Source organism: Vipera ursinii (assembly GCF_947247035.1).
Source record: "Vipera ursinii genome assembly, chromosome: 2".
NCBI classification, from domain to species: Eukaryota; Metazoa; Chordata; class Lepidosauria; order Squamata; family Viperidae; genus Vipera; species Vipera ursinii.
The window spans coordinates 22,327,377-22,399,465 of record NC_139513.1 but is presented as its reverse complement, the minus strand read 5'-3'; the positions used below and the strand labels follow the sequence as shown (position 1 = coordinate 22,399,465).

General features: G+C 43.2%; 1 protein-coding gene and 1 long non-coding RNA gene across 5 annotated transcripts; one reads left to right on the top strand and one right to left on the bottom strand.

The window, feature by feature from the left end:
* Positions 1–29,227: 29,227 nt before the first annotated feature.
* Positions 29,228–55,541, bottom strand: LOC310633800 (C-type lectin domain family 2 member E-like). 4 transcript variants are annotated; one of them, XM_083351686.1, is made up of 9 exons: positions 55,421–55,541; positions 47,273–47,688; positions 46,111–46,133; positions 44,603–44,691; positions 41,788–41,886; positions 39,094–39,198; positions 34,866–35,044; positions 34,399–34,502; positions 29,228–30,052 (listed from the first exon to the last, which is right to left on the bottom strand). In XM_083351686.1, the coding sequence occupies exons 2-9, from the start codon at positions 47,459–47,461 to the stop codon at positions 29,917–29,919; spliced, it is 924 nt and encodes a 307-aa protein (XP_083207812.1). In that variant the 5' UTR covers positions 47,462–47,688; positions 55,421–55,541; the 3' UTR covers positions 29,228–29,916. The 4 variants fall into 4 exon arrangements, with proteins under 4 accessions (XP_083207812.1, XP_083207811.1, XP_083207814.1 ...); XM_083351685.1 differs by lacking the exon at positions 55,421–55,541 and adding an exon at positions 49,134–49,214; XM_083351688.1 differs by lacking the exons at positions 39,094–39,198; positions 55,421–55,541 and adding an exon at positions 49,134–49,214.
* A 1,258-nt stretch (positions 55,542–56,799) lies between these two features.
* On the top strand, positions 56,800–57,979 carry LOC310636769. Its single transcript, XR_014491789.1, has 3 exons — positions 56,800–56,883; positions 57,121–57,179; positions 57,617–57,979. It is a non-coding gene; the product is annotated as an uncharacterized lncRNA (long non-coding RNA).
* The last annotated feature ends 14,110 nt before the right edge of the window (positions 57,980–72,089 follow it).

The window sequence follows — 72,089 nt, the reverse complement described above, 5'->3', positions numbered from 1 at the left end:
TCCCTCCTCCTTGCTATCAAAACTAATTTTCCCATTACCCCCACCATCTGCCATAACCAGAGATTGACTAATCCCAAGCCTGTCAGCCCTTAACCAGAGCGTGAAGATAGGTACGTTCAAAGAGTGCTTATGCTATTGCAACCATTACTGCTTCTCAGCTTGCAAACAACTGGGGTGGGAGGGGGGAGGAATTGGAATGCAGTCTCGAGACCTCAAGAGGTCAGCTCGTGGGAATCAAGGACGTTGCACCAGGTGTCTGTCAACTCCTACAGATATTTTCTCATAATAATATTAGGACACTCAATTGGACACTGTGACCTGCACTAATTGGGAGAGGGAGGATTCTATACTTTAATTATGAGGGTTTGCGAGGGAATTAACCAGAGTTGGTTTTGCTTTCATCTGTGCCGAAATGATGTGCTCAATAAAGTTTTGCATTAGAGATTTGGATCGTCTCAACGGTGCTCACTTGGTTGGGTTCGTCAGTCGGAACCTTGACAACAGGGTTCTTCCCACAGGAGACGGGGTCTGGTGTTGCCATGCTTTTGTGTGTGTGTGTGTGTGTGTGTGTGTGTGTGTGTGTGTGTGTGTGAACAACTATGATCTATAGTGAATCTTCCTGATCCTTGTGGCTATCGATTTTTAGAACAGAATATAGAATAGAATATTCTTTATTGGCCAAGTGTGTGATTGGACATGTAAGGAATTTTTCCCCGGTGCATAAGCTGTCAGTGTACATACAAAAAAACCCCCTTATATTATCATAACTACCAATAGATACTATCCTTGAACCCATGTCAACATGAGAGTCGGACAAAACACAACGGACGAAAAAACGGCTGCGGAAGTTGATGGAGTCAGCAGAGGTGGCTAAAATGACTGCTTGGTAAAAGAAAAGAAAAAAAACCCCACAATTACTTTTGTTTCTACTTGGAAACTGCTTCTGAACTTTGTGTTTGAGATGAGGAAAAAAAATATAGGAAACTTTGATTTTGGGTTTCACCCATTAAACAGCTTTGTTGTTATAAAACTGGCTAGTTTGTACTAAACACGCTGCGAAAGTAAAAAGTCGAAGTTCGGTCTTAGTTATCTTCTTCTACTGCACCAAAGGGAGTCGGAAGTCAACACCTTTTCTTTCTTTTTCCCTCCTTTTCTACTTTCCCCTTCCCTATTGCCGTCCCGTTTTTCCTATCATTTGCATTTTTGCATTTTATATTATAAGCTAATTAAAAAAGGATAAAAATGAGAGAGGGAGAGAGAAAGATTCCAGACTCGTGATTTTATTTTATTTTATTTTATTTTTGCCACCCGGACTTAACACGGATCTCCTCCTCCTGCGTGTGCAAAGTAACGTAGCCGGGGCGATGTGGCTCCCTGGGCGCAGAGGAACGTCATTCCCTGCTCCCGTTCCCGCTCTTCCCACTAGCTAAGGGGTTCATCCGAGCCACAACGCGATTCCCGGCTTTTAGCAGGGGAACGTGGAGCTGACTCGGCCGGCGGGTCCAGCTCGCTACGTGGGAAACGGGATTGGCCTGGGTGAGGTTCCCCGCTGATGTCAGAAGCTGCCGTGGCCTTTGCTGAGAGCCGTCGCGTCTCCAATCCCCGAGAGGTCCGGCGCGCCAGGTTGCGTAACCGGATGGTCAGGCCCCGGCCTGGTCAGCAGCGGCTGCTGCAATCCTCCGGCGGTTTGGTTATTTCAGGAGTCTTCAAACTCGGCCCTTTTGTGACTCATGGACTTCAACTCCCAGAATTCCTCAGCCAGCATGCCTGGCTGAGGAATTCTGGGAGTTGAAGTCCACGAGTCATAAAAGGGCCGAGTTTGAAGACCTATTTCATCAGCCGCGGCAGGCAGGATCCCGCCCCTCCCTCGCCCGGACTGACCCCGGTAGTGTATTGCGGGGTGGGGTGGGGGAGAGTCAGAATGGGAGATGCCGGCGGGAGAAGGTGGTATAGTGGTTTGCAAACTTAGGGGATGTCAAACGAAGCAGGTCCTAGCTGGCTAAGCAGCGTTTCTGAGCCTCTGCAGTTTGAAGCTGGGTGGACTTCGACTCCCAGCATTCCTCTGAATTCAGCATTTCCCCAGCTTGAAGATGGGTGGACTTTGACTCCCAGCATTCCCTGAATTCAGCATTTCCCAGCTTGAAGATGGGTGGACTTCGACTCCCAGCATTCCCTGAATTCAGCATTCCCCAGCTTGAAGATGGGTGGACTTCGACTCCCAGCATTCCCTGAATTCAGCATTCCCCAGCTTGAAGATGGGTGGACTTCGACTCCCAGCATTCCCCTGAATTCAGCATTCCCCAGCTTGAAGATGGGTGGACTTCGACTCCCAGCATTCCCCTGAATTCAGCATTCCCCAGCTTGAAGATGGGTGGACTTCAACTCCCAGAATTCCTCAGCCATTTCCCAGAACTCTGGAAGTTGAAGTTTAAAGCTGCCAAGGCTGAGAAACATTGGGCCCATGGAAGCAGCGGGCAGGGGCCTATTAGGTGGTTTATAATGGGTACGTGGTGGCTCAGTGGGTTAGGACGCTGAGCTTTGTCGATCAGAAGGTCGGCAGTTTGGCGGGTCAAATCCCAAGTGCCGCGTAACAGAGTGAGCGCCTGTTACTCGTCCCAGCTTCTGCCAACCTAGCAGTTCAAAAGCACGTAAAAATGCAAGTAGAAAAATAGGGACCACTACGGTGGGAAGGTAACAGCGTTCCGTGCGCCTTTGGCGTCGAGTCATGCCGGCCACATGACCACGGAGACGTCCTCGGACAAGCGCTGGCTCTTCGGCTTTGAAACGGAGATGAGCACCGGCCCCTAGAGTCGGAAACGACTAGCAGGCATGTGCGGGGGAACCTTTACCTTTACTTATAATGGGTAGGGCTGATTTGGTTTACATTACTCCTCAATTTTAGGCAGGCAGAAAGCGGGCCCATCCATCCATTCAAAACATAGAGCAGCCCATCTTGAACCAAACTCCAGGGAGTTCCCATCCCCAAAATAAATCAATACAAGTAGTCCTGGACTTAAAACCATTCATTTAATGACCAAACAGCACTGAAAAAAAAGATGACTTGTGACTATTTTTCACACTTATGACCATTGCAGCATCCGGATGGTCACATGACCAAAATTCAGAGCCTTGGCCACTGACTTATATTTAGGATGGTTGCGGTGTCCTGGGGTCATGTGAACACCTTTTGCAACCTTCAAAGTTGCAAAGTCAATGGGGAAGCCAGATTCACTTAACAACTGAATTTAATAGCTGTTAACTGTTAATTGTAACTTCAAACTGAAGAAGCTTCTTGGATGGGAAGCGAAACATCTTCCAAGGAAAACAGGAAAGTCCAGTTTTGCCTCCTGAAAAATACTTTTGGGACAAGCGTGACCTGGATGACTAAGAATCTCCAAACATTTACTAAGCAAACAAGTCATAAATGTAGGACGACCGGTACTATATCTTTTATTACGTGCAACCAAAAGAAGTGAAACTAAGAACCATGCAAGCTTTGGATTTTTCCAGCACTGTACTCTTCACATACTTTTACAAACCAAAGAATTGTGAAGCACTCAAAAGCCTGCATGCTTGGAGGAGCTTCATTTGGCAGTCTTAAAATCTCAGCACTGTATGGATTTCAGGTTAATAATAATGATGATGATGATGATGATGATGATGATAAGTTGGAAGGGACCTTGGAGGTCATCTAGTCCAACCCCCTGCTAAGGCAGGAAACCCTATACCATTTCAGGCAAATGGCTGTCCAGTCTCTTCTTAAAAACTTCCAGTGTTGGAGCATTCACCACTTCTGGAGGCATGTTGTTCCACTGGTTAATTGTTCTAACTGTCAGGAAGTTTCTCCTTAGTTCTAGGTTGCTTCTCTCCTTGACTAGTTTCCATCCGTTGCTTCTAGTCCTGCCTTCAGGGGCTTTGGAGAATAGCTTGACTCCCTCTTCTTTGTGGCGGCCCCTGAGATATTGGAACACTGCTATCATGTCACCCCTCACCCTTCTCTTCATTAAACTACACATACCCAATTCCAGCAACCGTTCCCTATATGTTTAAGCCTCCAGTCCCCCAACCATCTTTGTTGCTCTTCTCTGTACTCTTTCTAGAGTCTCCATCTTTTTTACATCCAGTTTTTTACAAAACTGGATGCAGTATTCCAGGTGTGGCCTTACCAAGGTTTAGTGAGGGATACTGTGTTCTGTACACAATCAGCCCCTATAAATACAAGATACGCTTATTTTCACCTTGCCTCCTTGTGTCCTTCAGCTTGTTGTGTTTTTGAAGAAGAAAGACTATTCCAATAATTTGCTAACTTTAGTTACATCCAGGGCTTTTTTTGTTATAGAACGCTCAGAACGGAATTCCGGCACCTCTTTTGGGTGGAACCTTGTAGGGTAGGCAAGGCGGGTTGTATGACATGTGTGAGTTCCAGCACCTTTTCCTTTTACAAAAAAAGCACTGTCGTAAATCTACCGCATGCCTACATGTAAGTCAGAACTGATTCAGTTGTTGTAAAACTTTTCAATAAAAAAAAAAGAACTGATTCAGTTGCAGTGAATGCACTTTCCAGGGGGGCGAAAAATCACTGTCCTACCTTAAAAGGCAGGTTGCTACACTCTCCCTCCTTCTCCTGCCTGACCTTTAAAAGGCATTTTGGCTTGCAGAAGCCAAGCACGCAAGGAAAGCTATTTCTGGCATGCGAATGCAAACAATGATGCGGAAAAATGTTCCGCTGGGTTTCTTTTCAGCAGGCTATTGTTAGAAGGTTCAGAAGTACAATCAGAATCAGCAAGGTGTGTTTAGGTTTGTGGGGCATGATGGCATCCTTAGTCATAACATTGTTCTGAGAGGCAAAACCAGCAAAAATAAACCAGCACAACGAAAAAGGTTCCTACAAACCGATGTGCAGGAACAACTGGAATTGTGTGCCTGGGTTAGCTCAGGCCACCAAGTCTTTCAAGAATCTCTGATATTGGGAGGGGTTTGTTTTCTTTTTTTTGTCTTAGCAACTTTGGGGAACAGTTTGCTCCACGATACTGTAGAAGTGTACATGTAGGCCATGAATCAGCAAACTCTTAAAGAGATCTCTGTAGAGAGAAAGATGGCGGGTCTCTGGGAAAAAAAAAATCTGCTTTATGACAAAATGCATCTGGCCTTTGGAAGTAGCCACGTCTTACTTAGCCAATCTTATCCAGACTCAGAAGCTCTGCAGAATCAACTTGGTTAGCGTTTTGCTCAGAAATCTCAAGGAAATTCCAGCGTTATAGATAGCTTTCAACTCATTAATTAATTAATTAATTAATTAATTAAATGTATTGGCCGCCCATCTTACCATAGTGCATGGGTAGGCAACCATGGCTCTTTTACGACTCGTGGACTTATTTATTTATTTATTTATTTATGAAATTTATATACCGCCCTATTCCCGTAGGACTCGGGGCGGTTTACAGGGAGGGTTAAAAACAAACATACAAAAATTAAAATCAGATTAAAATTAATTAAATCAAGTCCCCAAAATTTAAACTAAAACCCAATAAACTTAAAACCCCTCAGCCTGGGCCAGACAGCTCGAAGACCCAAGTTTTCAGGTCCCGGCGAAATGAGCGAAGGTCGGGGGCAGTCCTAAGTTCCATGGGGAGTTGGTTCCATAGGGCTGGCGCGCCCACAGAGAACGCTCTTCCCCTGGGAATATGCTGGCTCAGGAATTCTGGGAGTTGAAGTCCACGAGTCGTAAAAGAGCCATGGTTGCCTACCCCTGCCATAGGGCAACTCTGGGTGACTTACAGTCATAAAAATATATCTATACATATACAATTGAAACATAAACAAATTGAAATCAAGATGTTAAAATTGAAGGACACATGGGTAGAGCGGGGGAGGGTGGGTAGATGGGATCATTTGTCACTCAATCAACGACCTCCATTGTGCTGTTCCCCCACTTGTGTCCCAAGCCAACTTTAGGCCCTTACGAAAGTATAGGAGGGTTCGGGCCAACCTCACATCGGGGGGTTGGGGAATGTTTCAGAGGGCAGGTGCAATGGCAGAGAAGGCCTTCCTTCCTCCTGGCCCCAGCCAGAATAATCGGGCTGACAGGACCCGAATGGGACCGGCCAATCCCGGTGGGATGAGACGGTCCCTCAAGTAACCTGGACCTATGACTTATGATCAGAATTTCCAATGCTAAGCAAGGTGGTTATTAAATGAGGCCTGCCCAATTTTACAATCTTTTTTGCCACGGTTGTTAAGCAAATCACTGCAGTCGTTAAGCGAATCCAGCTTCCTCCCACTGACTTTGCTTGTCGGAAGCTGGCTGGGAAGGCCGCAGATGGCAATTCCGTGACTGGAATACTGCAATCATGGTAAATTGCCACATGCCTGGATTTTGATCATGGGACCGTGGGGGATGCTGTAACGGTTGTAAGTGCGAGGACCGAACCTAAGTCACATTTTCCAGCATGTTGTAACTTTGAATGTTTGCTAAATGAATGGTTGTAAGTCAAGGACTATCTGTATTGGATTGAGAAATAAAATGCATTTTAGCAGAAGGCAATGACAAAGCATTTCTGCCCAGCTACCCAAAAAATGTATGGGTGAGGCCATGGAGTCCCCAAGCTAATTTCTTGAGAGACTTTGAGTGAAGCATAGTGAATATGGTAGTTTCTAAAATAGACAAACAACCAAGATTAGAGGAGAAGTGGAGACAAGAAAGAGCTATTAGTTTGTAACTGTTAGTAGCCTCTATGCGTGTTCCCTTTTAAATTAAAAACAAACCACATTCCCTAGAGTCTTGAATCATCCTCAGAGTAATTTATTATTGCAATTCTTGCGCAGGTCACAGTTTAGTTTATTAGATGCATGAGGAAATTATTATACAAATGACTTGGAATGAAATATCTTCCTGAAAAGGGACTCTTATATTTATAGTTGGACGGTGGTGCACAAAACATACTCAGTAACCACTAAAGTTGCTTTTAAGAAGCCTGAGGACTCTGTTTCTGTTGTAAAAAGTTCTTCTCCCTCAAGTCATGATATTGGCCATATGCTCCCTCCCCGGTTAGCAATAAGAGCCCTCTGAAGAGTGGTGTCTTGGGAGATGCGTTTAGTTCTCATGTTGATGTTTATCTACAGCAGGCCAAACTTGGCAACTTTAAGACTTGTGGACTTCAGCTCCCAGAATTCCACAGCCAGCCATTCTGGGAGCTGAAATCCGTAAGTCTTAAAGTTGTCAAGTTTGGAGACCCCTGATCTACAGAAGCAGGAGGATGTTATTTGCCTATTTGTCTTATTTGGGTCTTTTTGATTAGCCAAAGTTGCGGAAGAAAGAAAGGAAAGGAAAGGGAAGGGAAGGGAAGGGAAGGGAAGGGAAGGGAAGGAAGGAAGGAAGGAAGAGAAAGAAAGAAAGCAAGAAAGAAAGCAAGCAAGAAAGAAAGAAAGCAAGAAAGAAAGCAAGAAAGAAAGAAAGAAAGAAAGAAAGAAAGAAAAAGCAAGAAAGAAAGAAAGAAAGAAAGAAAAAGATAGATAGATAGATAGATAGATAGATATATGATAGATAGATATATGATAGATAGATAGATAGATAGATAGATAGATAGATAGATAGATAGATAGATAGATACATAGATAGATAGATAGATAGATAGATAGACAGATATATATTGTAGATCAGACATGTCAAACACAAGGCCCGGGGGCCAAATCCGGCCCGCAAAGTGGTTTCATGTGGCCCGCGAAACCATCCTGGAAACAGTGAGGGAACGGCCCCCACTGCCTCGGCCCTGGCCCAGAGACCCTCCTTCTGCCAGAGACCCTCAGATCTGTCCCACTCCTGCCCAGGCCCCCATAGGCACCCTTGATGCGAACAATGTAGAGCTGGCCATGCCCACCCAGTAGGCCATACGCACTTCAGCCACGCCCACCTAGTAGGCCACACCCACCCAGGCCACACCCACCCGGCCCCCTGAGGGCAACCGCAATGCTGATGCGGCCCTCAATGAAATTTATTTTATTTTTTTTAAATTTTAATTCCATTTATATCCCACCCTTCTCCGAAGACTCAGGGCGGCTTACAAGCTTAGTCAAATTGAGTTTGACACCCCTGCTGTAGATAGATAGATAGATGCTGGATTAGAAAGGTTTTTGGTTTAAGCCCCCAAGGCTTAAACTCACATGCTTTATAAGTGGTTCTCTACTTAACATCACAATTAGGACCAAAATTTCCATTGCTAAGCTGGCCGATTGTTAAGGGAGTTGCTCTCAGTTTTATACTTTTTTTTGCTGTGGTTGTTGTGAATCCTTGCAGTTGTTAATTGAATCTGACTTCTCCCATTGTCTTTGTGTGAAGGGAAACCAACTGGGAAGGTTGCAAATGGCGATCACGGGACCCCAGTTGCTGCAACACTTGTAAATACATGCTGGTTGTCAAGCCTCCGAACCTGGATCATGAGACCGTGGGGATGCTGTGATAGTTGTAAGTACAAGTACCAGTTTGTAAGTCACTTTTTTTGTGTGTGCTGCTGTAACTTCGAATGGTCACTAAATGAGTGGTTGTAAGTCAAGGACTACCTGTATTGAGGGGCCCTTGGTGCTTTCTGAGCTTGGTTGTTTTCTTGAAACATTTTCATTACCCAAACAACGTAACGATGCTACCTAGTTTGGGTTAATGAAAGGTCTGCAAGAAAACCACCAAGCTCAGAGAGCACCAAGGACCCCTCATTTCAACTCTCAGTTGCATATATTCCCTCTCGGTATTACATATATTGTCTGAATCTCCATGGCCCCAGAGGGAGTCAAGCTATTCTCCACAGCACCTGAAGGCAGGACAAGAAGCCACGGATGGAAACTAATCAAGGAGAGAAGCAACCTAGAACTAAGGAGAAATTTCCTGACAGTTAGAACAACTAACTAGTGCAGGGGTGTCAAACTCAATTTCATTGAGGGCCGCATCAGCATTGCGGTTGCCCTCAGGGGGCCGGGTGGGTATGGCCAGGGTGGGCGTGGCCTACTGGGTGGGCATGGCTAGTGCGTGTATGGCCTACTGGGTGGGCGTGGCCAGCTCTACATCGTTCGCATCAAGGGTGCCTATGGGGCCCTGGGCAGGAGTGGGACAGATCTGAGGGTCTCTGGCAGGAGGAGGGTCTCTGGGCCAGGGCCAAGGCATTGGGGGCCGTTCCCTCACTGTTTCCAGGATGGCTTCGCGGGCCGCATGAAACCACTTCACAGGCCGGATCCGGCCCCCGGGCCTTGTGTTTGACATGTCTGAACTAGTGGAACAACCTGCCTCCAGAAGCGGTGAATGCTTCAACAGTGGAAGTTTTAAAGAAGAGAATGGATAGCCATTTGTCCGAAATAGTATTGGGTTTCCTGCCTGAACAGGGGGTTGGACTAGATGACCTCCAAGGTCCCTTTCAACAACAACAACAACATCATCATCATCATCATCATCATCACCATCATCGTCATCATCATCATCATCATCATCATCATCATCATCATCATTATTATTATTATTATTATTATTATTATTATTATTATTATTATTATTATTATTTCCTCCAATCTTTCCTGCCTTATTGTCCATCTGATTTTAAAGTGCTTCTAGAAATGCTGACCTCCAACACTGGAGGGAGGGAAGAATGATGAGAAAAGGAATCAGATAGATTTGGAAGGAATCTACTTGGGGACAGCTGATGTAAAGCAAATTCTGAATCTCCAAGGTCATACATATGAGTGGTGCATGCCTTAGTGCACCAAGACTACAGGTATAGGTAGTCCTCGGCTTACAACTGTTTAGTGCCCGTTCAAAGTGAGAACGGCACTGGAAAATGTGACTGTGATGACCGTTTTTCACAGGGACATCCTTTGCAGCAGCCCCAGGATCACATGATCACAATTCAGAAGCTTGGCCACTAGTTCATACTTACGACCGTTGTTGTGTCCCCGGGTCACATGATCCCCTTTTTGAGACCTTCTGACAAGCAGAGTCAACGGGGAAGCCAAGTTCACTTAACAACCGGGTTACTCATTTACCAACTGCAGTGATTGGTTTAACAACTTGTGGCAATTGAAGTCATAAAATGGGGCCAAACTCGCTTAAATGTCTCACTTAACATAAATTTCGGGCACAATTGTGGCCGTAAGTTGAGGACTACCTGTAGCTGAGTGTTGGACTGAGAAGAAGCAGCAGGTTCAAATCCCCACTTGGCCAAAGAGCTGTCTAGGCCAAGGGTAGGCAACCTTGGCTCTTTTATGACTCGTGGACTTCAAGTCCCAGAATTCCTGAGCCAGCTGTGTTGGATCAGGAATTCTGGGACTTGAAATCCACAAGTCATAAAAGAGCCAAGGTTGCCTACCCCTGACCTAGGAGGTGTCCTTTCCAAGCCGGTCATGCTTAGTTCAACCTACCTTGTTGTTAGTTGCGAAGTCGTGTCCGACCCTTCGCAACCCCATGGACAACATTCCTCCAGGCCTTCCTGTCCTCTACCATCTTCTGGAGTCCATTTAGGCTCAGGCCTACTGCTTCAGTGACTCCATCCAGCCACCTCATTCTCTGTCGTTCCCTTCTTCTCTTGCCCTCAACCTTTCCCAGCATTAGGCTCTTCTCCAGTGAGTCGGAAGGAGGTGGCCAAAGTATTTGAGTTTCAACTTCAGGATCTGGCCTTCTAAAGAGCAGTCAGGGTTGATCTCCTCTAGGACTGATCGGTTTGATCGCCTTGCAGTCCAAGGGACTCGCAGGAGTCTTCTCCAGCACCAGAGTTCAAAGGCCTCAATTCTTTGGCGCTCCAACTTACCTTGCAATGTTATTGTAGGGATAAAATGTAGGGAAATCCTTCCTCCCCCGCGTCCGCCATTTTTCAATTGCCACAATCGCCCTATGTGCAGCGTGCCATCCCCTGCTGAGCTATAAATAGCATTTGAGGAGGAAAAAGGTAGTAGAAACCAACTGCCGTGAAGAGGTTGGAACAGAAGTCAACGTGTGCCAGGAGGAATAATCGTGCTTCCTTAGTTGCATCTCATGTTTCCAGCTCCTTTTGCTCCTAGAAAAACTCCCTCCAGGAAGTCCCAGTTTCTCCGCTCTGGCCTTTGCCAGTCAAATCAGGACATTGTTTGCTTGTGGTTCCAACGTGTGGTAATTTCGTTTGGGGGAACCTCTCTGAAGCTTTTTTTTTTTTTTGGCTTTTTGTTTCGTGGAACGTGATGGACGCAGCCTGTCTCGTTCTCCTCTCTTCCCACAGGGATCTGCCGCAAAACAGCGGGTTGCTTTCTGTCACCACCCTGATCCCTCAAGGTGGATTTAGCAGGTCCTTCAAAGAAGGCCTTGGGCAGTGCTGAGCGTGCAAAGGGACCTGGGAAGCTGGAGAGGGAAGGGGAAAAGACGATGGAAGGAGATCCTCTGGTGCAATAAAAAAGGAATACGGTCCATGTTTTCTCTCTGGCTGGCTGCGGCCACAGCTCATGTCCTCCTAACTGAATGCAAGTTAAGGTCAGGTCCTGATGACGCAGCCTTTCCTTCCTCCCGGCCTCTGGTCAAAATCTGCTTCATTCTGGATTTTTCTGTTGCAGGAGGGAAGGGGGCCCTTGTTAACCTCTGGTGACACAGTCCTGACCAGATGCACACTGGGTGTGTATGTGTTTCAGTGGCAATAGTGCAGATGTTGCATTGGGTCTTGTAATCTCTCCCACTCCTGTTGGCTGTTTTGGGGAAGGAAGTGACCCAGCAGTCTACAAGACCCCAAAACAGGCAGGGACATTCTTCTACATGGGTCAAAAAGGTAAAGGTTCCCCCGCACATGCGTGCTAGTCGTTTCCGACTCTAGGGGCCGGTGCTTATCTCCGTTTCAAAGCCGAAGAGCCAGCGCTTGTCCGAGGACGTCTCCGTGGTCATGTGGCCAGCATGACTAGACGCCAAAGGCGCACGGAACGCTGTTACCTTCCCACCGTAGTGGTCCCTATTTTTCTACTTGCATTTTTACGTGCTTTCGAACTGCTAGGTTGGCAGAAGCTGGGATGAGTAACAAGCGCTCACTCTGCTACGCGGCACTTGGGATTCGACCCACCAAACTGCCGACCATCTGATCGACAAGCTCAGCATCCTAACCCACTGAGCCACCGCGTCCCTTAAGACATATAGGGAAAGCCTAAAACGGTTTGGCTATCCCCAGTTAAGTCATGCTGTATCACATGAACAGTCAGCAGAGCAAGTGTTCTGATGAGTGACGTGCCCATCAACTGCTTTCTACCCAGTGGAACCCCTGCAGCAATTCCAGTATCCCGCCTTATAATGGTATGTGGGAATGGCCTTGGGAAACAGGAGGGAAAGTTACAGAAGGGCGTGTAAAAGATGTCTTAAGTCCAGAGAAGGAGGGATGGTACAGGAAGTGTTCCAGAAAGAACCCTCCTTAGTTTTCTGAGGAGTACAGGTAGTCCTCAACTTACAACCAGTTGTTTAGCAAGTTAGTCATAATCTCAAAGTTACAATGGAAACCCCCCCCAAAAGGTACTTATGACAAGGCACTGGGCCGTGGTGGTACAGTGGTTAGAATACAGTATTGCAGGCTAACTCTACCCATAGCCAGGAGTTTGATTCTGAGCAGTTCAAGGTTAACCGAGCCTTGCATTCTTCTGAGATCCATAAAATGAGGAACCAGATTGTTGGTGGCAATATGCTGACTCTGTAAACTGCTTAGAGAGGCTGTAAAGCACTGTGAAGCGCTATCTAAGTCTAAGTGCTGTTGTTATTGCTACTGAAGTTCTGACAGCTGCCCCCCCCGGTAATGTGACCGCATTTTAAGGTTCGTGGCAACCAACCCAGGTTTAGAACCACGTGACTGTGATTTACTACATTTTTGCCCAAACCCAGCATTTACTTAAGATTTTTGACAAAAACTCCCCATAGCTAACAACTGCAGATTCACTTAAGGACTAGGGTGATTCATGTAATGACAGCTGCCAAAGTTGTAAAATAGGATCGACTTGCTTTACAACCATTACCACTTACAACTGCAATGTGGGGAGGGGAGCACGAAGGGAGGCTCAGCCAATCTCAATGCATACATGGTTGTACTTTGACAATAAAGGTTCGTTCATTCAACTTAAGGTGGCAAGTCAAGGATTAAGTGTAATAGTAAAGAATGGGAGAAGTCGTTTCAGTCTTGCAGGATTTGATTAGTGTAACCTTGCAATAAAGAGGGAACTGACGCTTCTTGTCCTTGAGGGCTACCATATCTCTATGGATCAGGTCTTGCGGGCAACTCTCTGGGACCAGTGGCTTCTCCTTTATAGGTAGTCTTTGACTTACGACCACAACAATGGAGCTCAACATTTCTGTTGCTAAGTGAGACAGTTAAGTGAATTTTGCCTCCATTTTACGAACTTTCTTGCCACAGTTGTTAAGTGAATCACTGCAGTTGTTAAGTTAATAATGCAGTTGTAAAGTGAATGCGGCTTCCCCATTGACTTAGTTTGTCAAAAGGTCGCAAAAGGGGATCACATGACCCCAGGACACTGCAACGGTCATAAATATGAGTCACTTGCCAAGTGTCTGAACTTTGATCACCTGGCCATGGGGATGCTGCAATGGTTGTAAGTATGGAAAAACGGCCGTAAGCCCCTTTTTCAGTGCCATTGTAACTTTGAACGGTCGCTAAACAAACTGTTGTAAGTTGAGGACTACTTGTACTGGGACTTCCCCAGCATCGCTGAGTTCCCTTTACTGGGACCCACCCCAAAGTGGGTGGAGCTTCTGACAAAAAGATGGCCGTTGCTGAGAATTCTGGGAGTTGAAGTTCACCCATCCAACCCAAGATGGTAGACATGAACCCAAGATGGTAGACGTGAACCCAGGACCTGTACACGCCAAATTTACCTCAGTTTCACAGTCCCTCAAAGCTGGAGAGGATGTTTTCCCCCAACTAGACAGAAGTAGTTTCATTGCAGAAATGTCTATGGCGTTTCTCAATCATCCGGGTTATGGTTATCCCAAAGGTGCTTTTCCAAAAGGCGAGCGGATTTTCGTGTTTTTTTTCCCCCCTTGAAAACCTTTTGCTTCTCATCCAAGAAACTTTCCAAGTTTTCGAGGGGAAAAAACCAGAAAATCCAGTTGCCTTTTTGAAAAGCACTTTTAGGACAACTTCATCGGAAGGCTGTTGAACTGATAGTCCTAGTTCAGCACCTAGGGGGTTATTTTCCCTTCAGTCTTCCTTGTGGCTGAGTATAACTCGGATGATCAGAAGCTGGGTTATTCCATCAGCTGACTCACCTGTTAGAAATGCATTCAGGTATACAAAAGTTCACTTCCCTCTCTAGTCGCTTATCTGCTGCCACATCAAACAGCTGAAATTGGTCATCCTTGTAAAATGTATCCATAGTTACTACATCACTGCCAGTTACCCTGATTTCCTATTGTTTGACAGATGCTTGCCCAACACCTCTGGTGCCTAGTTCCTTAATCACTGAGAAATCTGGGGAATTTTTTTTTGTTTCCTTTTATTCCTTGAAGTATTTATAACCCATCAGTGGATTATAATTGCTGAAGGGAGCCAAATAAATTAGTTGCGTATCTTTCAATATTTTGCTCCAGCTCTTGAGATGTGAGAAGGGCTGGCCCTACATTTTAACCCTCCTTTCTTCCTAAACTTTTGGAGTCTTGGTTAATATAAACTTTTCGTAAAGTTTCATATTAAAAAAAGTAGGTAAAGTCCTGGTGATTATATGGATGTATTTGTATGGTTTTCTTGGTAATAGAGGTAATTGTTTAGGGACCATTTAGTGACCACAACACTAAAAAAAGTGACTTATGACCATTTTTCACACTTATGATCATTGCAGTATCCCCATGATCATGTGATCAAAATTCAGATACTAGGCAACTGGCTCATATTTATGACCGTTGCTGTGTCCCAAGGTCATGTGATCCCCTTTTGCAAACTTCTGACAAGCAAAGTCAATGGAGAAGCCAGATTCACTTAACAACTGGGTTACTAACTTATCAACTGCAGTGATTCACTTAATAACTGTGGCAAAAAAGGTCATAAAATGGGGTAAAACTCACTTAACAAATGTGTCACTTAGCAATATAAATTTTGGGCATTGTGGTCGTAAGTTGGGGACCACCTGTACTACAAAAGTTGTTTGCCATCACCTTTTCTCAGGAGATGCTTTTGATTTCCCACTTGATAGTCAGCAACCTTGTGGTCTCCTAGTGGTCTCCTTTCCAAGTATATCCAATCCAGCCCTGAGCCTGTTTAGGATTTCAAACCCAGGTAAGTGTCAAACTGCTGTCACTTACTGAAAGTATGTCTCAATCTGTGTGCCTCAACCTTGGCAGGTTGAAGATGTGGGGACTTCAACTCCCAGAATTCCTCAGCCAGCAAGCTTTTCATTCTTCCGAAGCAGGGGTCTTCAAACTTGGCCCTTTTATGACTTGTGGACTTCAACTCCCAGAATTCCTCAGCCAGCAAGCTTTTCATTCTTCCGAAGCAGGGGTCTTCAAACTTGGCCCTTTTATAACTTGTGGACTTCAACTCCCAGAATTCCTCAGCCAGGCACACTGGCTGAAGAATTTTGGGAGTTGAAGTCCACAAGTCATAAAAAGGCCAAGTTTGAAGACCTCTGTTCTGAAGCGTACAGGCATTGAATTTCTATTCTGTGGATGGATATATCTAAACATAGCCTTTCTTTCTTATTCTGTTCTTCAATGCAAGGTTCCTAAATGGTCATCCAATGATGGAAGGATGAATCATGGTGTATATATAAGATGAAGGGGTAGCCATATAGGGTGGGTAGCACAGGAATGCAAAATGTGGAGAGAGCCAGTCCCTTCCCATCTTTCTCTGATCGCTAGACTAACCACCTAAGATGGCGATGACTCAGGACGACCCACAAAGGTTTATGGAAGTGACTCAGGAAAATAGATAGAGAAATCTTCCAATCAGGGAAGACAATGGTTTGTGCCACCTCAAAAGTGATGCTGTAATAAAACCTAGGTGGACCACAAGAAGGGACATTTTGTTGTATCATAGTTATTGTATTTTATTGTAAATGGCCTCCCTGGATTGTTGCTGTGGAGAAAATTGGAGGAAGGTATGTGTCAGGACCCACACCAATCCACATCTTAGGAAAGAAAAACTCTTGGAGACAGGATTGTCCAAACAGGAACTTTTACTAAAACATGGTTGACAGTGGATAATCTAGACAGGATCTGGAAACTGTCTCACAGATCGATACTTTTAAACTGTCCCCGAGTAAAAACCCCTCCCCTCAGTCTATTTGGTTAGTCCCGGATCAGTCAAGTTTCATGTGCCAAAACCCCTCCTGGGAAAAGAGAAACATCAATACATTTGCAACATTATTACTACCTCCCCTTCACATTCCAGTCCGAGATACAAACCAGAATTCACCCCCCCCTCTCTTTCTTTGTTCTTCTTAGTTCAAAGGTTTTCTTCCTTGGTCTTTTGTGATGACCTCCAGGCAGGCTGAATAAACAAACCTTGCATCTAAGGGATAAAAAGGTAAAGGTAAAGGTTCCCCTGCACATGCGTGCTAGTCGTTTCCAACTCTAGGGGCCGGCGCTCATCTCCGTTTCAAAGCCAAAGAGCCAGCGCTTGTCCGAGGACGTCTCCGTGGTCATGTGGCTGGCATGACTAGACGCCAAAGACGCACGGAACACTGTTACCTTCCCACCGTCGTGCTCCCTATTTTTTTACTTGCATTTTTACGTGCTTTCAAACTGCTAGGTTGGCAGAAGCTGGGACGAGTAACAGGCGCTCACTCTGTTACGTGGCACTCGGGATTCGACCCGCCAAACTGCTGACCTTCTAATCGACAAGCTCAGTGTCCTAACCCACTGAGCCACCGCGTCCCTGCCGTCTAAGGGATAGAGATGGCCAATTTAACACCCTGTCTTCACTTCCCCTCCTTGGGAATGGCAGAATGAAGTAAGGGGGTGAGATTTAGGTTTGCACAGATAGGGAGTTAGAAATGAAATATAAATGGATTCTGACAGTATGTTTTATATGTTCACCAACTTGAATTATTTGTAAAAAAAAATAATAACGGGATACAAACAAAGAAAGAAAAATTAAAAATGGCCTCCGATAGAAGAATGGCCGGTGAAGATGATGGAAAGTGCTGAAATGGCCAAATTGACATCCTCGATCAGAGAAAAGACAATATCTACTGTATCTTTATTGCTGACTGAAAACTCCTTGTAGACTTTTTTTTGTGTGAAACAGATTGATGACTTTGAGAACTAGAAAGAATAAACTAGGGGGGAAAAAAAGTAAAGACGTTGTAAACATGGAGCAAGTTATAATGGTACGTATAACTGCTGTGGAGAAAATTGGAAAGCTACACCCATTGTTTCCTTTGTTTTGTTCTTTCTTTGATCTTCCTCTTTTTTTGAACTTTACATTAGTTTCTGTATTAGTCTTCTGTCTTCTTTCTATTTTTTTTTAACAATAGAATTATATTTTCAAAAAGCACTGACACAGTAAAAAACCTCAGTCATTTTTATTATGCGTCAGCATCTTCAAACTCGGCTCTCCACCAGTCCCTGCCAGCAAGTAAAGCCAGCCTCAAATTCCAGACCTCCCAAGTCGGCTGTGATGAACCCATCCTCCCCCTCCCTTCCAGAGACAGTCCTTGGCGGGAAGAGGATGGGTAGGTGGGCTTCAGAAATAGGATTGGAGAGCCTGCAATTTCCTCACAGCCCATAATGATCTCTGTTGCAGTCACCAGATCCAGATCCAGGGTATATCGTTTAGTGGATATGAATCATTTGCAAAAATGCAAAAGTTGCGTAAGGAGTTAACCTCAGAAATATTAGCCTAATTATGTTCAACATCCTTTTTGAAGTCACTTCCGTTTGTTTTCGTTTTTCTCTCCTCTTTTTCCTTCCTCCCTTCCCTCCCTTGCCCTCCCCTCCCCTCTCCTCTCAACATTTCAATCTACCACTTCAGATCAGCATTTCTGTCTCTACGCTACCCCTTTTTCGAATTTACTGATTAGGCCCACCAGGTTTCATGTTTTGTCATTCTGGGTTCTTAGTTGGATGACAATCAATCAATACGCTATGATACATTTTGTGGCTTTAAATAGGCCATAATGGCTAAGTGTGATGTTTTCCTTTGCTTCTCATTGTTTATATATTTGATTTTTGATATATATATATATATATTGGGGGGGTGTTCTGTAGTGGAAAAGCAGATAATAAAAAATTGGATAAACCCTGCACTGTTGTTTGTAGACAATGGCTGGAAATTTTGGGCACGAAGAATACACATAGCAAATCAGGGCAAAAGAAATTTCACCCTAGCACAATATGTACGTAAATATCTCCTGTTAATGCAATGGCTGCATCTTCTATGACTTTAATTCTCAACAGTTAGAATTTGTGGCAGTTTTCCTCCACCTTGGCACTTTTAAGATATGTGGACTTGAACGCCCAGGACTCCTCAGTTCTCAACTTTCGCAACCTTAAGATATGTGGACTTCAACTCCCAGAATTCCTCAGCCAGGTGCCAAGGATGAGAAACGCTGATCTGTGGGAACTTGTGTGACATCATAGCAGCTCAGCCAATGGCTGAGAAGATTTCACAAAAAGCTTGCAGCCAGTTTTTAAAGCCTCCATCTTCATGAAGGTGGTAGTTGTGTGAATATATAAACGAATCCCAATATTAAGGGGCTATATAACAGTACTTAAGATATTGCACCATTATTCACCGGTTCTTCCCTCCCAGCTATTTGTCTCTGTCATATCCCGTTATGAGTCGGTCACACCTCATTAACCCTCAAGGAAAATTTTGAACTAAGTTACTTATTAACTATTTCTGGGCTCCAATATCCTTTTCTACCGGAGGGCGGGATAGGTCCTGAAAGCAAAATTCAAAAGAAAGTTTTACACTCTCTTAGGGCTCATTTCATTCACCATTATAGCTAGAGACATGTTTTTCTTCACTCTGGGGCAAATACTGTTGTTATTGTTAATTATCCCTCACTTTTTACTGAAACAGCAACAACTCAGTCATCAACACCAAATACAAAGAATAATTTTCCAGCTACTTCTTTCTCCAGCCAACTTTGTACGGGCGATCCTTGTTGTACAGCAGTTTGTTTTGTGACCAAAGTTGCAGCGGCGCTGAAAATAAAGTGATTTGTGACCATTTTTTAACACAACTGCTGCAGCATTCCCACGGCCACCTGATAAAAATTTGGGTGCTTGGCAATTGGCATGTATTTATGACAATTGCGGTAATCCGGGATCACGTGATCCCCTTTTGCAACCTTCTGACAAGCAAAGTCAAGATTTGCTTAACAATGGTGTGACTAATTTAAAAACTGCAGTGACTGGCTTAACAACTGTGGCGAGAAGGGTCTTAAAATGGGTCAAAGCTCAGTTAACAACTGTCTAGCTTAGCAATGAAAATTTTGGACTCAATTGTGGCAGTAAGTTGAGGAACACCTGAACTTGTCTGAGATTTTCCGTAAAGCAGAACTTTCTGTTCCCTTTGTGGTATCTACAAAGAGTGTTTTGCTAAATGAATGGGCACTACATTGTAAGTACTATATAAGGTAATGGTTCCCCCGCACATGCGTGCTAGTCGTTTCCAACTCTAGGGGCCGGTGCTCATCTCCGTTTCAAAGCCGAAGAGCCAGCGCTTGTCCGAGGACGTCTCCGTGGTCATGTGGCTGGCATGACTAGACGCCAAAGGCGCATGGAACGCTGTTACCTTCCCACCGTAGGGTTCCCTATTTTTATACTTGCATTTTTTACATGCTTTCGAACTGCTAGGTTGGCAGAAGCTGGGATGAGTAACAGGCGCTCATTCTGTTACGCGGCACTCGGGATTTGACCTGCCAAACTGCCGACCTTCTGATCGACAAGCTCAGCGTCCTAACCCACTGAGCCACTGCGTCCCAAAGTACTATATAGTAACTAGTATATAGTTTAATATAGTAATATACTTCCTGTCTTAAAATAGAAAGACAAGTGTTACTTATAACCAGCTTTTTCCAGGTGGGCCTTTGAAAATATGGAGCGATATTGGCTTTTCGCAGTGGTATTCCTTGGGACACTTTGTGGAAGCAGAAGCTGGACTTTGAAGAAGCCGGATAGAGAGAGTATTGACGTCTTTTAAAATTTGGTGTTGGAGAAGGTGCCTGTGAATACCACGGAGAGCCAGGAAACCAAACCAATGGGTCATCCAGCAAATCCATGCAGAGTTCTCATTTGAGGCAGACGTGAACAGGCTCAAATTATTCTACTTTGGACATCTGAGATGAAGACCCAGTTCTCTGGAAAAGCTTCTAATTCTGGGAAAGATGGAAGGAAAGAGGAAGAGGCTGACTTGACAACAGGAGAGATGGACTGAGTGAGGAGAGATCCAAAGTAAGTAGGAATTTCCTGACAAAAGCAATTAATCAGTGGAACGACTTGCCTCGAGACGTTGTAGGTGCTCCAATACTGGAAGTTTCCAAGAAGAGATTGGACAACTATTTGTCTGAAATAAGGTTTCCTGCCTGAGTAAGAGGGTTGGACTGGAAGACCTCCAAGCTCCCGTTCAACTCTGTAATTCTGAGTTACAATAGCGTTGGGTGCACCCATGGAAAACATGAAAGAACAGGTTAGGCTGTTTAGGGACAGATCATCACAGACCAAATTTGTGAGATCACTGGGCATCAATCAATGACCTGAAGGGACATAAATGCATTTTTCAAAGGATCACTTCATTTACATCCCTTTTATTCTCCATGGGCGGTCTGTTATTTTAGGGTTACACTCACCCATCACGTGGGTTCTCATACAGGAGGTAACTATAACGTGGTCACTTTTTTGGCTGAAAATGCTGTTGAACTGCACGTAACTATGGTTTGTGGCTTAGCCTATTGTGCAAAGCCATCCAGTGGTTGCTTCTTCAGGCAACCAGCTTTGAACAATCATGGTTTATAAGTTTCATAAGCTGACGTGGATGCTAACATATAGATTATATTGTGTGGCAAACCAAAATGAAGACCTGGCTTTGTCTTTTAACCAGGTGTAAAAGAGAAATGTGATTTCTTTGGTCAGCCTTCTCTAATTTGCTACCTCCTGAGCCATTGGGCTGCAAAGCCCATTATCCCCAGCTTTTCCTAATATTGCTGTAATTCATTTCTAAAATTGAATCATAATTTTAACTTCATATTTGTATTTCAGTGCCCCCTAGTGGAGTATGACTGCATGTGTCTCATGATGGTGCATATAGGATATTACAGGTAATCCTTGATTTAGGACCACAATTGAGCCCAAAATTTCCATTGTTAAGTAAGACAGTTGTTAGGTGAGTTTTGCCCCATTTTACAATCTTTCTTGCAACAGTTATTAAGTGTATCACTGCAGTTGTTAAGTTAGCAACATGGTTGTAAAGTGATTCTGGCTTCCCCCTAGAGTAACTTTGCTTGTCACAAGGTTGCAGAAGCTGATCACGTGACCCCAGGACACTGTGACTGTCATTAATATGAGCCAGTTGCCAAGTTTTTGAATTTATTTTGATCACCTGCCCATGGGAATGCTTCAGAGGTCATAAGTGTGAAAAAACAGTCATTTTTTTCCCCAGTGCCGCTGTAACTTTGAAGGTCACTAAACAAATGGTTGCAAGTTAAGGACTTCCTGTGTCTTGCCTGGGTAGAATCTAACAATTTCATTTTGAAATCGAGCTGATTGCTAATTTCTGTGCCAAGGAAATGTGGACGGAAAGATTGAGAGAATTTCTCATTCCTAAGAGATTCAACAGCAAGGTCAATGTTGGGGGCTTACAACCACCAATATGGCAAGGTGGATATCCTTCTGTCATCATTATGACTCTAGGGAGAAGACTCTTCTTTATCAACATCTGAAGGTGGGAGGGGGTGGAGCCATGTGTAATATGTTCTCAAGAAGGCAGAAAGCAAAATCCTATGGCCAGTGGATGAATTAAGAAATGTTTCCACTTTCTTTAAACACATGACATGCCTGGTTATTTGGATAGGAAAAAAAGAAAGAATTTTTAAACCATTTCACTCCATTCTATTCCCATTTTTGTCATGTCTCAATTCATTATCCCTTTAGGGCCCTTAAGGGATGCGGTGGCTCAGTGGGTTGGGACGCTGAGCTTGTTGATCAGAAGGTCGGCAGTTTGGCGGGACGAATCCCGAGTGCCGCATAGCAGAGTGAGCGCCTGTTACTCGTCCCAGCTTCTGCCAACCTAGCAGTTCGAAAGCACGTAAAAATGCAAGTAGAAAAATAGGGACCAGTACGGTGGGAAGGTAACAGCGTTCCGTGCGCCTTTGGCGTCTAGTCATGCCGGCCACATGACCACGGAGACGTCCTCGGACAAGCGCTGGCTCTTCGGCTTTGAAACGGAGATGAGCACCGGCCCCTAGAGTCGGAAACGACTAGCACGAATGTGCGGGGGAACCTTTACCTTTACCTTAGGGTCCTTGGTGCTCTTTGAATTTGGTTGTTTTCTTGGAGACGTTTCATTACCAAGGAAGGTGACATCATCCATGCTCGTCTCTGTAACTGAGTCCTAAGTCTTTGGATGTTAATATTTACTGTTTTAAAGTCTTACATTGTCGTTTTTATCATATTGCAAGCCATCCAGAGTTGCTTGATAAGAGATGAAAGGCTACCTTTATCATCGGAACATTGTATTATATATGATTTGATTTGATATGCAGTATATACAGTACTTCAGGTTAAAAAAAAGAATTTCGACTGCTATCAATTTAGCTTCCGTTGAAATTTTCTAGTATGCTAAGATTTTGTTTAATTTAGGATTCTATATTACTTTCTTTAAAAGGAATGGAAAACACTGTCTAGTATGTTATACAGAATTATATAATGCTGTTATTCTGTGTCCCTTCTCAACCAGCTATATCTCAAGATTAGCACATGCTGCCACATAGTGGCCAAATCTAGGTATGACAGCCCCATTCTGCTCTTTCCCACTGCAATAAATTCTCAATTTGACAGATTCGCTATTTTGGCTCTCACAAAATCAGTAGCTGCCTTGCTGAGTTTCCTGGGCTGCAAATGAATTTGGAGATTCTTCAGCTCACCAACCATTTTTGGTCTGAGCAGAGGAGAAAGAGGACTTGTTTTAGGATCTGCCCCTTGCCTAAAATGTCACCACCAATCTAAATGTCAGGTTCCTCTGTTGCAACACACATTATCCACAGGGTGAACAAATAGATCCAAAAGATGCCCCAATGTGGCAAGTACTAATCATTTTCATGACCTTGGTCGAAGCATAACAAATCTGTGTGATTTGGAAAGCCTCAACAAAGATGCAGAGGAGTCTCAAGGCTATGCTGTCTTGAAATTACAGATTACATTCAGCCAAACAACCCCTGATATCCACCAGTGTCTCTCAAGATAGTGCTCTACAAACCTTCCACAGAGACGCAGAAGCCTCAAGGTTATGCTATCTTCATTCCACTGGCTGGATTAAAGGCGGCCTTCAGAATAAACCATATTCAGCCAAACATGCCCTGATTATTCCACCATGGATTATTCCATCAAAGGCAACAGCCAAAAAAAAATGTCAATGCAATCCTAGGTTGCCTTAACAGAGGGATACAATCAAGTTCATGTGAAGTATTATTACTGCTTTATAAAACCTTAGTTAGTAAGACCACCATTTGAATGCTTCATCCAGTTTTGGTCACCCCATTATAAAAAAGATGTTGAGACTTTGGAAAGAGTGCAGAGAAGAGCAACAAAGATGATTAAGGGACTGGAGGCTAAAACACACGAACTGGGTGTGGTTAGTCTGGTGAAAAGAAGGACCAGGGGTGACATGATAGCAGCGTTCCATTATTTGTGGGGTTGCTACAAAGAAGAGGGGATCAGCTCATTTTCCAAAGCACAAGAAGGCAGGTCGAGAAACAACAGATGGAAGCTAATGAAGGAGAGAAGCAACCTAGAACTAAGAAGAAATTTTCCAACAGTGAGAACAATTAACCAGTGGAACAGCTTGCCTTCAGAAGTTGTGGGTGCTCCAAAATTGGAAGTTTTTAAGAAGGCTGCCACTTGTCTGGAATGGTATAGGGCCGTGGTGGCAACCTATGGCACGCGTGCCACAGGTGGCACACAGAGCCCTCTCTGTGGGCAAGCGTGCCATCGCCCCAGTCCTAGGCCTTCAGCTGGGTTTTATAAAACCTTTTCACTTTAGGTCTCCGCTGCCATGTGCAAAAAAGAAAAAAAGGTTCAATCAATCAATCGATCAGTTTCAACTTCTCGCGGGGAAAAAAAAGACGTCGCAAAGTTGGAATTGATTGATTGAACTTTTTAGTTCCACCCAGTCTGCCATTACCACAGCAGCCATGCCCACCCAATGGGCCACGCCCACCTGGCACCTGACGATGCATAAGTAGGTTTTGGGTAGCAGTTGGGCACTCGGTCTCTAAAAGGTCAGCCATCACTGGAACAGGGTCTCCTATTAGACCAGGGGGTTGGACAAAAAGACCTCCAAGGTCCCTTCCAACCCATATTATTCTGTTCTGTTCTGCCAATGAAAGTCTCTATTTGCTTGTTCGGTAGCTTAATGGGCGTTACAAATCTAGCCATTGTAAAGTATAAGCCATGGTATGTGTGTTAGTATATGTGAAGGTCTTGATTGTGGCTCAGTCTGTAAATCACAACTTAGCATATGTGTGTAAAACTCACCTCTCATTTCAGTGGCTGGGTTCATACATCAATCGTGGCTTAATAGGATTATGAGACCAGGTCCCTGTGGCCTCATTAAACAGAACATTACTAAACTGATTAAAATGCACTTAACTGACTTTCCCGGATAAATCATGAATCATAGTTTATAAACCAAAACGGCTGGATTCCTTACCAAGCCAAAATCAAGCAAACTATTGAGCAATCATATCTGGGCCACAAACACTACAGTATGCTGTGTTCTTCTGAGTTTTTGCAGTCCATATAATGACAGCCATAAAGGTATAGAGTTAATTCATCTAACAACGAATCTAGGCTGGGGGTGTGTGTCTTCAAATTTGGCCCTTTCATGACTTGTGGACTTCAACTCCCAGAATTCCTCAGCCAGCATGCCTGGCTGAGGAATTCTGGGAGTTGAAGTCCACAAGTCATAAAAGGGCCAAGTTTGAAGACCCCTGATCTAGGCTTTCAGCCCTGTGGCATGAGCTGAATTATTCCTCTAAAGATACTCTAAAAGTTTCAGCATCTTTGGATTACAGCCATTTCAAGACAACCCCTATAAAAACTGACCACCTTTTTAACCAGGGGAGGATTTTTTTTTGAGTGACCAAACTTTGTTCTTTGTCTTCTATATTACAAAAAATAGCCCTAGAATGAACAATAATAAACAAAACGAGGTGTACCTTTAACAGTTGCACAAAAGTTTCCTACGGCACATTTGTGTATTCCTTCCTGAATAGAGGTAGTCCTTGACTTACGACCACAATTGAGCCCAAAATTTCTGTTGCTAAGTGAGACAATTGTTAAGTAAGTTTTGCCCTATTTTACGACCTTTCTTGCCACAGTGGTTAAAAGAATCACTGCAGTTGTTAAGTTAGTAACACCGTTGTAAAGTGAATCTGGTGTTCCCCCATTGACTTTGCTTGTCAGATGGTCACAAAAGGGGATCACATGATCCCCGGGGACACAGCAACCATCGTAAGTACATGCCAGTTGCCAAGTACCCAAATGTTGGTCACATGACCATGGGGATGCAACGGTCATAAATGTGAAAAACGTTTGTAAGTCACTTTTACCCATGCCATTGTAACTTTGACTGGTCAAATGGTTGCAAGTTGAGGACTGTCTGTAAAGATTTGCTAATATGTATCTTTTTTAAAACCTAAAAAAAAACTTTTATGCATTTAGCTAGCTTCTTTCCAAATCTTTTTATAAACAAGGTTGAGTTAGTTTTTCTACCAAGGATCATACCAAGCTGGTATCGGTGTATGTGTGCATATATGTGCATGCACATCGGTATGTGATCTGTGAGACTGAGGCAAAGGGGAGAAAAACATCAGAGCCAAACTTTAGGATACCCTGGGGAATTCTGGGAGTTTATGCCCACAGACGCGGTGGCTCAGTGGGTTAGGACGCTGAGCTTGTCGATCAGAAGGTCGGCAGTTTGGTGGGTCGAATCCTGAGTGCCGCGTAACAGAGTGAGCGCCTGTTACTCGTCCCAGCTTCTGCCAACCTAGCAGTTCGAAAGCACGTAAAAATGCAAGTAGAAAAATAGGGACCACTCCGATGGGAAGGTAACAGCGTTCCGTGCGCCTTTGGCGTCTAGTCATGCTGGCCACATGACCATGGAGATGTCCCTGGACAAGCGCTGGCTCTTCGGCTTTGAAACGGAGATGAGCACCGTCCCCTAGAGTTGGAAACGACTAGCACGCATGTGCGGGGGAAACTTTACCTTTACTTTATGCCCACAGATCTTCAAGTTCTCAAGGTTGAGAAACACTGGCAGCAAGATTACTTTACTCACAAAAATGGAAGGACACTTTGATTCCTGCAATAGATGAATGGCTGCAAACCCTATACCATTTCAGACAAATGGCTGTCCAGTCGCTTCTTAAAAACTTGCGGTGTTGGAGCATTCACCGCTTCTGGAGGCAAGTCGTTCCACTGGTTAATTGTTTTAACTGTCAGGGATACTGACAGACAGTTTATATTACGTAATACTTTTGTATTACGTAATATAAACTAATAAAAAGGACATATATAAAAAGAGAGAAATACTGAGTTAGACCAATATTTGAAGGGAATTCATCTTCCTTTCTGTCTTAGCCCTGGTTGCGTAGTGGTTAGAATGCAGGCTAGCTCACTGCTTACTGCCAGGAGTTCAGTCCTGACCAGCTCAAGGTTGACTCAAACTCCCATTCTTCCAACGTCAGTAAAATGATTGTTGGGAGGAATATGCTGATTCTGGAAACCACTTAGTGAGGGCAGTAAAGCACTATGAAGCGGTATATAAGTCTAGTTCAGGAGAAGGCAACCTTGGCTCTTTTATGACTCGTGGACTTCAACTCCCAGAATTCCTGAGCCAGTTGAAGTCCACGAGTCATAAAAGAGCCAAGGTTGCCTACGCCTGGTCTAGGATGCTACTGCTATGGCTATTGCTTAGTTCGACTTTTTCTCTCTTGTGAGCTACAAAGATCAGATTCTCTGACAGCCACACTGCCCCTCTGTGCCACTTATTTTTCTATTCAGTAAGGCCCACAGATCATCCTAAATCTGGAGTTGCTTATTCCTGCTTAATGGGCAATCCATTCAGGCACAGATGCGCTGCTACATACCAAAGAAAGACTGAGGCAGACACTTGGCTGCTCTCTTATGATCGACATTATAATTATCAGCTCTCTTCTCCTTGGCGTTTGCATGTTGAACCATCTTACTGGGCATCCATGTTTGCCAGAGTCACTAATACCCTCCCTATTGCAACTATGCACTCAGTGTCCGAACATGAGACTGGAACACCGTCTGCCAGCCTGGCTTAAGTTTCTAGGAAATGTTCCCTCTACTAGACTCAAAGGTTACAGAGTGGGAACACAGCCTGGTGCTCCGTTACCACTTGCCCGACATTGCGAAACCGTTGTTTGCTTCTGCTGCTGCATTCTTGCCATAGATCACATTGATTTCCCCGCCCAAGGGATATCGGTGTCTTAGCAATGGGTTGGCAGAAAGGATAAAGAGTTGCAGTTTCTATGTTCTGAACATAGAACAGGCTTCTGTGTTTAGAAAAAGAAGCAATGGATAGGACATTTTGTTTGCCACGATGTAAAAAAGGTGCTGAGACTCTAGAAAGAGTACAGAGAAGAGCAACCAAGACGATTAGGGGACAGGAGGCTAAACTGTATAAAGAGCGGTTGCTGGAATTGGGTTTAATGAAGAGAAGGACGAGGGGTGACATGATAGCATTGTTCCAATATCTCAGGGGTTGCCATAAAGCAGGGGTCCCCAACCCCTGGTCCGGGGAATGGTACTGGGCCGCGGCATACCAGCAACCGGGCCGCGGAAACAAGCAAAGCCCCATCCGCAGTATGCAGGCAGCACACAAAATCATGCCCCCCTCCCAGTGTGCGGAAAAACGTCTCTCCACGTAACCTGTCCCTGGTGCCCAAAAAGTTGGGGACCTCTGCCATAAAGAAGCACCTGAAGGCAGGACAAGAAGCAACGGATGGAAACAAATCAAGGAGAAAAGCAACCTAGAACTAAGGAGAAATTTCCTGGCAGTTAGAAAACAAGCAGTCAGTGGAATTTGCTCCCAGAAGTTGCGGGTTCTCCATCACTAGACTAGAGGTTTTAAGAAGAGACTGGACAACCCTTTGTCTGAAATGGTGTAGGGTTTCCTGCCTGAGCAAGGGGTTAGACTAGAGGACCTCCAAGGCCTCTTCCAGTTCTGCTATTTTGTTATTCTATGTTTTGATGCTCCTTTATGGAAAAGGGCAAAAGTCTTCTCCCTTCATGGAGAAGCTTGACTTGATTACATGATGGTTTACAATTCTCTGTTGCTTCTGAGTTTGGTTTATTTCTGAGGTAGGATTCCAAGTCTGAAACATCAGGATCGTGAGATTTTACAATTAAGGGATTGCTCTGGTAGGTTTAAAGATTTTTGAGCCTCTGGATGGGGTCATCCAACGTATTGTGGGAAGTCATCTCCCCAGAGAAGAAAATATTAAAACGGCAGGAAAATACATTTCCTAAAAAGAAATTAAAAGGCAGAAAAGCATGCCCAGGTTTTCGTAATAGCCCCAAGTCTCCCTCCCCCAAGCGGAAACCAACTCTATAGAAATGCAGATGTAAACCATTCAGGAAGGTTGAAGCTAAGAAGACTTCTAAAATCTACATACCCCAACCCCAGGGAGGTGGGCTTAGACCAGGGGTAGGCAACCTTGGCTCTTTTATGACTCATGGACTTCAACTCCCAGAATTCCTGAGCCAGCGTAGCTGGCTCAGGAATTCTGGGAGTTGAAGTCCATGAGTCATAAAAGAGCCAAGGTTGCCTACCCCTGGCTTAGACAGACAACCAGCAAGAATCCTAGAGTGGCACACCTAGGCTCAGGACAGAATTCATGACAAAGGAAATACAAAGCTTGAAACAGGAAATAACTCCAGAGAATAGAGTCCAAGGGGTATAAAAACCCATTACCCACACGTGCTCAGCCCTTCTTTTCCTGTTGGATCCATCTTTCTGTCTGCCTTTCCTCTGCAATAAACTACAACCTTCTTCCCAAAGCAGTTGCCATGTTTATTCCCCGCTTGGAGGAACCATGATGGAGACTTTTCTTCCGACAGTATTAAATTCCATACAAACATGCAGTACTAGGGCTTGGTATTCTAGTTCACACCACATGCAAAGCTAACAGCTGAGCATCCTACAACACACTGAATTACAATCTACCCTGACCCGTTTTTTTTAGCCTAGTCTGGCCACACAATTACTCAAAATGGACTAGTGTTTTAAACTAGTTCTCCGAATTTGCATTGTTTTTAGCTAAAGAAAAAAAGTGAGGTAGCAAAGCACTCCCAATCCAGCTAGAGAGTATATGTACCAAAAACACACCGCGTGAGTATAACCTTAGATATTATATACCTCTAATTTACCTGGGAGTAAATCCCTCTAAATTCGAGGAGCGTTCTCCCATGAAAACCTATTTAGGATTGCAAACCTGTATTGGGGTGGGGGGAAGAGAAACCTCCTTAAAATGTGTTTAGATCTTTTCTTACATCACTTTGATTTTTTTTTTCAGTCTGGTCAGCTTTTGCAATTATACCCTGTAAAAAAAAACAACACGTTTTATCTCCTACATGGATGAAAAGCAAGGCCACCCACAGAGATGTATCGTGGGGTGGGTGTACGCGCACGCGCAGCGGCAGTGAAGGGCTCCATCTCCATTTTTTGTACAGAAGGAATTCTTCCATGCTCAAGTTGCCCTGCAGAGTTGATGGTTCGTTGACCCTTTCAGGCTGCACAGTCCTTGCTTCCAGTCGGCACAATCTGCGCTGCTCACCGCTCTCTTCTTCAGATAAGCGCAGGATCCGTCTCCCTCCACTTCAAAGCTGCAAAGCAATGATAAAGAAGAGTTGCTGGCATATCTAATTTTGTATGTGTTGGGAGCAGTAAGAACTGTCTTTGTTCAATATTGGGAAAAGGAAAACGCTGTGCCGCAGGGGTAGGCAACCTCGGCTCTTGTATGACTCGTGGACTTCAACTCCCAGAATTCCTGAGCCAGCATGGCTCAGCTTGGAAACCTCTCCCTTTCCCCTCAGCATGGCTGGCTCAGGAATTCTGGGAGTTGAAGTCCACGAGTCATAAAAGAGCCAAGGTTGCCTACCCCTGCACTATGGGAAGGAGAAGATCAGGGGGGCGGAAACACAGGATTGTGTAGCATTGAACTGATTTATATTGCAAAAGGTTAAGATGCAACATTGAGTAAGAAATGTACCCGGACATCACGTTGTTTACTAAGCACTTATGATTTGTAATAATAGAAAATGAATAAAATATAATAATAATAATAATAATAATAATAATAATAATAATAATAATAATAATAATAATAATAATAATAATAATTTTATTTTTTTATTTTAATTCCATTTATATCCCACCCTTCTCCGAAGACTCAGGGCGGCTTACAAGCTTAGCAGTGGCCTTCATTCTATGTATATGCCTGCTTATTAGGGCTTTCACACACACCCCAAGCGGCATTATTATAAAGTCAGCTTAATTGCCCCCAACAATCTGGGTCCTCATTTTACCTACCTCGGAAGGATGGAAGGCTGAGTCAACCTTAATAATTAATAATAATAATAATAATAATAATAATAATAATAATAATAATAATAATAATAAAATAGGAAGGAGAAGAAGAAGAAGAAGAAGAAGTAGTTGGAAGGGATCTTGGAGGTCATCTAGTCCAACCCCCTGCTCAGGCAGGAAACCCTATACCAGGGGTCAGCAACCTGAAACAGTGAAAGAGCCACTCAGAACCAGTTCCCTCACAAAAGGAAAAACTGGGAGCCGCAAAAAATGTGTGCGCATGCGCATATATGTGCACATGCGCAGAACAGGGTTTGACTGAAGAGTGGAGCCAAGGCGAGATATGCACCTACCCTGCATATTTGAATTGATTGGTTGAAATTTTTTAGTCCCACTTTTTTGGGGGGGGACTGCACATGGCAGAGGACTGGGAGCCACAGGAGATGGCTGAAAGAGCCGCATGCGGCTCCGGAGCCGCGGGTTGCAGACCTGTGCCCTATACCATTTCAGGCAAATGGCTGTCCAGTCTCTTCTTAAAAACCTCCAGTGTTGGAGCATTCACCGCTTCTGGAGGCAGGTTGTTCCGCTGGTTAATTGTTCTAACTGTCAGGAGGAAAGTTGCTGGCATTTATAAGTTTCTGTAAAGCGTTTCCATAAAGTTGCATTTCTGATCCAAAGTGCTTGAGAGAGGCACCGAGAAACACGGGGAGAAGAGTGCACAAACAAGGGCTGGTATGCTCCGAGTACAGGTGGTCCTCGACTTACCCACCGTAATTGAGCCCAGCACTTCTGTTGTTAAGGGAAACATCCGTTAAGTAAATTTGCCCCATTTCTACGACCTTTCTTGCCACAGTTGTTAAGTGAATCACTGTGGTTGTTCCGTTAGTAACACCGTTAAGTGAATCTGGCTTCTCTGTTTATAAGAAGGTTGCAAAAGGGGAATCACGTGATCCCGGGACATTGCGACTGTCATAAATACGAGTCAGTTGCCAAGCATCTGAATTTTGATCACATGACCATGGGGATGCTGCAGCGGTCCTAATTGTGAAAACCGGTCATAAGTCACTTTGTGTCAGTGCCGTTGTAACTCTGAACAGTCACTAAGTGAACGGATGTAAGTCGAGGACCACCTGTATAAAATGATAGGAAAAAAATTAAAACAGCCACAGGAATTGTTTGCAATGCAGGTTGTCCTTGACTTATGACCACACTTGGAGACTGGAAGTTCAGTCCCTAAGCAATGAGGGTATTAAGTGAGTCAGGCACATGACTGTGCCCAATTTTATGACCGGCTTTTGCTGTGGTCATTAAACGAATCCTGCTCCTCGCCCCATTGACTTTGCTTATCGGAAGCCAGTTGGGAACGTTTCAAATGGTCACCGTGTAACCCAGGGACGTTGTACATACTGGTTGCCATGCTCCTGAGTTGCCATCTTGTGACTGCAGAGGACGCTGTGATAGTTGTGAGGACTGGTCATAAATCTCTTTTTTTTTTCAGGGCTGTCGTAACTTCGAATGGTAGTTAAAGCAATGGTTGTATGTTGAGGACTGCCTGTATTTCTCAACCGAGTTCTGTTCATGCCCAAGAGAACAAGGCATCATTCAAACCGTCTCCTTCAGGCAAAAAAGTAGAACGGCTGGGTTCACAAATCCAAGAGCTGGGGTGCTGAGGGTACTCCCCTGAGTGAGATTCTTAGATGCAGGGCGAAATAGGATGCTGCCTTATAAAGTTTTCTTGTCTCTTTGGAGTTCATTCGTGCCTTGTGAAAATTCGGACGGCAAACTTGTCTTCTGGCAAGCTTGTCTTTTTCGGAGGTAGTTTAGAACAGTGTTTTTCAACCACTGTTCCGCGGCACACTAGTGTGCTGCGAGATGTTGCCTGGTGTGCCGTGGGAAAAATTGAAAAATTCGAAAGATTTTTTAAAAAAGTCAAATTTTCGCCCACTAGGCGGGTGCCGGACTGTGTCCTGGGTATGGGGAGGTGGGGTTTTGACTCCGCCCTCGGCCAGCAGGGGCGCCGATTGGCGCTCCTCAGGGGGACACCCTCCACTTTTCTGATGTCCGGGCTGTGATTGGTCCAGACTCCAGCCTGGACCTATCACAGTAGGACATCATCTTCCGACTTCCTTCCCGCCCGAGCACAGTGTGCGCAGCAGCGGAGAGAAGAAGACGTCGCGACTCGAGTCACCAGGAGGAGCAGAGCAGGAGGGGACGGACGGAGACCAGGACTCGGCGGGAGTCGGCACTGCAGAGAGACCGCATCCGGATCCAGACCAGGCCGCAGGCCGCTACGTGTGTGTCTTTCTTCGATTCCAGCCAGAATATCAGCTTTGTGTTCAGCCAAACAGGCCCAGGTTGCGCACTGAATAAAGTATTTTATAATTTTTCATATTTCTGTTTACTTACTATTTCATAATAAAGTAATTATAAAATACTTTCTTTGTGTTTATTTGATTCCTATTCAAGAGAATTACTTTATATATAGTCAATATAGGCACAGAGTTAAATTTTTTAACATTTTCTAATGGTGGAGTGCGTCGTGATTTTTTTCATGAAACAAGTGTGCCTTTGCCCAAAAAAGGTTGAAAAACACTGGTTTAGAAGTTGCTGTTCTGTAGGGACGCGGACAATAATTGCTATTGGAGGATGGGAGAGGGTTGATTTGAATGCATTTGTTCTTATACGTCTGTTTTAGTGTTTTCATCAAATACTGGAAACCACTGGGAGTATGTAAGGAACATGGTGGTCTATCAGAATAGTAAAGTAATTGACTGAATGAATGAGTGTCCCACCGTTGCTTTTCCAAAAGACAAATGGATATTCTTGGGTTTGTTTGTTTTTCCCCCCCTGTGAAAATGTTTCGCTTCTCATCCAAGAAACTTCTTCGGTTCTTCAGAACTGTTCAGAAGAGTTCTTCGGAACTGAAGAAGCTTTTTGGATGAGAAGCGAATTTTTTTTCAAAGGAAAAAACAACAAGAAGAAAACCCAATTGCCTTTGGGAAAAGCAACTTTGGGACAACCGTGACCTGTATGATTGAGAATCTCCATGGAGATTGAATGAATGAATGAGTGAGTGAGTGAATGAATGAATGAATGAGGCAAACACAGCTGGAACCAATCTAAATTTCCTTTTGTACCTGGGAAACTGTTTCATGTTCTCCTTCCCTCCCGTTTATATGCCATTCCAATCCAGAGCCTTGCAGCTGTTTGCAATAGACCAGATGTAGACTGAGACAATTACAGAGCTGTTATAACTTCTAACCTCACATGCTTACACATGCTGGTTACTATGATCTTTCCTCTCACTCCCAAACAAATGGCTCTAAATAGCCGTATTGTAATTATATATATATATATATATATATATATATATATATATATATATATATATATATATATATATATATATATATATATGTGTAGATCTAGAGTCTCGGGTTTCTTCCCGCGTTCCTTTCATCTTCTAGATCTACACATACAGACACCCGCGAGAATCTACGAAAACAAATATATATATATATATATATATATATATATATATATATATATATATATATATATATATATATATATATATATATATATATATTTGAAGACTTAATGGAGAGTATGATCTGAGTATCCAATGGTAGGAAGAACTTACAGGTTTTTGAACAGAGTCCCATCTGGCCATTTCCAGCTCTCTTCAGGACTTCTGTGGAGGCCAACCCAGTGGTTAAAGGGCTCTCTGACATTAACGGCGCCAATCTGTTTTCGAATTAAAAAAACAGACAAACAGAAACAAAATATGGGTTTCAGAACATTTGAGAAATTGAGTTGTGTTTCTTCCATCATCACTCTTCATATATGTGCACGTATACGCCCCATGTTTTATCAAGAACGACAATTCACATTCTAAAGAAAATCCACTATCTGGATTGCTTGAATTAAAACACTCTGCTTCTAGGGTACAGAGGATAAAGCAACACCTCAATACTAGAATCAGATTTAAATTCCTGGAACATCCTGGAGAGATAATGGCAGGCTCTTATTTCATAAAATAGTGAAAGAGGTAGGCAGGCCTGATTGAGCGCAAGTGCAGATAACAATGTTGACAGATTCTTTGCTTACCAGTTTCTCTAGATCCCCAAAAACAGCCAAAGTGGCCCCACGGGAGAGACAACGATTCTGACTAGCATTCCAGGTCTCTTTGGTTTCCATAACATGATAGCAATTTTCTTGGTTCCTGTGCCAGCCTGTTGGGCAACAGGAAGTGGTGGCAGCAGCGGAAGGCAAATGAGGTTTAGCTTCTGAAAATACAAATTCATGTTATTTAATAGATTATTATCGTCAGCCCTTTATTTAGGAACAGAGGTGGGGAACTATGGCCCCTTTATGACTTGTGGACTTGAACTCCCAGAATTCCTGAACTAACATGGAACTCAAACTCCCAGAATTCCTCAGCGTGGCTGGCTCAGGAATTCTGGGAATTGAAGTCCACAAGTCCTAAAAGGGCCATAGTTCCCCACCCCTGATTTAGAAGACTGTTTCTCAGCTTTGTGAATTTCTAGGTGTATGAACTTCAACTCCCAGAATTCCACAGTCAACATGGCCACTGATAAGAATTCTGGGGGTTGGTCCACATATCTGGTTGCTAACAAAGTTGCTAAATTTGGGAAAGATTGATTTAGAAACTCAGGTCATAAAAGAGAAGGTAGAAAAAGCTGCTGTTGTTTTGATGCTCTCCTTCCCTTCTCCAATAGAATATTAAGTTCAACTTTTTTCTGATTGGGATCCTTCAAATGTGTTGGATCAGAATCTCCATAATTTCTAATGATTGGTGCAAACAGAGAAACTAAAAGTTTCTTTGCCTGGTCTTATCTGCATAATACTGCTAAGCTTGTAAGCCGCCCTGAGTCTTCGGAGAAGGGCGGGATATAAATGGAATTAAAATAAAAAATAAAAATAATATAGTTCTATCAACCATCAGGCTGGATACCCATTACACTAAACCAGGTTTTATTTTGACTACAGTTGGTTGAATGGACCTAACACAGGGTTTGATGTACATTTGGCTGTAAGCAAGAACCACCACTGTGCAAAAAAAACAAAACGAAAAGAGAGGCAAATATTATTATAGCTCATTGCACAGCCAGCCAGATGTTTTGACTGGATCTGGCACCTACTGATTCCCTCCCAAGGATCTGAGATAGGCAGATGTTGTTTGAAGGCATTAAAGATATTCTCACAAAATATACGCTGTTCCAAGTAAAGCTGATGATATTCAAGTGGTGCTTCAGTTGTTTTGGGCTTCCACTCAAGGTACCCATCACTATTTGTGCTATATTTGCTTTCTTTATAATAACAATATTGTTATTACAGAATTAGGAAAATGCTTTTATTTGAACACCAAGATCTCTGTATATTTTGGAAGTGTGGAGCTATCCTTCCCCAAAAGGATAGACCGGTACCAATCGGGTTTCAGGCCTGGGCACAGCACAGAGACGGCATTGGTCGTGCTGGTGAATGATCTCTGGCGGGCTCGGGACACGGGTTGTTCCTCTGTCCTAGTCCTATTAGATTTCTCAGTGGCTTTCGATACCATCAACCATGGTATCCTACTGTGGCGTCTCAGGGGGTTGGGAGTGGGAGGCACTGTTTTGCGGTGGTTCTCCTATCTCCTGGGCCGCTCGCAGTCGGTGTTGATGGGAGAGCAGAGGTCCGTCCCGAGGCCTCTCATTTGTGGAGTTCCTCCGGTGTCGGTTCTCTCGCCCCTCCTATTCAACATCTATATGAAGCCACTGGGCGAGATCATTCGTGGTTTCGGGGTGGGGTATCATCAGTATGCTGATGATACCCAACTTTTTTTCTCCACCCCGAACCAACCTAGCGATTCCCTCGCCGTGATGTCCCGTTGCCTGGAAGCGGTCCAGGTCTGGATGGGGAGAAACAGGCTTCGTCTCAATCCTGCCAAGACTGAGTGGCTGTGCATACCGGCATCTCGGGTCAACCAGATTATTCCATCTCTAACGATGGGGGGTGAGGTGTTACCCCCCATTGATAGGGCTCACAACTTGGGCGTCCTCCTGGATTCACCGCTCAATTTTGAAGATCACATAGGAGCCGTGACCAGGGGGGCTTTTGCCCAGGTTCGCCTGGTGCGCCAGTTGCGACCCTATCTGGACCGAGATGCCCTACGCACAGTCACTCATGCGCTCGTGACCTCCCGTTTAGACTACTGCAACGCTCTCTACATGGGGCTGCCCTTGAGGACCACCCGGAGGCTTCAGCTGGTGCAGAATGCGGCCGCACGAGTTGTGATAGGGGTTTCCCGATACTCCCATGTAACACCTCTACTCCGCGAACTGCATTGGCTTCCGGTTGCCCTCCGGGTGAGATTCAAGGTGCTGGTGATGACCTATTAAGCCCTAAATGGCGAGGGTCCGGGATATCTGAGGGAACACCTGCTGCCAGCATCAAGCTCCCTTCGTCCAGTGCGCTCCCACAGGGAGGGTCTTCTCAGGGTGCCGCCGGTTAAACTCAGGGGGAGGGCCTTCTCAGTGGGCGTGCCTGCCCTCTGGAACCAGCTGCCCGCAGAGCTTAGGACTGCCCCTGACCTCCGTTCATTCGGCCGGGACCTGAAGACCTGGCTCTTCGAGCTCTCTGGCCCAGGCTGAGAATTTTTTAACTTTAACTGGGGTTTTTATTTTTTCTCAGGGAATGATGTAATCTTTTTAAATTGTTTTTATCTTTTGTATTGATTTTCTTTTAAATATCCTGTAAACTGCCCTGAGTCCTTCGGGAAAGGGCGGTATATAAATCTAAATAAATAAATAAAAAAATGATCTCATTACAGGAAGAAAAAAAAGTAAACACCGTCACAGCAAAAGACAAATAATTTCTTTAGCACAAAAAAACCACCCAAATAAATCATTGTGTCAAATTATGTTCCTCAGAAGCTAGGAATAATAATTAAAAACAATTACGGTATTTGGGGCTCGATTTTACAAAAGAAAAAAAATCAGTTGCTGCAAGTTTTCATACTGTCAGTGTGATAAAGTGGATTTTAAGACCTACTCCTTAGTACAAGTGATAAATTTTGGGGGCATTTGTTTCAAACAGCCAGTGTCTTAGCTTCCCTTTCGTGACCTTAGTTTGACACAGATGTCAGATAAGGAGGCACGCCAGATAAACGGCTGCTGGAGCTAAACAATCTGCCAGGACAGGAATCATTATAGTTTCACGGTTTTTCCTTCCCAGTTACAAAAATATTTATTTCAAAGATGATTTGCTGCAAAAAAAAAAAACTTTGTAGGCTCACTCTGATATTCTCCAAACTCTGTCCAGAGTTCAGGGATTCACTGCTATTCCCCAAACCAGGGTTAGGCAACCTCGGCTCTTTTATGACTCATGGACTTCAACTCCCATAATTCCTGAGTCAGCTGACTCAGGAATTCTGGGAGTTGAAGTCCATGAGTCATAAAAGAGCCGAGGTTGCCTACCCCTGCCCCAAACTAAAGAGATTGCTGGGATTTGTATCCATAGTACCCATGGGGCTTTCTGGGTGTGATTCCCACACTGAATTACCATGCAGGAAAGCAATGAACAACACACTGCTCTAGGCAACTGCCTGCTTGCATTATGGGTGATGTTCTCCAGAGTAAGAAAGAAAGACAAAGGAAGAACCAATATTTTCATAAAGTAACTTCAGCAACGTGTACCCTACAAAGTAAACTGCCGGTTATGTGGGAAATTATTTGAAATATTTCTAGAAACAAAACAGTGTGTACGTGAATAGACACAGGTAGTCCTCGACGTAATTGAGCCCAACATTTCTGCTGCTAAGCCAGACAGTTCTTAAGTGAGTTTTGCCCTATTTTACAATTTGCGACGGTTATTCAGTGAATCACTGCGATTGTTAAGTTAGTAACATGGTTGTTAAGGGAACCTGGCTTCTCCAATTGACTTCGCTTGTCAGAAGGTCGCAAAAGGGGATCACGTGAGCCTGGGATACTGTAATTATCATAAATATGAGTCAATCTCCAAGTATCTGAATTTTGATCCTGTGCAACATGGGGATGCTGCGATGGTCGTAAGTGTGAAAAACAGTCATAAGTCACTTTTCCCAGTGCCGTAGTAGGGACTGAACAGAAGATATGGCTGCCTTGAAGACTAGGCCTTCTTCTCACACTGATACTGGATCTTTTTGTTAAGGTGGGGATCCAAGACCGGGATGTTTTCTTTTGAAAGTCCTCAACTTACGGTCCCTAAATGAATTGTTGTAAATTGAGGACTACCTGTATTATTCTAAAGGATGAAACATGGACAGATCAATATGGAACACGAGTCTGTCACTCACTTGTGAAAACGAAGATGGTGGTTACCAAGCCCACAATCTGAATGACAAAAATTATGAGGACAATCCACGTAATTGAGTTCTTGACCCTTGCGTTGGGTTGGGTGCCTACAAAGGAAAAGATCGTAGGTCGTTTTATTGCATTTTTAAAAAGACCTTTCTTCCCAGAAAGCTTAGAAATGGCTTAGTGGATCCTCTATTACCTTGGCAACGGATAACACCCAGTTTCATGCCCCCTCAAAGCACCCATTATTGGAATTAAACATAGATGTGATCAGAAAGGCTGCCAGTTACTTTTTTCTTCCTCCCTTTCTCTCAACTGTATTTAACATCTTGCTGAATTAACAGTTCTTAACAGCTCAGATGTTTGCATTCCACTTGATTAATCCCACCTGAGTTGGCTTAATAAATATGTACTTCAAGGTGGAGATTTTGCATTGTATCTCTGCTAATTATTTCAGTAGGTTGCCCTTGAGATCTAGACCCCCCAAACCATAACTTCAAAGAGTCAGATAAGTAAACAGAAGCTTCTAAATCACTGGGGACCTTGGTGTGGTCCAGATGTGGCAAAAGTAAGACTCTCAACATGTCTCCCCATGGTCTGGCTGTCAGTGGCTGCTCAGAGGTAATGCTGAGCATCATCTGGAAGGCAATATGGAGACTTGGCTATTTGAACTTGCCGGCCTGGACTGAGGGTTTGGGGTTTTAGATTTTAAATTTTAGAATGTGTTTTATTGTTTAGGGCTACTTGGTTTAATTTATTTTAATTTTTGTATATTATGTGTTGTATATAGTGTTTTAATTGCCCTGTACACCGCCCCGAGTCCTTCGGGAGAGGGGCGGTATATAAATCTAAATAATAATAATAATAATAATAATAATAATAATAATAATAATAATAATAATAATAATATAATGTTATAATAATAATAATAATAATAATAATAATAATAATAATAATAATAATAATAATAATAATAATAATAACCTGCTGGAAAAAAGGTGCCCGAGTCACCTCAGTGATGTGACATACCCTGAGTTCATAAAACATGATATGTCTATGGATGATTCTCAATCATCCGGGTCATGATTGCCCCAGAGGTGCTTCTTCTAAAAGACAACTGGACTTTCTTGTGTTTTTTTTTATTTGAAAACATTTCACTCCTCATCCAAGAAGCTTCTTCAGTTATAACCAGGGCTTTTTTTCTCATAGAACGCTCAGAACGGAGTTCCAGCACCTTTTTTGGATGGAACCTTGTAGGGTAGGCAAGGTGAGTTGTATGACATATGTGAGTTCCGGCACCTTTTTCTTTTACAAAAAAAGCATTGGTTATAACTGACTGGGGAGGAAGGGAAGGATTTGTATTCTTTGCAGTCATCCAGTTGTTACCTCTCTGAGAGTCACTGAGTCCACTTGGGAATTTTATGCTTCCTCAGAATCAATTGAATCAGAGCGTAAACAAGTGTGGGATGTCAATGCTGCTAACATTGGATGTCCTTGCTTTGGCAATATATGAAGATGCAGCTATTTCCCCCTTAACTTCTGTGTTACAGTACTTTTAGAGTTAGAAATAGATGATGCTGAGGGGTGGGGGTGGGGAGGAAGAACACGTAGTAGTAGTAGTAGGGTGTTTTTCAAGGTTCTTTGAAATAATAAATGATAAGAAATGGCGGGTTGAAGAACTGGAAGGAAGGTCTGCATTTCATACTAATTGGAGGATGTGATTTATGACTGTTAATTAGAGGAGGGAATTGGGCTTTGATACTAGGTGTTTAGGGGAGGAGAATTCAGATTTTGGTTTCGACCATGTACATGCCAATGCCATGCTACTCGAATAAAGATTCTTTAAGGTAAACAATGCCTCGAAATTCTTTGAAGAGTTTCATCTGTCGGAACCATGACATGGAACTTTCTTGGGATTGCTGAAAGGACAAAGTTCCACACCTGTTTACACTTCTGATTTGGCCTAGATTAGTTCCCAGAGTCCCTTTCCAGCCATACAAGTTCCTTGAATGACAAGCAAATAAGGAAGTATACATTATGTATTAAGACTTTTTTTGGAGAGCTTCTGATTTGTTAGCACCCAGTTGTGACCACATGGAACTAGAGCATATACAATAATGGCAAATAAGAGTAGAACAGGGGTCCCCAAACCCCGGTCTGTGGACCAGAAACCAGGCCACACAAACAAGCAAAGCCCCATCCGCGGGATGCAGGCAGAACACAAAAACCACACCCCCTCCGGTCCACGGAAAAACCTCTCTCCACAGAACCGGTTTTATGGTGCCCAAAAGGTTGAGGACCTCTGGAGTAGAACATTGTTTCTCAATCTCAGCAACTTCAAGACATGTGGACTTCAACTCCCAGAACTGCCCAGTCAGGATAGCTGGCTGGGGAATTCTAGGAGTTGAAGTCCACACATCTTCACCTTACTGAGGTAGAGCTACAGGACGTTGGAGAGCTCCAACTTGAAAGCTTGTTCCATGGAATTTCAATCTTCCTACCGCAATTACCTGCAGCCAAATTCCTTGAGGCACAGAATGTCTGAGCATGTATTCAGAAGAAAAACTCTTAGTACTAAGTTCAGGACCATCTTTCCTCTTGGCTGACAACTGGAGCTGCTTAGAAGGATCCAAACAGTGAAATTGTCTTCCTGCAGTTCAGAGGAATATCCCACAATGCCAAGTGCCTTTTACCTGCTTCCTTCTTTTCTTCCAAGCTGAAGTCCACCCACTGCTCAATAGCTGCAGGCTTATTGTCTTTCTTGTCATCTTGGTTCCCATCGATTGCCCCTCCTTCGAAAAATAAAGGGAAATTAGATATCTACTCTACCTGAAGCAACATAAAGCATCTTCCCTCTTGATTCTTGCAGATTCTATCACAGGGGTCTTCAAACTTGGCCCTTTTATGACTTGTGGACTTCGACTCCCAGAATTCCTCAGCCAGCCTGCCTGGCTGAGGAATTCTGGGAGTCGAAGTCCACAAGTCATAAAAGGGCCAAGTTTGAAGACCTCTGTTCTATCACATCACAGTCCCATAGGTTAGCAGGGGATGCCTTCTTGGGAGGTAGGGAAATCCTACATACAGGTAGTCCTTGACTTACAATGGTTTATTTGAAGTTACAACGACACTGAAAAAGTGATTTATGACCCCTATTTCACATTTATGAACCATTGCAGCGTCCCCATGGTCACCTGATCAAAATTCAGACGCTTGACAACTGACTCATGTTTATGACAGTTGCATGTGATCAGCTTTGGCGACCTTCTGACAAGCAAAGTCAATGGGGAAGCCAGATTCGCTTAACAACCCGTGTTAGAAAGTTAGCAACTGCAGCGATTCACTTAAAAACTGTGGCGAGAAAGGTCATAAAATGAGTCCAAAAACTCAACAACTGTCTCGCTTAGCAACCGAAAGTTTGGACTCAGTTGTGGTCATAAGTTGAGGACTATCTGTATTGGTATCTAGAACTAAATCCCAATGAACCTAAATGTTGTGGATGTAGGCCAAGTACTGTAAACCTGGCAAAGCCACTTTTTGAAGGAAGTTGAGGCAAGGCTGTCCATTAACTACTTCAAAGTAATGCCATCTTTTCCTATTGCACAATCCCAGGAAAACAGAGGCAAAAGTTGCAGACGTGTGAAACCTGCACCCCACTGTCATGGTTCCGATGAATGAGACAATTCAAACAAGTTGCAGGCATATTATTTATCTAAAAGTCTTTGTAATGAAACGAAACATCAGCACTCATGGAGGGATGCCAGAATCTGAAATCTCCTCCCCCCAAACCCATTGTAACACACACACAATCCCCGCCCTTATCTACAGGTCATAAATCACATTATCCAATTAGTTTTACATATGATGTTTCTCCTCCCATTCTGTACGCAGGCTTTTCTTATCTTCTCAAAATAGTCTTAGAAAATACCCTCCCTTCAAGATTCAAAGTGAAGCAGTTTAAACAAAAGGCTGTCTCTTACATTGTCAGTGCAAAAACATGTCAATATTTGCAGCATTGACACACAGCTTCTGAACTATTTGCACCTAAATTTAATCCTGGGTGAAACAAGTGCGGAGAAGTTTCCAGAGCCTCTTGGCTGGAGAATCCTGAGAGTTGAAGCCCACACATCTTAAAATTGCTAAGTCTGAGAAACACTGCTCCAGGCCTGGAGATTCGTGACCCAATGGGTGCACTAGCTATAGCTGTGTGAAGTTCTTGTACAATATAGTTTTTAAATGTGGTGGGTTATTGTGCCATGCCAGTAACAAGTGGAGGTTAATTTTGCTTCTAAATGCACGTCACCAAGCAAAACTGTTGGTGGTTTAGAAGTAGAATAGAATAGAGTATATAATCAAATAGAGCTGGAAGGGATCTTGGAGGTCTTGTAGTCCAGCCCCCTGCTCAAGCAGGAGAACCTATACCAGTGATGGCGAACCTTTGAGAGACCGAGTGCCTACACTGCAACCCAAAACCCACTTATGTATCGTCGGGGGCTGGGTGGGCATGGCCCATTGAGTGGGTGTGGCCAATTGGGTGGACATGGCCCATTGGGTGGGCGTGGCTGCGGTGATAAAGAGCAGACTGGATGGGACTAAAAAGTTCAATCAATTCCAACTTTGCGAGATGTTTATTTTTTCCTGCGAGAAGTTGAAATTGATTGATTGAACCTTTTTTTTTTTTTGCACAGGGTGGCGGAGGCCTAGAGCGAAAAGGTTTTATAAAACCAACTGAAGGCCTAGCACTGGGGTGACGGCGTGCGTGCCCACAGAGAGGGCTGTTTGCGCCACCTGTGGTACGCATGCCATAGGTTCGTCACCACAGACCTGTACCATCTCAGACAAGTGACTGTCCAGTCTCTTCTTAAAAACCTCCAGTGATGGAGCGCCCATAATTTCTGAAGGCGAGCCGTTCCACTGGTTAATTGTCCTCACTTTTTGGAGGTTTTTCTTTAATTCCAGGTTGCTTCTCTCTTTGGTCAGTTTCCAACCATTGTTTCTTGTCCTGCCCTCTGGTGCTTTGGAGTCTAATTTGACCCCCTCTTGTTTGTGGCAGCCCCTCAAATACTGGAATACTGCTATCATGTCATCCCTATTTCTTCTTTTCTTTAGACTTTATATTTTGGGTCTAATGGGATCTGGTAGAGGAAGGAGAGAATCTTTTTTTAGAGCTTCTGGGTGGTTGGTTCAAGCATTTGACAGAATTTGCAATTCAGTGACAGGGACCTCACTTTGGAAATTTTTTTGGTGGACTGATATTTAGGATTAGCCCGTTTCTTGTAACACTGAGAATCAGAATTTTGTGTGTATAAATATTTTTTTTGAAGGTGAAATTATGCAGCGTCCTGTCTTATTCCAAATTTGATCTGGGCTTCCTTCTATTTCTTTGGTGGGCCAGTCAAGCAAACGGTCATCTTACACAGGTAGTCCTTGACTTATAACCGTTCACTCAGTGACCATTCAAAGTTACAACAGCGCTGGAAAAAGTGACTTATAACCATTTTTCACACTTACCTTTTTCTATGAAGTCTTCTTTGTTTATGTTTGAAAATTCTACAATGGAAGCATCGGTTGGCTGTGATTTTGGAAAACCATCTTTCCCTCTAGGGAGAGAGGAAATTCATGATATAAAGGATATGTAATCGAAGAAGATCAAAACATTTGCCTTTTCCTATGATGGACTGTAGAGTAGAATATAATGCGATTGTTTGACTAAACTGTATTCAAAAAAGTTAGCAGTAGAAATGCAGGTAATCCTCGACTTACAACACTTCACTTAGTGACTGTTCAAAGTTACGGCACTGAAAAAGTGACCTATGACCATTTTTCACACTTACAACCTTTATAGCATCCCCATGATCAGGTGACCAAAATGCAGATGCTTGGCAACTGGTTCATAACTTATGGCCGTTGCTGTGTCCCAAGGTCACGTGATCCCCTTTACAACCTTCTGACAAGCAAAGTCAACATGGGAAGCCAGATTGACTTCACCACTGCGTTACTAACTTATCAACTGCAGGGATTCCATTAACAACGGTGGCAAGAAAGGTTGTAAAGCTCACTTAACAAATGTCTCACTTAACAACAGAAATTTGGGGCCCAATTGTGGTCGTTAGTCAAGGACTACCTGTACTATCTAAAGTAGGCTGTCAATAATGTGGCAATCAGGTGCTATAAATGAATAGAGTAGAGTAGAGTAGAGTAGAGTAGAGTAGAGTAGAGTAGAGTAGGGCTGGAAGGGACCCTGGAGGTCTTCTAGTCCAGCCCCCTGCTCAAGCAGGAGAACCTATACCATCTCAGACAAGTGACTGTCCAATCTCTTCTTAAAAATCTCCAGTGATGGGGCACCCACGATTTCTGAAGGCAAGATGTTCCTCTGGTTGATTGTCCTCACTGTCAGGAAGTTTCTCCTTAATTCCAGGTTGCTTCTCTCTTTGATCAGTTTCCATCCACTGTTTCTCGTTCTTCCCTCTGGTATTTTGGTGAACAACCTGACCCCTTCTGCCTTGTGGCAGCCCTCTGAAACACTGCTATCATATCTCATCAAGAAGGAACAAAATGGCTTTCTTGACTGAATTCAGCGCCTGGTTATTTCAGACTTCCTATTGTTTCCTTGATAACACCACCAAAGTGGATTGATTACCTCCCTTCACTCTAAGAAAGTTTTTCTTTTATCAGCTTCCCAAACTAACTCAGACTTCTCATCCAGGGACCAAGCAGGTCTGACTCTATTTAGCTTCCCAGGTCAGAAGAGGCTGGCCAAGACCTGTCACAGGCTGGGAGCTCTTAGCTCTAGAGATGGAAAGCGGCAGCCTGTAAGAGGCAGGCTGGTTTTGTTGGACCTGGCGTGAGCTAAGCTCCTCTGTGAGGTGACCTTGGATGGAACCAGTCAGACACAGCCATCTGCTGCAGGTCTAGATTTGGAAGTCTCAAAGGGTGGCGTGAAAGGTGAGGTGAGTGGCATACAAATCAAACAAACAAATGCCCCAACACATTAGGTGCACCAGCAGGAAAACACTTACCCATTCAAGACATGTCCAGTAGCCTAGGCAAAAAAGAAGGAGGTAAAGTATTATGGGATGCCTTGGATTTTTCTTTTGCCAAAAAGTCAACTAAGAGACAATTGTCACCATATTAATAAGGATGTCAGCCAGTTTGGTCTAGTTCAGGGGTAGGCAACCTTGGTTCTTTTGTGACTCGTGGACTTCAACTCCCAGAATTCCTGAGCCAGCCATGCTGGCTCAGGAATTCTGGGAGTTGAAGTCCACGAGTCACAAAAGAGCCAAGGTTGCCTGCCCCTGGTCTAGTTAGTGGTTAAGGCATCAGGCTAGTCCTGCTTTAAGCATGGAAAAAAACAGCTGGGTGACTTTGGGCCAATCACTTTCTCTCAGCCCAACCCACAGGGTGGTTGTTGTGGGGAAAACAGAAGGAATATTAAGTATGTTTGCTGCCTTGAGTTACTTATAAAATTAATAACGATGGGATAGAAATAAAAACATAAAACTTTATATAATTTAGCTGTTTTTCAACCCTGGATTTTGGATACAGCATGATATGATACTAAACCATATTATATATTATGTTAATGTTAAGTTAATTTTATGTTGTATTGTATAGTTAGTATATTGTACTGTACTGTACTATAATGTACTGTATAGTACTCTATCGTATCGTATCGTATCGTATCCATATTTTGGGTGAGAAAAACTTTGGTGCAAAGACAAAAAGATCTAAACTCCGTCATCCCTCCCATGTTATTTTTAAGTCAAACACTTCTGCAGTTGCTGTGGCTGGAAGATACTTCATTTGATCTTTTGACAATTTGATATCTACATTTCACATTTTTCAACCCCAGATGAGGGTGATATATAACAGTGTGTGTGTTTGTGGGGGGGGGAAATAATCACAATTACCACGATGGGTGCATATTGTACTTTTACTGCAGCAAATAGTTTTAATCCGGGTCAGTTTGTTGTGACAAATAATAAATAAAACAAGTGAAAGTGAACTGAGTCATGGCTGGACTACTCTGGTGAATGTCATGTGGAGCTGCCCTTGGAGACTGTTTGGAGACTGGTGCAGATGATGGTTTTCTATTGGCAGAAGGATTTTATCCCAGGGGCATTTAGGGGCTGGCTCCCTATTGACTTAGATACATTGTTTTGGAGAATTATGCTGGCTTACCTGATTTTGTGGTTGATTCCTGGAAATGACAGTGTGTGCCGCATGATCCCAGGATTTTCTGCAGAGCGAACAAAGGGGAATTTGATCCTCCAAACAGAAAAGACTTAAGTCTTCTTTATGTATCATGCACACATCTTGAGCTGACCAATTTGTTTCATCTACAGTTGCCTGTCTGATGGCTTCTTTCATTTTCCTCAGAAATTCTGTGGACCCCTGTTTGTTTTTCAATGAATCTCCTTTACAACTTGAACAAGGCCCTTTATCTTTTACTTCATCCTCCAAGGATTGGCTGATGCATGTTAGAGAAGAGTTTACCCCACAGGATGGAGTGATTGGAGGTTGACAGTTGGTCAAACCAATCAAACAAACAGTTTCCTATGTAGAACGGCTTGAAGATGTGATCTTCTCCTGGTTCCCTAAGGAAGAAAACAGCAGAAATGTGGACTCAATCAAGAGAAGTTATAATGTATTCATATATTGTAAAATTGGAATGCTTGTGGTTTGGGCCCCTTTTCTGTTTTCTTTCTAATGCGGTGTGTGTAACTATGGCAACTTTATGACCTGTGAACTTCAACTCCCAGAATTCCTGAGCCATCATGGCTGCTCAGGAGTTCTGGGAGTTGAAGTCCACACAGGTTGTAAATTTGCCATACTTGTCATCCGTGTTCTAAAGTCAGATTATAGATCTAACCAACAGATTTTTTTTTCTCAGAAACTATCTTGAGTGATTTCTGCTGCTTAAGGTAAAATATACATTAAACAATTATTTGTTTATCTTCTGAGAAGAAGCAGAACAACTAGATTCTGTAATAGCTTTAGCAGGGGTATCAAACTGCTGGATGTGTCATGCCAAAACCGTGCTCACCTCATTGGTGGCAATGGAAAAAAAGTCACGATACCTCGCGGCACATCACATGATGTTGCGTGTTTGACATTCCTGCTATATAGTATCAACTCTCAAGACTTTTTTTTCTGCTAGGTATTCAAAATGAACTGTGATTAATGTGTGTGTGTGTGTTTGTGTTTGTGTACGTGTGTGTGTGTGTATAATATGTATGTGTATGTATATAAGGTAAAGGTAAAGGTTCCCCCGCACATGCGTGCTAGTCATTTCCAACTCTAGGGGCCGGTGCTCATCTCCGTTTCAAAGCTGAAGAGCCAGTGCTTGTCCGAGGACATCTCCGTGGTCATGTGGCCGGCATGACTCGACGCCAAAGGCACACGGAACGCTGTTACCTTCCCACCGTAGTGGTCCCCATTTTTCTACTTGCATTTTTACGTGCTTTCGAACTGCTAGGTTGGCAGAAGCTGGGACGAGTAACAGGCGCTCACTCTGTTACGCGGCACTCGGGATTCGACCCGCCAAACTGCCGACCTTCAGATCGACAGGCTCAGCGTCCTAAACCACTGAGCCACCGCGTCCCTTTTTGTGTATGTATATACATATACGTATACACATACATATTCTTTTGAGAGCTGGCATCAGTATTTCATTTTTTAATGCATGCCAGTGTGTTCACAGAAAAAAGTAACAATAAAGTTTATCTTATTCCTTGTCAGAACTTTCATAATAATAAAAGTTGTTCTTACTTCCTACTTGATTCAGTATACATATGGAGAAGTTAATATCCATATTTAGGAAAGATCCCAAGACATTTATTGGAGAACAGGAATATGTAATTCTTCTTTATTAAAACAGTGGCAACAAGAATCACAAGTGCTGCATGAAAGTAAAATGGGGAGATAACACTTAAAATAGCGATAAGCAAGTCTGAATACCATCTGCCAGTTTCTACGTTCTAAGCCTTACATCTATGTTTAAATACAATACAATCCTTGCCAAAAATATGCATCGTCTTACCCATATATGCAATGATCTGAGATGAAAGTTACAGTTCCAGCGTCAGTCCTCTGATGTATATGTATCTACTTTCTATTTTACTTCTGGCTATGTAGCTTTGTACTAGAACTAGATGTTAACAAGGTGTGCAAAGAAAGATAAGCCATGAAAGATCTACAGGAGATTTAACTACAAGCCTGCCCCAAAGCCTTTGAGTGGGTTTTGCATATAGAGCTTCTGGCTCTGCTGTTATTGAGGATCATTCCCTGCTTATCTTTCAAAAAGCATATGTCTAAATTACGGCTATACCCTTGGCTATTAGCTATCAGGACGCTGCAGAGGAGCTGTTGACAATATACAAGTATGTGTTTGTTTCAGCTAACAGTTGCCTTACGGGTCTTTTTTCTTAGCATGCTAGGATTTAACAATAGCTCATATAATTGTCTTCTGCCAGAATATCCTAACAACTTAACTCATTGTTTCTCAGACTCCAGAAAGCAGCTGTTTGTAGCTTGCTTTGCTCTGGTTTTGCTGCTTCTCCTTAGTCTCTCAGCCTCACAAAAATCACCCAAAAGAGTCAGTGAATTTCTTCTCTTCCTGGATTCTACAAAGGCAAGAGGATGTATGGATCCTTCTCAAAAAAACAGTTCAGCTCTCAAGACTGTTTTTCCCAAGATTAGGACTCAGTTAAGAAAGACCATCATCTCATCCTCACAGATAATCCTTGATTTAGGACGGTCATGGAGCTTGCCCATTACAGTCATAAGTTGTAATGGTCGTCAAACAGGTCACCCATATGACTGGCCTGATTTTATTATATTTTTTGTGGGTGGTCGTAAGATAAATGTCATGGTTGTAAAGAGAATCCGTTGCTTGCTGTAGGCCGGTTTTACCAAAAACTGGAAGGAAATGCCAGTTATCGGCAAAACCGTTGTAAAATGGGGTCATATGACTATTGGATGATGCAAACAGTTGTAAATGGGAGCCGGTTGCCAAGATCCCTATAAGTAATTGTTTCACTGCAGGGGTTGTGATAATGGCAGTCACCCTGTAGCTTTTCCAGGATCCATCGTAACTGAAGGTTTGCTGAGCGACTGGTCATAAGTCAAGGAATTACCTGTACTTAACAAATGGGAAGTCAGAAATAGCTGGCTATTACCAGCAGCCCCCTTCAAAATGAAGTCCTGGTTATAATGGGTACAGGTAAGTAGATGGACATGCAACCCCATAACACAAATCCCTATCCCTTTTGTTACATGTTTTCGCTTCGTTGCATACACAAAAGAGCAAGGCGTCTGTTGCGACACCATACCAGCCATCTTGTAAATACTGACTTCCATGGATGCCTCTGAGTGGAAGAATAAGCAGGGCCATAAACCATCAAATGCAATCCATGCATGGATTCAATTCATACCTTACATGGAGTCACCGTTTGCTTAATCCTGGTTTGTTCAATAAGCCACAAGGACTGAGTTTGAACCACACGCCAAGTCAAAATCTAACGAACCACATTATGGCCCAATGTCATGAACAAACCCTCAGACAGTGATCACTAGTATCATAACATAGTCATTTTCTTCTAATCAAGGCCTGTGACCTCAGCAAAGGAAAATTATTCTAATAAAGGAAAATATTTGTAGCTCTGGGTTGAAATGAGGAGTCCTGGGCACTTTCTGAGTTTACTTATTTCCTTGCAGATGTTTCATTAACTAGCATTGAAACTCCTAGATGATCTACCTCAGGGATCTTCAAACTTGGCCGTTTTATGACTTGTGGACCTCAACTCCCAGAATTCCTCAGCCAGCGTGCCTGGCTGAGGAATTCTGGGAGATGAAGTCCACAAGTCATAAAACAGCTAAGTTTGAAGACCCCTGATCTACCTGGTAGTAAGCACAGGTGACGTTACCTAGTTTGGATAACCAAGTTCAGAGAGTACCAAGAAAAAAAAAATTGCTTCCACACCATCTTCTCTAGCTAAGCTTTTTATAAAGATGATTTATGTCCCCCTTCCCAAACTACCTTTAACAAATGAAAACAAAAATGGCACCAGCATCACATAGCTTTGAGCTCCTCCGTTTCCTTTCTTGCTGCTCAGAAAGAGACATTTGGGGGTTCCTCAAGGCAGCCTATCAAGCTTCTCCAAACTCTAAAAGTTTCAAGGAGGAATTTCCTTGAAGGAGCCAGCAAAAGCTACGAGAATCCTCCTTTGTGACATCAGTGTTGCCTGAGTGAAGGAGAAAGGCCATTGCAGAGAGTGGAAGTATTTGATTCTCGGGGGTTCACCCCTAACCCCACAATTCTCAGTTCTCTGATTCGGTTAACCAAAGTCCCCAGATTTGATTTTTTTTCCAGCAGTTGATCTAAGGCCGGGCTTTTCAACCTTTGCACAGATTGTACCACCTTTAGGATAAGACAGTATTCGAGTACCACCAGTGCATAGCAAGGTGTCAAAAACTTGATAACTTTTTTTTAAAAAGGAGAAACGTATCAGTTTTAATTTCTTCGGTGGCGGTTCCTTTGATGAATCACTTTCCCTTTTCAGGGAAGAACGTATGATGAATTTATCCATATTTGTTAATATGTACCACTACCTTGGTGGTGAGCTGGCTGATCGGTCCTTCTTTCTCTCTCCCTCTCCTCTCCTCTCCTCTCCTCTCCTCTCCTCTCCTCTCCTCTCCTCTCCTCTCCTCTCCTCTCCTCTCCTCTCCTCTCCTCTCCTCTCCCTTTTTCTGTCCCCTTCTCTTTCCATGTCTTTTTTCCTTTGCTCTCTCCTGCCAAAACCTCCTCCTTTTATATCCTCTCCTCTCTCCACCCCTCATCCTTTTCCAGGTGCACTGGAGGCTCCAATCAGCATGTAGCTGCACGCCAGTCCTGGGGACTCTACCTCACCCTGGAAGCTCCAGCTGACTCTTTCACCCCAAGGCCTGTCTGCTGCTCTTGGTGATAGCAGAGGCTGCTGGAAACACCAATCATCTGGAACTGCTTGCGCCGATCCTGGGCTCTCAGCAGAGTCCCGGCGACACTGCAGCTCCAGCTGACTTTCCCCCAGGTCTGTGCGGCATTGCCACCACTTCAACTCATCAGCACTGCCACCACTTCAGCTCATTCCCCCCCCCAGTTACACTTGTCTAGGTTGTGTACCATCTGCCAGGTGCCAAAGTACCACCAGTGGAATGCGTAGAGCCCTGCTCTAAGCTACTTGTCAAGGTATTGATTTAACATCTAACCAGCTTATGTAATGTAAGATTTAAGATGAAATGATGGGAATGTCTCAGCAGGGTCTGTGTCTCTTTAACAGCCTTTCTATAAAGGGAAGGCTCCACGGATGTGTTCTCTCTCTTCCGTTTCCTGCTGTAATTGTGGTTTGTTGGATCCCGCTGTATTAGCTGTATGTATATATCCTGCTGTATGTATATTGTTCCTGCTGTATGATATTGTAGATAGTGTAAGATAAACCACCATTTAATATAGACCATGGTTTACTGTGTTTACTCCTGGGTTATCTCATGCAATAAGATTGTGCACACTCTGACACTACCATTTTCCAAACTTGGCAAACTTCCAGGTGTGTGGATTTCAACTCCCAGAATTCTCAGCAATGGCCATGCTAGTTGTGGAATTCTGGGAGTTGAACTCCCTGGAAATTGCCAAGGTTGGGAAATACAGGTAGTCTGCCACTTACAACCATTCAAAGTGACAACAGCACTGAAAAAAGTGACTTATAACTATGACTATGGCAGCATCCACATGATCAAAATTTGGCAGCTGGCATGTATTTATGACGGTTGCAGTGTCCCAGGATCATGAGATCACCTTTTGTGACCTTCTGACAAGTAAATTCAATGGAGAAGCTGGATCAACTTAACAATTGTGTAATAACAACTGCAGTGGTTCACCTAACCAGGGATTCCTAGTCTCTTTAGCTCAGAATTCAGGTTGTTGCTGGTTGTTTAAATTACAATATTCAGGAAGAAGAAAATGCTGTTATAGCCACTAATCCATGGGGCAGGTTGTGTAGTACAATGGTTATGTTAGAATAGAATAAAAGAGTTGGAAGAGACCTTGGAGGTCATCTAGTCCAACCCCCTGCTCAGGCAGGAAACCCTATACCATTTCAGACAAATGGCTGTCCAGTCTCTTCTTAAAAACTTCCAGTGTTGGAGCATTCACCACTTCTGGAGGCAGGTTGTTCCACTAGTTAATTGTTCTAACTGTCATGAAGTTTCTTCTTAGTTCTAGGTTGCTTCTCTCCTTGATTATTTTCCATCCGTTGCTTCTTGTTCTACCTTCGGGTGCTTTGAAGAATAGCTTGACTCCCTCTTCTTTGTGGCAGCCCCTGAGATATTGGAACACTGCTATCATGTCACCCCTCATCCTTCTCTTCATTAAACTAGATATACCCAATTCCAGCAACCGTTCCTTCTATGTTTTAGCCTCCAGACCTCTAATCATCTTTGTTGCTCTTCTCTGAATCTTTCTAGAGTCTCAACATCTTTTTTACATCGTGGTGACCAAAACTGGATGCAGTATTCCAAGTGTGGCCTTACCAAGGCATAGTAAAGTGATATTAATACTTCACGTAATCTTGATTCTATCCTTCTGTTAATGCAGCCTAGCACTGTGTTGGCTTTTTTTTTGCAGCTGCAGCACACTGCTGGCTCATATTGAAGTGATTGTCCACTAGGACTCCGAGATCCCTCTCACAGTTGCCACTATTGAGCAGGGTACTTGGGTTTGCCCTGTATTCAGTCATAACAACACTAGAAATGTGTTAAGGATGAGGCAGTCTTTTGTCTCCTCTCAAGAGCTGTATTGTATTGCGTGATTTATTTAATCGTAATTTGTTAAACATCAATTCCTACTAATTGAAGCCGTGGCTTACAGACTACAATGGCTCTTTTTCTATCACACCGTACATCAGGGGTCTCCAAATTTTAAGACTTGTGGACTTCAACTCCCAGAAATCCCCAGCCAGCCCTCCTGGATTCATGCTGGCTGAGGATTTCTGGGAGCTGAAGTCCACAAGTCTTAAAGTTGCCAAGTTTGGAGATCCTTGCCCTAGGTGATAAAGAAGCAAACCAAAGTTTGATTTTGAGCTCTCTCTGATCCCCTCTGCTAAATTGTAGCTGTTCTTGGCTTCTCTCAAGTACTGTGAACTTAACTGGATCCAAAGACAATTGTATTGGATCCCAAATCATCCTTCAGCTGAGATACGAGAGTTAAAAACAGCCAAGCAGGTACAATTTACTGTATATTAGAATCAGAGAGACTAAAACAGAAAAATTAAATAATATTATGAAGGCAAATTAGAAAACCAATATCTATATAATAAAGGAATAATAAAGGTAAAGGTAAAGGTTCCCCCGCACATGCGTGCTAGTTGTTTCCGACTCTAGGGGCCGGTGCTCATCTCCGTTTCAAAGCCGAAGAGCCAGCGCTTGTCCGAGGACGTCTCCGTGGTCATGTGGCCGGCATGACTAGACGCCAGAGGCGCACGGAACGCTGTTACCTTCCCACCGTAGTGGTCCCTATTTTTCTACTTGCATTTTTACGTGCTTTCGAACTGCTAGGTTGGCAGAAGCTGGGACGAGTAACAGGCGCTCACTCTGTTACGCGGCACTCGGGATTCGACCCGCCAAACTGCCGACCTTCCGATCGACAAGCTCAGCGTCCTAACCCACTGAGCCAAAAGGAATAATGGGTGTTTGTAAAACTGAACTTAATTTAGGACCATGACTTTGGGGATAAACAATTCATTAATGGAATCTAACGTATATTAGTTATAACCAGTTAACTCATTTTATAGAACTAAAATTCTATATATCTACCCCAAAATGACTCAAATGCAATCAAGAAAAAAAATAGTTTCTTGGCTCCACCCATTTCTGTTGAAGCAATATTCCAAAATATCCCTTTTGCAATGTTACAAAATTAATACAGACATTTCAAATGTTCCAGATCTTTCAAGCATCTGTTACTGTGGCAATCCTTAAACATCATTCCAATATGGAACTGGTAGACCACAGAATGGTATGCTTTTTATAAAACAGATACATCCACAGGAGTTGGATCACTTAAAACATCTCATGACAGAGAAGATATTTCCACCAAGGGCTTTCTGGTTTCTTGTTTTAATTCTTAGCCCTGGCACCATCTAATCACCCCTAAGACCTTTCTGTAACTATAAATTTTTGACAAAAAAAATAAATCACATCTCAAGAACCTCCCACCCGATGCAAATTCTTCCTAACTCTCCTGCCTTTGATCTCATTCTGGGTCTGCTATTTGCCTATTTTTGCTCTCCTCACCTCAGGCGTTCCTGTTCTTCAAACCGAGGTGATGTTGTTCGTTCTGATGCTCCCAAAGAAATTAAGTGACTGAATGAAATCGGAGCCGTTCAACTATTCTGGGGAGGGAGCAGAGAGCAAGAAAGTTTTTGACAGTCAATAAAATCTAAATGGGTCCAGCTTCGTTTGGACAAGACAGGAAGACATTAAATAACTGGAGGGATGTCAACACGAAGAGGGCAAAGGGCTATTTGGAGTGACAGGAACAAGTGAAATAAAAACCGCCCAGGGATGCAAAAGGAGGGACATTTTAAAGAGAACAAGCTCAGGTCCCAGGTTTTGAAGGGCTCATAAATTAACTTCTCTGCTTCTAAAATTATAAACTTGGTTGTCAGTGTGAAGCAACATGGAGTTGCTCAGAGTAAGAATAATCCCTCCAAATAGGGATACATCACAGGCTTCTGCTAATCCATATTATAAGGAGGATATATAATGCACTGATAGAAATAGATTCAGAAATGGAACTTGTTAAAGACTGCATGATAAAACGGGCCCAGAATTTTCAGGAGCCCATAACGATGGATATCTGGGAAAAGATATGGGTCAGAAATGTAAAATTTACACAGGCTCAAAATTTAAGAGAGAATTTTTATAAAATGTTTTATAGATGGCATTTAGATCCTAAAAAATTAGCATGTATGTATCCGAATTACCAGCCTAAATGTTGGAGGTGTGGTTGTGAGGATGCAACGTATTATCACATATGGTGGACTTGTAAAAAAGTTAAAGCTTTTTGGATTAAAATTTGGTGGAATATGCAGAAGATATTTAAGAAAAAGATAAAGTTTTCTCCACAGTTATTTCTGTTGGGTATTATTACAGATTGTACTGCTATAGAAACTAAATTGATGTTGAATTTAATTACGACAGCAAGACTCTTGGTAGCGCAATATTGGAAAAAGGAGGAACTGCCTACGATAAAAGAGTGGACTTTAAAAGTTTCAAACCTGGCGGAAATGGCAAAGATTTCAGCATATTTGAAAGAACAGTCACAACAGAGATATATTGTGGAATGGAGAAGATGGATTGAGTATATTCAGAATAAATATGGGACTAAAAAGTTTCATTTAGCACATGAGTGAGCATTAGCATTATATGATGTATTATTATTTAGTTATTATTATTTAGTTATTATGTTTAAGAGGAGTTAAAGTGCGATAGAATTTAAAGTGTTTTTATAGCTGCTTTGCATATTTTAGTTTAAGTTTGTTAGAGGTAATACCCTGTATTCAGCTCTGGGAAGTCCGGGGGGGGGGGGGGGAGAGAGGGGGAGGGAGGGGAAGTATGTTTAAAATGTATTCTAAAACTTTTAAATAAAAAAATATATATTATTTTCCCTCAGGCTTTCTATTAAACTAGGATCTAGTCCTCATAGCTTCATTCTGGGCAACAGTTGACTCCGAACCCTGACAGAAAATTGGCAGGTGAAGGTTTACTGTTTTCACTTCTTTACACAGAATTCTCCAAGGTCATCAGTTGGAAAGTCAATCCCAGTTCCCGTTCTTGGTACTTTGTTGGAGAATGCCTTGTGGTATAAATTCTGGGATGTCTATTTTTAATTTTTGCTTCCTCGCACAGTCAGATAGATGTTCAGACTGGATTGGAACTATCATACTTTTATGGTATTTATTAACATGGATTTTCACATTTTGTATCTCTAGGTTTGTTTTTTACATTGCTGTTTTATCCCATTGTTGTGACCGTCTCTGAATCGCTAGAGGTGAGATGGGTGGATACATAAATTTGATAAAAAAATTATCAAAGGTATTTGTTCTAAAGATTAGTGAACCTCTAGAGAGTCAGTTTGGTATAGCAACTAAGATAGGCTAGAAACTGGGAGACTTGTACAGTATTCTTTGGGCACAACGTCAGCTGTGTGACCCTGGGCCAGTCACTTTCTCTCAGCCCTTGGAAGGATGCAATGGCAAACCACTTTTGAAAAACCTTGCCAAGAAAATTGTAGGGACTTGTCTAGGCAGCTTCTAAGATATGAAATGAGCACCTAATTCACTATATTGCTTGGTAACTTGATAATGTCTCTCACATCCTAATCTTTTATGCTCTCCTACAGCCATCTAATGTTCCTACCCCTTCTTTCCTATTCTTGTTTTTTATATATACTTTTAGTTTTTAATTCACCTTTTTCATTTTTTTTAGACTTTTATTTTTATTCTTGATGCACCCTTTATGAATTTTAATGGCCGTACCCAACTTTCCTTCTGCTGGTCTATGATTGCAATAAAGATTTGATCTGATTTGGTTCTTCTCCGATTCGCTTTCGCCATACATATAATTTGTTGCTCTGTTAATTGAGGATATCTGATTAGAAGGAGGGGGACAAGGACTATAAATATTCACGTATCAGAAGCAAGAAGTAACTCAAAAACTGCTGAAAAAGAAAGAAATTGAATCCAGTTGAGGCGATTTATACTTTTTCTGCTCTTTGGGGGTATTTCAAAAACATTCCAAACTAAATTAACCAGAAGAAATCCATTTCACAAGTAGTCACAGAATGTTAGCCTTGCAAGGTAGGCCAGACATAAAACGTGGCCAATCAGCTAACTCTATTTTAGTATAAGTTTACATTAATAGAATCGCAAGTCTGAAACTACATCCAGAATAGAATGCAATCTACTGTTCATAGAATCTTGCGAGTGTGGAAGTACATTCGTCTCCTTGCCCCCGTCTCCTTTACAGCCCAAGAACCTAGAAGCTGTTTGCCCTGCACACATTCCTGCTGCAGGCTAAGTTGCTTTTTATCTGCTGTTTCCTGAGTTGTGTCTCTTCTCCCTGTATCCCAAGGTCTTGCGAGTGTGGAAGTATATTCGTCTCCTTGCCCCCGTCTCCTTTACAGCCCAAGAACCTAGAAGCTGTTTGCCCTGCACACATTCCTGCTGCAGGCTAAGTTGCTTTTTATCTGCTGTTTCCTGAGTTGTGTCTCTTCTCCCTGTATCCCAAGGTCTTGCGAGTGTGGAAGTATATTCGTCTCCTTGCCCCCGTCTCCTTTACAGCCCAAGAACCTAGAGGCTGTTTGCCCTGCACACATTCCTGCTGCAGGCTAAGTTGCTTTTTATCTGCTGTTTCCTGAGTTGTGTCTCTTCTCCCTGTATCCCAAGGTCTTGCGAGTGTGGAAGTATATTCGTCTCCTTGCCCCCGTCTCCTTTACAGCCCAAGAACCTAGAGGCTGTTTGCCCTGCACACATTCCTGCTGCAGGCTAAGTTGCTTTTTATCTGCTGTTTCCTGAGTTGTGTCTCTTCTCCCTGTATCCCAAGGTCCTTTCCACATAGCATTACATCAAATAATATCCAGGCTTACTGATCAAAGGGATGAGAGGATTGTGCAATGGCTCCAGTCTTCTGTGGTCACCCAAGTTGGCAGCACTTTCCCTGACCTGGTTCATTTATGGCCCAGCTATCATATTTTAGAAACTATAGCCAAGCTAGGAATTCCTTTTGCATCACTTTGAAATCCTGGGTTTGTATGTTCTTACTTTTCCAAGACTAGGAATATTTGCCTCTGTCCTGGCTTAGGAACTGAAGCAAAACTGTATTCCCTCCTTCACCCCAGTTTTCTAAAATTTGCTCAGACTTCCCCTGCCAAACACCCACTAGTGATTTTGATGCCAGCTGATCCTTATCCAAGAGAAGGAGGGAACAGACAGATATCTCAACTATTTCGTTCCTGCTGTTTTTGCCAGAGCTATTTTGTGTCTAGGAAGAGTTATGAGGGTCCAGAGAGAGTCAAAACAGGCCGGGTCAACCTTGTCTGAATTTTAAATTTAGCTAAGTCCAATTTTAAAATCTAGCTCTGATTTATCTTAATGCAGAATACTGGATTTTTCTTGTGAGTGTGGGGGCATATACAGATATTGGTGCACCGTATCATAAGTACAGCCTCAGAAATACGATTTGCAACATGAGTTTTTTAAAAAAAAAATTTATTAGAACAACCAACTTTAAAAGTATTAAAATATATTCAAACCAGAACACAGGAAGTCTGCAAGCAATGAAACGGTAATACAGTAGACAAATGAAAAGTACTACCAGGATGCAAATTTAAGAACAAAGAATACCATGAGCCAAGACAAGCTCGGTGCAAGCAAGCTTAAGAATATTACTTTCATATACTGTGTATAAGTAGGAAGAATCCTAGAGAGATATTTTATCTTATATGTCGAAAGAAATAGTTTAAAATTGTCAGGGATGTCTGGTTTCTATACGCATCATCCACAAAAGCATATGTGATCAAAGTCCTCTTTTAATGTGTGCAAAACACATACATGGGGTGGAGTTTAGATGATTGTGGCCACCCTGCTTATTTTGTTTAACCTTCTTCCCTGCGGACATCCCTCGGGGTGGGTTGAACAGGTTATAATATCACATGTAGAATATAATTTCTAAAGCTGGAGAGAAATTGGGAAGGACTAATATGTAAAGTAAAAGGGATGCGGTGGCTCAGTGGGTTAGAACGCTGAGCTTGTCGATCAGGTCGGCAGTTTGGCGGGTTGAATCCCGAGTGCCGCATAACAGAGTGAGCGCCTGTTACTCGTCCCAGCTTCTGCCAACCTAGCAGTTCGAAAGCACGTAAAAATGCAAGTAGAAAAATAGGGACCACTACGGTGGGAAGGTAACAGCGTTCCGTGCGCCTTTGGCGTCTAGTCATGCCGGCCACATGACCACGGAGACGTCCTCGGACAAGCGCTGGCTCTTCGGCTTTGAAACGGAGATGAGCACCGGCCCCTAGAGTTGGAAACGACTAGCACGCATGTGCGGGGGAACCTTTACCTTTACTAATATGTAAAGTACTCATTCATACTGAACGTGGGAGAAGGCAGCTGAATAACCATTCTTTCCAGGATTTCTGTCTTCCCACTGGACAAAGAAAAGCAATGAGTAAGGCAGTTTTACATCAAAGAAATGGCCTGATTCAATTAGCCTAAGGCAAGGATAGGCAACCTTGGCTCTTTTTTGAGTCGTGGACTTCAACTCCCAGAATTCCTGAGCCAGCATAGCTGGCTCAGGAATTCTGGGAGTTGAAGTCCACGACTCATAAAAGAGCCAAGGTTGCCTACCCCTGGCTTAAGGCATAAGAACATACGGAAGAACCGTCTCATGAAAAATTAACAGTACAATACATTGGTCTAAAAAAATTAAGTCTGTATCATCTCTAGTGTTCTGTGACCTAAAATGCAGACAACATGCTGGTTGTTCGCTCAGGTGTCTGGGAAATCAGCCATGGCTGTCCAAATGTAAAGCTTTTAAACTGGAGCTGGGCCTTAACAAGGGAAGGCCAATAAAACATCCGATTAAGAGCAACCAAGAAGAATGCATGGCAGGAGATGGCCAATTTGCTTAGGACTTCACCAAGGTTCATTAAAAAATTCCCAGGGGTCTCCATATAGAGGCACCTCACTATATCTTCCCCACACAAGATCATCAACCAGCTCTTCAAAATCTATTGCGGGCAGCCTGAGCAGCCCTCCCTTAATCCAAAACCAAGGGTAGATATTTTCTCCAGAAAAGTTTGCTGGCGGGAAGGTAAAGATCCAATTGTTGGTCCCAGCATTGTAAAATGATACCTGCCCTGCAGTGTAATCTAGATTTACCTGGATCTTTTGGAGAGGCTCAGACAGAGCCAAAGGAACAATTCCAGAATTGGTATAGGCCACATATTTTTTTTGCTCATCTAAACCAAGTCCCCAAATGCCGTTTTCGGGAGCAAATTGTACCGGATGCTTTCTCTCCACCGACTCTTTGGCGACCCCCACAGCCCAGATCTTCCCTTCTCCCACATTTATTTCCCAGTAGACTCTCCCTGCAGTGAACCCTTCACTTCCAAGCACACAGGAATCGTTTTCAAATCTCATCCAGTGGTAAGGTATTTTTTCCTTCAATCCTGCATTCCACTTGACAGTTATCTGGTCATCTGAAAGTTCCAGCATGTGATTCAGTGTGTCCCGATCGAAGAACACATTTTCTGGAAGAGAAAAGGATCAGGTTAGGCTGCATGGCTAAAAGTGACCTGCCCTTAATGTTCTATGCCAGCCTTCAGACAGGTTATGGCAGCATCATTCAGAATTGCCAACTGGCAGATTTCTGGCAACTTGTCAACAAATCAGGCTAAAGGCTGGAGTAGATTTCTGCACCACTGCACTGCATGGAACATACGTGCCTATCATTTGGAGACAGTTGCATAGCTGTTCTTTTTATACATCAGCAAATTTTAATGTTCTGGCTGCAGGGGTAGGCAACCTTGGCTCTTTTATGACTTGTGGACTTCAACTCCCAGAATTCCTGAGCCAACTATGCTGGCTCAGGAATTCTGGGAGTTGAAGTCCACGAGTCATAAAAGAGCCAAGGTTGCCTAGAAGTTCCGTAGAACAGGACGTTGGACCAACCAATCAGCACGCAGGATGCACACCTCCACAGAATGCACAATCGGGATTTGGGAGGTGTGTGTATCAGCCTGCTTGCAGCCATCTGCAATCTCTGCTTTACCAACTAATCTCTTCGAAGCTGGGTAAAATGACATAAAATGCATTAGTGATATTGATTTAATAAATTTTGAAGGGAAAAAAATTGGGAAGCACTGATTTATGGGAATCATTCAAGATGAAGCAAGTAAAAGTGTCCCAAAATTTTAAAAAAGCAAAATGGCTGTCTGCTGGCAAAATGAAAACTGCTGCAGACTATTTATCCCACTTATGTGTTGTCTTTCCGCTAAATCATGGTTAATGTGGCTTAGCAATGAATCAGTGAAATGAAAAGTTTTTACAATGTACATCTATTCAATAGCATATCAGAAAAAACTACTACTTCTTCTTCTTCTTCTTCTTCTTCTTCTTCTTCTTATTATTATTATTATTATTATTATTATTATTATTATTATTATTATTATTATTATTATTATTATTCACAATTCATAAAACATACACCATTGGCTGGTTTTGCACGACAAACTAAGCCACAATGATTGTGCACAATTCTCAGTGGCTAACTTCGCACAGGAAAGGAAAACTTAAAGCAATAAATTCTTCCTGACTTCCATGATGTGGATCTCTTTCCCAGTTTGGCTTAGCAAATTTACCTTTCTCATAAGGCTTCAGGCAGTTGTCCATGATTTTCATGAATTCGGTTTGCATCTTGCCTAGAAAGTAGGTAATTATTCAGTCAGAATTCTGCCACTCACCTTCTCCAGGCATGCCTAACAAACCAATCCCGTTATAGTTTTCCCTTTTTAGGGGAACAATGGCATTATTTCACTCATCAGATATTCATTTATTCATTTTTCAATTCATATAGCCATCTATCTCAACAAGTGACTCTGGGCAACAAACAGAATTTAAATACAATAAAAATAATTACAAGCATTACAAAAGTTGAAATATGAAGTAGCTGAGAAACACCATAAGCAAAATCACTAGGTCCTGGCTGAGAAATTCTGAGAGCTGAAGTCCACAAGTCTTAAAGTTGTCAAGGTTGCAGACCCCTGCTGTACACCCTTGAAGCCCCAGGTCTGAACTCAGAACTAGGTCTTAGGGCGGGGTGGACAACTTACAACTGGTGGACTGGCTCAGGAATTCTGGGAGTTGAAGTCCAGAGGTCGTAAAGGTGCCAGAGTTGTCTACTTAGGGCCTTAGAAAAGGCCAGTAGAGCTGGGAACTTCCTGATCTCTGGAGAGAGACCAAGGTGGGCCTAGAAGGCCTTGCCAACTGGCACACTTTGGTCAATGGGACCTGAAGCATGCCCATACTGCCAGGCAGGATCGGATGGATAGAAGCAACTCAGGAGAGATGGTCCCTCAAGCCATGAAGAACTTTAAGATGACAACAGCACCTTGAATCTTATCCAGAAGCACATTGGCAACCAATGTAGGTCAGTAGTGGTGTTATCTGAGCTGAATAATTGGTGCCTTTTACTATCCATGCTGCTGCCTTCTGCACCAATTGAACTCTCTGAATGCTCTTCAAGGCCAACCCCATGTAGAGCCCATTGCTGTAATCCAAACTTCACAAACGCATCCAATTAATTCCTAAGCTATTCCATAAACCAACCATACTCCTATCTACACCATCTATGTCAGCACAAGCAAGCAGATCCACATGTGTCAAATTCAAGCTAACTTTTACCTTATTCTACCTATAATACAGAAATCTCCCCAGAATGCTGGCTTTCTCTTGGAAACAGATAAGGTTTCATGGTGAGAGTCAGTTTTGGACCTCTTGCAGCTGTGCAATGATTCAAGGTTAGTTCCCCACTTGGCCCCTCCATTCTGACTGACTGGGTGTTTCCTAACAATCTATGCCTTTAACACTTGTCAACATCCTTGAAGCATTTGATAGCGTCCATTTCATCAACATGGATGCTACTTTCACAGCATTCATTTCGATTTCACTCTCCAAAGTAGCTCCTTTAATTCCCATACAAATCTCTGAATTCCTTCTTTCAGCTTTCTCCTCCTTTGATTTCCCCCTGGAATTATGTTTTATTCGCACTCTGATGTCTTTCACTTCCTTTTTTTTTCAAGCTCTGCTTTTGGCACTCCCATATTACGGACTGCCTCCCGTTCAGAAATTCTTTTTGATCTAGTAGATCTAAATTAGTCTTTTGTGATAAGCAAAGAAATTAATTGTACTTTTGGATTTACTGCTTTTCCTGTGAATGTATAAACCCGTGTAAACCATGTATTTGAAAGAATAAGTTTTTTCCCCCTATGCATGTGATTTTCACCCATCATTCACAAGAAGGTATGTGGAAGATTGGGAGAGAAGTAAAGGAGAGACAGATTTTCTGGAAGAGAAAGCTACTGATGACAGTGTGCGCAATATGACAAAACCTGGAACCATCACAAGAAGCCCAAAGCCTGTTTCTGCCATCTCTCATTTTCCTCCTTCTTTACATCCTGATACCTTTCAATGCCTTCAGTGTCTCCTTCAGAACCTTATTTTGTTCACTGATTTTTTCCAATCTCTGCTCCAGGTCACCAAGATTGTTTTCTGCATACTTTTCTTCACCCAAGCTGAAGGGGGAAAAAAACCACTAAGTTATATAGGTACATGAAACAAAATGATATAGTTACTGTACATCTGTGAAAACGCAAGCAAACTGGTGTGTTACATGAGGCAGCAAAAGATATAATGCAAGCCCAGTCTTATGCACCTTCATGTAGGAATAATAATAAACCTTTATTGTCAAAGTACAACATGTGTACATTGAGATTAGCTGAGCCTCCCCCCGTGCTCTCTCCCCCCAACACACAGTGACAACAAACCCTCCCTCCTTACCACACCATGTGAACCAACAACACCACACACCGGCCTCCCAAGTCAATTCTGCATAGGTTCACAGGGATTATGTCCCATTTAAAAGCCTAACAGCCCACGGATAAAAGCTAGAGGGTAGAGTGAGAGTGAGATGGGTGGTATCTCAATTAGATGATGATGGAGATAGACGGATGGATGAATAGATAGATAGATAGATAGATAGATAGATAGATAGATAGATAGATAGAGATAGATAAGGATAGATAGATAGATAGATAGATAGATAGATAGAGATAGATAGATAGATAGATAGATAGATAGATAGATAGATAGATAGATAGACAGATAGATATGGTTAAGTTAGGTAGATAGATAGATAGATAGATAGATAGATAGATAGAGATAGATAGAAAGATAGATAGATAGATAGATAGATAGATAGATAGATAGATAGATAGATAAGGTTAGATAGATAGATAAGGTTAGATAGATAGATAGATAGATAGATATGGTTAAGATAGATAGATAGATAGATAGATAGATAGATAGATAGATAGATAGATAGATAGATATGGTTAAGTTAGGTAGATAGATAGATAGATAGATAGATAGATAGATAGATAGATAGATATGGTTAAGTTAGGTAGATAGAGAGATAGAGAGATAGAGAGATAGATAGATAGATAGATATGGTTAAGTTAGGTAGATAGATAGATAGATAGATAGTGATAGATAGATAGATAGATAGATAGATAGATAGATAGATAGATAGATAGATAGATAGATAGATAGATAGATAAGGTTAGATAGATAGATAAGGTTAGATAGATAGATAGATAGATAGAGATAGATAGATAGATAGATAGATAGATAGATAGATAGATAGATAGATAGATAGATAGATCCATGTGTCTGTAGTCTTTTTCAAAGAAAGATTTCTAACAATCTTGTTACAGAAGAGCCAAGAGGAGCCTAGGGAACCACAGCAACATTTTCAGAAGCTCAAACGCAGGGGCTTCTCCAGGAAAGTGTATCCAAAACTTCATCCCCAGGCAGAAGCAAAATGTGTAAGGAAGAGACACGTACCAGTTTGAAATAATTTTAAATTCCTAGAAGGAAGAAGAGAAAATTCTCATTTGGTAAGACTTAGGGTTAGCATTAGCATTAAAGTAATTATTAGAATTAATGCAGAAGTTTACATTATTCATTAAAATGTGCAGTATTTGTGAACTTAGTAAAGTCTTAGCTATAATTCAGTTACAGCACCTTTGAGATTCCCTTTTGACTTTATTATTTATATACAACAGTTTCAATCTTTCAAACTTTCAACTAAACTCTCAGTCTGAACAAATCATGCCGTAGAGCAGGGGTGTCAAACTGCCGGCCTGTGGGCCGGATGTGTCATCAGGAAACTGCGCCCACTCCATTTGTGGCAATAGAGAAAAAGCTGATACATTGCGCGATGTCACGTGAGTTTGACATGTCTGCCATAGAGGAATAAGTATGTCATTATACACACACACACACACAGCATATTTCCCTGAAAATAAGACCTGGTCTTATATTTTTTTGCCTCCAAAAGAGGCAGTAGGCCTTATTTTCAGGGAAGTTTTTTTTCCCCTGACACCTGCCTCACCTCACAGTGGTGACACTGACAGCCCCAACCTGAAGGAGGCTGACATGGCTGCCAGCCCGCTTCTGCGGCCACTCATGGCAGGAGGCCGCATGGCCTGCTGCGCTATGCTGCCACCATGAGGAGAGGCAAGTGGGGGAAGGGGTGGAACTATCGCAAGTGCCCCATAGGCACCCAAACACTTTTCGCCCGGAGATCTGACAGGGAGACTGGAAGTTCTGTCTGCTTGCAAATGGGGCGCTTGGAGACGGAGCTAATCACTCCGTCTCCAAGCGCCCCATTCGCAAGCGGGTGAAGTTTCCAGTCTCTGTCAGATCTCCGTTCGGGGGGAAAGTGTTTGGGCGCCTATGGGGCACTTGGGAACCGAGCAAATGACTTTGTTCCCAAGTGCCCCATAGGCACCCAAACACTTCCCCCCTCAGAGTGCAAACTTATCTGCTTTGTGCCAAGGGGCCGGCGGGCTGCAGCTGTTGCCGAACACCGTCGGCCCCCCGTGTGCTCACCACCCCCACCCCCTGGGCTTATATTTTGGGCAGAGCTTATTTTAGGCCCACCCCAAAAGATCAGGCTAGGGCTTATTTTCGGGATGGGTCTTATTTTGGGGAAAACACAGTATACACAAACACACACACACACACACACACACACACACACACACACACGAAATCAAGAGCATTTCTATGAAAGTTCTCACCTTCAGGCATTCCTCAGGGAGCTCCTTACGCAACTTTTCTAAGTTACTGACCAAGCTGTTGATCTGAGTCATTTGCTTCAGGAATTCTATTTCTGGCAGATCACACTTCCTCTCTATGTTTCCAATCAAGGAGTTCAGTTGGTTTGTGTTTGTGGTGTGTCTGGTGTGATTTTTTTTCTGGTAGTCTAAGATGTTGATTTTCAGTTCTTCCAGGTGGGAGAGTAGAAACTGCATTTGATCCTTTGCAGCCTGGCGGAACTGTTCGAATTCATGCACCAGCTTGCGACGTTCTTCTCCTGGCCTTTTCTGCAGATATATCATTATTGGATTTGTAGGCTGCCGAATCATCTAATTTCACAGCTACTCGTGGTAGGATTAAATACAATAAATAATAAGCAAAACATATCAACGGTCATGTAATATGTCCACGGTAAGAAAATTAGCCGCAACTGCAAATAATCCATAATACAATATAGATAGTCCTTGAATTACAATGGTGATTGGGAACAGGATTGTGGTCGCTAAGCATTGTAGTCAGACAGTGCAGTGTCACATAACCCCATTGCTTAGGATGGCAATGCAGGCAGTCCCGGTTGTCACTGTAACCCCAAGACACATGGGGCATTAAGCAGGAAGCAGGTGTCCCAACTGAGTACCATGTGAGTGTGCAGGAGACCTTGGGAAGGATATAGGACAGGGGTGGGGAACCTTGGCTCTTTTATGACTCGTGGACTTCAACTCCCAGAGTTCCTGAGCCAGCATGGCTCAGCTTGGAAACGTCTCCCTTTCCCCTTAGCACGGCTGGCTCAGGAATTCTGGGAGTTGATGTCCACGAGTCATAAAAGAGTCAAGGTTGCCTACCCCTGGTCTAGGACAACTCGCCATGGGTCAACTTGCCATGGCCAACTCACAGTGGTACAGTTTGCCACAGCCAACTCGGTGCAGAACAACTTGCCACGGGACAAAAGTTACACAATATCGAAGAAATTGTGGAATAGAATCATTAAAGAAAGGAGGGACAAAACGAAATGTGAGTGACAAAAATGAAAATAATTTTACATTGTTTTAAATAATTAAATAAAATTGTTGAATTGTCCTGTGGTGCGTTGTCCTGTGGCAAATTGGCCACAGTGTTCTGTGTTGAGTTGGCTGTGACGAGTTGGATGTGGCGAATTGGCAGTGGTAAGTTGGCCATGACAAGTTGTCCCATTCTTCTTGGGAGGCCCAGTGCAGGCAGCACACAATTTGGGGTGCTGGGGTGTATGTGAGCAACCGAAGTGAGAAGAAATGTGCAGAACATGCGAGCAAGCAAACAAAGGAAGGAGGGGAAGAAGGGTGCTGATGGATACATGCATGTGAGCAATGGGGGAATGAAGGTGTTAGTGGGTGCATATGTATGAACGAAGGAGAAAAGGACAAGGTGGATATATGTGTTATGTATCCAAGTCATCTGCATAGCAACAGCCACCAGGGGGCGTTGGCCTGGACGGGTTTGGCGGGAAACCTAGTTTCGGCGGGAAACCTAGGGCCAACCCCATTGGCTGGTCGCCTACCTGGCTGGGTATTTAAGGAGGCCAGGTAGCCCTTGTTCCGGCAGTACGCTACCCCCTTCCAATAAAGAGCTGAACACGTACTCCGGCTGGCATCTCTTCCTTGCGTCGGACCCACTCCACAACATATGTGTGAGACAGAAGGGAAGGAAGGAAGGAAGGAAGGAAGGAAGGAAGGAAGGAAGGAAGGAAGGAAGGTGCGTGCTATGGATGTGTGCAAGTGAATGGAGAGAAAAGGATGTGGTGTGGATGAGTGAAGAAAGGCCAGAGTGGGTGGAGGAGACCTACTGCAGAGACTTGTGACCTTCCCCACTGACTTTGCTTGTGGGAAGCTAGTAGAAAGGTTGCAAATGGAAATCATGTGAATAGGGGTTGTTTAGCAACTTTTTATAAGTGCGAACATGGGGACAATGCAACGGCCATAACTTCAGGAACTGGTTGTTAAGTCCCTTCGTTCAGCACCATCATAACTTTAAACAGTCACTGAATGAATGGTTGTAACTCAAGAACTCCTGTATGAACCTGTAAAGAACCAAAACCAAAATTTGCAATCCAAGGAAAGTAAGAGGTAAGGCATCAATGTGGAAAGACAAATGAAGAGACAGAGTTTACATTTTGGAAATAATATCTGTACTCTGTGCTGGTCAGACGCACTGGTCAAGTCTAAGTCTGGGCACATAACAACACGGAAAAGATTCAGAGAAGAGCAAGAAGATGATCAGGCAGATGGAACACAATCTCCTATGAAAAGAAACGAGACTGTTTAGCTTTGGGTTGGAAGGAAGGACTACCAAAAGGCTAACGCTGCAGAGGAAGGCGGAAATAACGTTGGCAAAGGAATTCAAGAACTGTTAGATAAAAGCGAAAGCGAAAGTGAAAGTGAAAGTGAGTGGCAGCTTCATCCCGGACAAGGAGGAGGTGTGTCGGGTACAACCAATTAGAGCCACTCATAGCTAGAATAAGCAACTTAGATGTCCCAAAGCTTCTTTTCCAAAAGGCATCTTGTGTTTTTTTTTTCTTTGAAAACATTTCGCTTCTCATCCAAGAAGCTTCTCTAGCTCTTCTGAAGAACTGAAGAAGCTTCTTGGATGAGAAGCAAAAGGTTTTGAAAGAAAAATAAAATAAAAGATCGACCAGTTGCCTTTTGAAAAAGGACCTTTTGGGAACAACCATGAGCTGGATGATGGAGAATCTCCATAGGCATTAAGCAATTTTATTCTTCTCTACGCAAGTTATAAGAACCTTCCTGGATTTTTTTTGCCTTCTGCTGGGAACAAGCAGATAAAGCTTCATGGATCTTGGGGAAGATCAAGCTTATGCTTCTTGCGGCTGTGCAAGGATTCTAAGCTAAGCCCCGACTTGACCCCTCCTTCTGGCCTAGCTGGCATTCACACAACATCAACCCCCCCCCTACAGCACCCTCCTCCTTCTTCTATGTCTTCTTCCGCTTCTGAGTCCAAACAAGAACTTGGGAAAGGTGGGAACTGTGCTAGCTCAAAGGCGTCCTCTGTAGAAGTCCCCATCTGCAGAATTCTCTCAGTCAGCCGTTGCCTCCTGCAAAACATCTAGACAATTAGAAAACCCTAACCCTTTCCCTCAGCAAGAGAAGCCCTTGTCTACCTCGACACTTAAGCAAAGGTTGCCTTTTGCGTCCTATCGGTGGAGCAAAAACTGCTGTCCAGTTATGCTCCAGCTGATAGTTCTCCAAGAGTTTCTTCCTATAGAGGTAGTCCTCAACTTACAATCAGTCATTTAGTGACGGTCTGAAGTTACAATGGCACTGAAAAAAGTGACTTAGGATTGGCTTTCATACAGACGACCGTTACAGCATCCCCATGGTCACATGACCAAAATTTGGCAGCTCGGCAGCTGTCGTGTATTTATGACAGTTGCACTGTCCTGGGTTCAGGTGATCACCATTTGTGACCTTCCCAGCTGGCTTCTGACGAGCAAAGTCAAGGGGGAGAAGCTGTATTCGCTTAATGACCCGCATGATTCACTTGAGAACGGCAGCGATTCATTTAATAAGAATAAGAGTTACCTTGAGGTAAGATGGGCCCGGCCTGTAAATTTTATAAATAAATGATAAAATATGGCAAAGGGTCATAAAATGTGACGCAACTCACCCTCACGTGCCTTGTTTAGCAACAGAAACTTTGGACTCAATTGTGGTCGTAAGTCGAGGACTACCTTTACCCAGTGAAATGGAGCCTGCCCTCTTTTTGTTAGTTTAACTCTGTTCTCTAGCAAAATGGATCACGGAAATAACCAATGAGGCCAAATAAAAACAGAGACACCTACCCACAGATTCCGAGTGCTCATTTCCACATGCTTCTCATACATCCGAGCGACTTCTCTTCCGTTTTTCACGTGATTCTGGATTTCAGCCTAGGAAAAAGTTGCCCGGAGGAGGAAGAGGAGAAGAAAATTAGATCTGAAGTTTCTAGAAGAAACTCCAGAGAAGCAAAAGAGCATTGTAGCTTCTTTCAGTGTGTGTCTCCTCCTTGTGCAACTGTAGACAAGACAATTCCCTCTTCTCACATACGGGCTGAACCTGCAAAATTAATTTTTCCAGAAGGCCACCGGATCCCTGAGTTTTGTATACAGCAGAGGGGTATCAACAGTTTCTCTCTGTTTTCATCAGACCAATACAGTGTCATTCTGCCAGCTCAACCCTCTGGGGCAGGGGTAGGCCACCTTGGCTCTTTTATGACTCGTGGACTTCAATGCCCAGAATTCCTGAGCCAGCATGGCTGGCTCAGGAATTCTGGGAGTTGAAGTCCACGAGTCATAAAAGAGCCAAGGTGGCCTATCCCTGCTTCAAGTGATGTCACGTTAAGCCTAAAAAGGTGTGGGGGGAGGCTGGCATTATAGGCTGTTATCATCATGTCATCTTTCCTGGCTCTGCCCTGCTATTGTCTGTACCCATTGGCATGAATTGGAGATGCAGAGCAGGCATAATCTATCGGTAAAACTGGTTCCACTTCAACTGCTATAATTTCGTGAAGGAGAGGAGTCTTTTCCATGGGTGTGATTGATTGCAGACTTCTTTTTTTTCCTGTTATGGAATTCTTTATCCTGCCTTTATTCCTTTAAAAAATAACTCCAGGCAGCAAACACTCCTCACTCCTCCTACTTTCCTCACAACAACAACAACAACCTTGGGAGGTGGGTTGGGCTAAGAGGGAAAGATTGGCCCAAAGTCACTCAGCCAACCTTCACGGTTAAGGCAGGACTAGAACTCTCGGTCTCCTGGTGATTGGTCCAAAGTCACCCAGCTGGCTTTCATGCGGAAGGTGGGATTAGAACTCAGAGTTTTCTGGTTTCTAGTCTGGTGTCTTAACGAGAGAGAGAGAGAGAGAGAGAGAGAGAGAGAGAGAGAGAGAGAGAGAGAGAGAGAGAGAGAGAGAGAGAGAGAGAGAGAGAGAGAGAGAGAGAGAGAGAGAGATACCAGTGTATCAGTTCATTTGTGTGCATATACATGCTGTCA

Coding starts and splice junctions, on each gene's coding strand:
- LOC310633800 (XM_083351686.1), bottom strand. CDS start 47,461: ATGAAAGAAGCCATCAGACAGGCAACTGTAGATGAAACAAATTGGTCA. Junction 44,692..46,110: donor ACTGGACATGTCTTGAATGG/GTAAGTGTTTTC, acceptor CTCTCTCCCTAG/AGGGAAAGATGGTTTTCCAA. Junction 30,053..34,398: donor GGGACTCTGTTCAAAAACCT/GTAAGTTCTTCC, acceptor ATTGCTTTGCAG/CTTTGAAGTGGAGGGAGACG.